At 36.7% G+C, this 68972-nt stretch overlaps 10 protein-coding genes across 25 annotated transcripts; 5 read left to right on the forward strand and 5 right to left on the reverse strand.

Annotated features, from left to right (window-relative positions):
* Window positions 1–2088: 2088 nt before the first annotated feature.
* On the forward strand, window positions 2089–9882 carry LOC125201790 (uncharacterized). 2 transcript variants are annotated; one of them, XM_048100042.2, is made up of 9 exons: window positions 2089–2292; window positions 2491–4587; window positions 5179–5311; window positions 5436–5515; window positions 6240–6475; window positions 7051–7137; window positions 7509–7608; window positions 7818–8010; window positions 8159–9882. In XM_048100042.2, the coding sequence occupies exons 2-9, from the start codon at window positions 2494–2496 to the stop codon at window positions 9514–9516; spliced, it is 4281 nt and encodes a 1426-aa protein (XP_047955999.1). In that variant the 5' UTR covers window positions 2089–2292; window positions 2491–2493; the 3' UTR covers window positions 9517–9882. The 2 variants fall into 2 exon arrangements, with proteins under 2 accessions (XP_047955999.1, XP_047955998.1); XM_048100041.2 differs by having other exon boundaries at window positions 2089–4587.
* A 458-nt stretch (window positions 9883–10340) lies between these two features.
* LOC125209628 (imidazoleglycerol-phosphate dehydratase 1, chloroplastic-like) lies at window positions 10341–13062 on the forward strand. The gene is made up of 8 exons (XM_048109220.2): window positions 10341–10648; window positions 10723–10847; window positions 10997–11101; window positions 11308–11400; window positions 11761–11835; window positions 11999–12061; window positions 12485–12594; window positions 12738–13062. Exons 1-8 carry the CDS (start codon window positions 10426–10428, stop codon window positions 12763–12765), a joined length of 822 nt encoding a protein of 273 aa, XP_047965177.1. The 5' UTR covers window positions 10341–10425; the 3' UTR covers window positions 12766–13062.
* A 7779-nt stretch (window positions 13063–20841) lies between these two features.
* Window positions 20842–23676, forward strand: LOC125222667 (FRIGIDA-like protein 4a). Its single transcript, XM_048125406.2, has 3 exons — window positions 20842–21840; window positions 22701–22876; window positions 22985–23676. Exons 1-3 carry the CDS (start codon window positions 20961–20963, stop codon window positions 23471–23473), a joined length of 1545 nt encoding a protein of 514 aa, XP_047981363.1. The 5' UTR covers window positions 20842–20960; the 3' UTR covers window positions 23474–23676.
* Window positions 23677–23939: 263 nt separating this feature from the next.
* On the forward strand, window positions 23940–30754 carry LOC125217716 (Ribosomal L18p/L5e family protein). Its single transcript, XM_048119241.2, has 2 exons — window positions 23940–25495; window positions 30509–30754. The coding sequence occupies exon 1, from the start codon at window positions 24430–24432 to the stop codon at window positions 25489–25491; it is 1062 nt and encodes a 353-aa protein (XP_047975198.1). The 5' UTR covers window positions 23940–24429; the 3' UTR covers window positions 25492–25495; window positions 30509–30754.
* Window positions 25830–26452, reverse strand: FDC1 (2Fe-2S ferredoxin-like superfamily protein). Its single transcript, XM_048119270.2, has one exon. The coding sequence runs from the start codon at window positions 26384–26386 to the stop codon at window positions 25940–25942; it is 447 nt and encodes a 148-aa protein (XP_047975227.1). The 5' UTR covers window positions 26387–26452; the 3' UTR covers window positions 25830–25939.
* On the reverse strand, window positions 27212–29734 carry LOC125217725 (large ribosomal subunit protein bL21m-like). Its single transcript, XM_048119252.2, has 5 exons — window positions 29279–29734; window positions 29118–29198; window positions 28287–28388; window positions 27699–27773; window positions 27212–27595 (listed from the first exon to the last, which is right to left on the reverse strand). The coding sequence occupies exons 1-5, from the start codon at window positions 29654–29656 to the stop codon at window positions 27473–27475; spliced, it is 759 nt and encodes a 252-aa protein (XP_047975209.1). The 5' UTR covers window positions 29657–29734; the 3' UTR covers window positions 27212–27472.
* Window positions 30755–30880: 126 nt separating the features above from the next.
* On the forward strand, window positions 30881–32771 carry LOC125217736 (ER-based factor for assembly of V-ATPase). The gene is made up of 4 exons (XM_048119260.2): window positions 30881–31215; window positions 31306–31444; window positions 32216–32301; window positions 32439–32771. Exons 1-4 carry the CDS (start codon window positions 30907–30909, stop codon window positions 32583–32585), a joined length of 681 nt encoding a protein of 226 aa, XP_047975217.1. The 5' UTR covers window positions 30881–30906; the 3' UTR covers window positions 32586–32771.
* A 1912-nt stretch (window positions 32772–34683) lies between these two features.
* Window positions 34684–35076, reverse strand: LOC125186188 (uncharacterized). The gene has a single exon (XM_048082538.1). It carries the CDS (start codon window positions 35074–35076, stop codon window positions 34684–34686), a length of 393 nt encoding a protein of 130 aa, XP_047938495.1.
* Window positions 35077–36676: 1600 nt separating this feature from the next.
* LOC125196837 (glycerate dehydrogenase HPR, peroxisomal-like) lies at window positions 36677–38726 on the reverse strand. Of its 15 annotated transcripts, none has more exons than XR_016135010.1 (6): window positions 38205–38725; window positions 37945–38017; window positions 37614–37648; window positions 37464–37528; window positions 37100–37138; window positions 36677–37009 (listed from the first exon to the last, which is right to left on the reverse strand). XR_016135010.1 is itself a non-coding variant. In XM_089063645.1 (6 exons), exons 4-6 carry the CDS (start codon window positions 37482–37484, stop codon window positions 36854–36856), a joined length of 267 nt encoding a protein of 88 aa, XP_088919771.1. In that variant the 5' UTR covers window positions 37485–37528; window positions 37614–37648; window positions 37945–38017; window positions 38205–38703; the 3' UTR covers window positions 36677–36853. The 15 variants fall into 15 exon arrangements, 4 of the variants coding, with proteins under 4 accessions (XP_088919771.1, XP_088919774.1, XP_088919772.1 ...); XR_016135006.1 differs by adding an exon at window positions 37244–37328 and having other exon boundaries at window positions 36677–37138; window positions 37413–37528; XR_016135003.1 differs by having other exon boundaries at window positions 37244–37528; window positions 38205–38714.
* A 15541-nt stretch (window positions 38727–54267) lies between these two features.
* On the reverse strand, window positions 54268–56633 carry LOC125216273 (naringenin,2-oxoglutarate 3-dioxygenase-like). Its single transcript, XM_048117949.2, has 3 exons — window positions 56264–56633; window positions 55105–55533; window positions 54268–54721 (listed from the first exon to the last, which is right to left on the reverse strand). Exons 1-3 carry the CDS (start codon window positions 56615–56617, stop codon window positions 54440–54442), a joined length of 1065 nt encoding a protein of 354 aa, XP_047973906.1. The 5' UTR covers window positions 56618–56633; the 3' UTR covers window positions 54268–54439.
* Window positions 56634–68972: the final 12339 nt, after the last annotated feature.

A 68972-nucleotide genomic window follows, 5' to 3' on the forward strand; every position in this document is an offset into this window, starting at 1 on the left:
CCAATTATTATCAAATTTGCTAATAAGCCTCCAAGAGTAAGATCACAAAAATGATACACAATGCATGATTAAATATCATTACAAGTATTCTCTTAATGGTGCATGTTTGTGAAGTTAGTAATACCAAGATAGAGAATTATATATGGACATTTCTAATTGTTTGATATCATAGTTAAACTTAACTCAAAGCCCAATATAAGACCAGAGCCCTATCTATTCTTACCAAAATTATAACATTAACCTTGTTTATGTATCTCACCAATTTGTCAAGTTAAGCCATGTTATTTAATATACAATACAAATTTAGATAATTTCTTTTCTATCAAACAACAATAGAAAAATATCATATCTTTGCATATCTTGACATGAAACTCGTATTTCTTATCTTGTTTTACATATCTTCTCATATCTCATCTTTTTTATCAAACGAAACTGGACAAAATGGCCTTTAGGCAAAAAATAATGGACATGCAATTGTTTTTAAAAAAATAATTGTACGGAGAAATTTAGAAAAAATATAAAATAATGCAAAAAATTTAAGAAACATACTTAAAATTATGTTAAAATCATAGTAGAAAAAATTTAAAAAAAGGTTAAGTAGTTGTAGGCTTTATCTGGGCCGTTACTGTGTGAGTTTGAAAAATGATCCATTTAATGTCTGTTTCAAGGAATGAGCCCAATTTAGACCCGTTTCATTTAACTGATAAACCCAACCTGAGTTGAATTTTGAGATCTAATTGAACTTAATAACAATTCTCAAGCTGATGGTATCGTCATTTAAGCAATATTGACGTAAAAAGTGAAATACTTCATCATAACGTATTATTTATTTATAATAGTATTCTATTTAATCAATTTCCATATTTGTTTGATTTTTAAAAATTACTCCGTACTAGATTTAATAGTAATACTATTATTTAATTGTACCTTAATAAAGGAAGAAACCTTTGAACAAATTTATACAACAGAACTTCATTTGAAACCTAAAAAATTAAAATTTAATTTACAACCTATTTCGAAATCAACTTCAAATATGGAGTAGTAAATACTACTCCATATGTCCCACAAAAGATATAACATTTGTGGAACGACACGAGATTTTTGGAGGTTTTGTTTTGTGTGTTAAATGGAGAGAGAAAATATAATTTTTATATTTATGTGAGAGAGAACTTTATCCAAAAATTAAAATATGACATATTTTATGGGACAAACTAAAAAAAAATGTGACATCGGAGGGAGTACTAAGTAACTTTCTCAATTCAATTCCAACATACGCACATAGTACTATTAATTAAAAGGCTTTGTAATGATTATTAGTATTTATTAGTATAAAATGCAGATTAAACATTCCACCACTAATCAAATTGTCTTAAATTTTTTTAAAAAAAACAGCCCATCGTCTCCCCTGTCCTTAAGTCAACAACAGACCACTATTCCAAGTCCAAATTCACACATAAAAGCAGCATAATCTCTATGTATGCTGTCTAAGTAAGAGCCTATGATAAATACGATGAATAAATAAATTGGGTTTCTTTTAAAAATCAAAAGTTGGTGCATGTTTTCAAAATAATACAAAATCACTTGTCAAAATAGAATCTTTTTGTTCATGCAAAAAACTTTTTTATAAAAATTCATACAATAACATAGGTAGCAAATTTTTGAAGGAGTTAAGGATCTTCTTGGAAGTAAAGAACTGCGAATATTAGCTCATAAAAATCAGCAAGCCATATTCAGGTTTTTATGTTACCTAAATTTTCAAAAAAATCTTAAGGTTATACTCCATAGTTCCTCCGGTCTTCTAAAGTTAGAAACTCTTGAAACAATATGAGTTTTAATGCAAAATTAATAAAGTAAGCATATAGAAAGAAAAGTGTGTCAATGAAAAATGAGTTCCTAAAAAAATTTTTCTTGCAATAAGTTTTATTTTATGGGAGTATACTAAAAGGGAAATAGTTTCCATTTTTGGGGACGGAGTATTTAATACTCCATGTTCTTAATTATTGTAAACTAAGCTATTGAGTAGCACAATTTATACAACTAAAAAAAATCTAAAAGAAAACTATAAAATCTAATTTTGTTAACATTCATAGAGATCAATCTTTGCAGATGCAATAGGGGCTTCATTTCTCTCTCTCAAATCCTATATATATTTACACAAACACGAAAAGCAAATTGCAAATTGTCTCTCTCCGATTCTAATTTATAATTTCCTTTCGCTTTTGCTTTTGCCGGAAATTACACAACGTCGTTAAAATTAATCTCGCCGCCGACAGGCTCCGGATTTCCGGCGAGGTAAAGACAATTACATATTGCTTAATTATCAGTTATTCTCGAGCATGCTGCGTTCTTACTTTCGCTTTAGATCTGTCGAAGCTCGGGAACATAATTGAGTTCGATAAAAATTGTTACTTTGGCGATTTAGGGTGAGTTCTTGTCGAATTTAGCGCAATTTGGTTGGAATTTAAGGGGCTTGTTATGTATGTTGTGTAGTTGATGCATGTAATGGAAGGGAGAGTAGGATCGGGAGTGTTGAAGAAGAAGAGTTCGTCTGGATGTTTGATCATAAAAAAGGCGGGTGCGAGTAAGAATTCGGGGGGTGGATTGGGGGGTTTGGGTGACAGCAGTAGTAAGGGGGGAAAGAGGGATAGATTGGTTTCCAGTGGATCGGATTCGAGTTCGAGCTCTAGCAGTGATGATGATGAGTGTTTGGAGTTTATGAGAAGAAAAGTGAACGAGAAGAGATTGAAAGGCTCGACGGGCAATGCTGAGAAGAAGAGGAGTAGGTTGGATTTGTTTGAGTTTGATGAGTACGATGAATTTGATGGGAAGAAGATGAGGAATGAGTTTACGCAGGATAGATGGAGGAGGGTTGAGAGGAATGATGTTGGGAATGTGAAGGAATCTACTGGTACTTCGAATAGGAATCTTGTTGCGGATAAGAGGAAACACGGTTCGTATTTCAATGGTTCTAGTATTGGAAGGAGTAAGAATGCAGGGTGTAGTGGCACGGGGAGTAAAGGATTTGGTTCATCCGATGATGAAGCAAACATGCCAATTTCTTTGTTGAAGATGAAATATAAGGAGACCGCTGGTGAGTCGATCAGGCTTCAGGGGAAGAACGGGGTGCTGAAGGTTATGGTTAATAAGAAGAAAAAGATGGATTTTCCCTCTCAGCATAAGAATCGTGAACCTTTGGTGAAAGACTCAGTGGTGGGTTTACCAGTTAATCCAGATTCAAAAACAGCTAAAAGTCCAGGCTTGCTAGTTGGCAAGGAAAGAAGTGGTGGGAAGGAGAAAGAGGAGACAAAATTGGAAAAGATGAAACCTACTTCAGTTAAAAACAGGAAGGCTAGAGATTCAGGTGTTGATGTGACTGATATAGTGTTGGCAATGCCCACACCTAAAGCTTGTAGCTCAAAGAAAGCAGTGAAAAAGGAGTCAGAAAGGTCTCCAAGCACTGAAATTTCTCCTCCCGTTAAAGGCAAAGAAGGTAAAGAAGGAAACACGAAACGCGGTGGAAGTACTGAAAAGCAAATGTTGCGTGAGAAGATAAGAGGGATGCTGATTGATGCAGGGTGGAGTATAGATTATAGACCAAGACGAAATAGAGATTACTTAGATGCTGTGTACATCAACCCTAGTGGAACAGCCTACTGGTCGATTATAAAGGCTTATGATGCATTTAAAAAGCACTTGGAGGAAGACAACGATAAAGTAAAAGCAAAGGTTGGTTCCCCCTCACTTGCTCCTATCTCTGAAGATCTGATAAGTAAACTTACGAGACAAACCAAAAAGAAAATTGCTGAAGAAATTAAAAGAAAGAGACAGGAAGATAGCATGACTAAGAGTACTAAGAAGTCTGCTGTAAAAGAGGCTGAAGAGAGCTCAGACAGTGATCAGAGTGAGGAGCGGCTAAGTTCTTATATGAAACAGAACAAGAAGTTGCGGAAAAAGTTGTGTAAAGTTGATCAAGGTAGTGACAGTGATTCAAGTGACGATTCACTTGATAGGAGGCCAAAAAAGGTCAAATTTGAAAAAACTTCCACTTCTTCCAAGTCTATTCCCATACAGGGAAGAACAAGTAAAGTAATTGGGAGATGCACCCTCCTGGTACGTGGTTCTGACCAGGAGGGTAACTCAGAATTTGACGGATATGTTCCATATAAGGGAAAAAGGACAGTGTTGGCATGGCTTATTGATTGTGGGACGGCAAAGTTAAGTGAAAAGGTGCAGTATATGAACCGCAGAAGGACAAAGGTTATGTTAGAAGGTTGGATTACAAGAGAAGGAATCCACTGTGGTTGCTGCAGTAAAATCCTTACAGTCTCAAAGTTTGAGATACATGCTGGTAGCAAGCTGCGTCAGCCTTTCCAGAATATATTTTTGGAGTCTGGATCCTCCCTTTTGCAATGCCAAATTGATGCGTGGAACAGTCAAGAGGAGTCCTTGCGTCGGGATTTCGTCACTGTTAATGCCAATGTAGATGATCCAGATGATGATACATGTGGTATTTGTGGTGATGGAGGGGACTTGATCTGTTGTGATGGTTGCCCATCAACTTTTCATCAAATCTGTTTAGGAATACAGGTACTCATTAGATTTGTTTTGGGCTCATGGTACTCTCTAGTTTATAGTATAACATTCTCTTGGAACTTGAACATGTTAGTTATTTCATTTTCCTTTTATTTGTGAAATCATTTTTGCTTGTGCTTTCTGATATGTAATATACTTGTATAATTGTGTTATCGAGCACCGTCCATGGGTGGTCTACAAGCGTGGGAGTCGGGCGGTTGCGGGTTATCATTAGCTGCTGCAGATTATTATCTTTAGTTGTTTATTCTTTATTTTGAGGAGTAGTATGTTAGTAGCACTTTACGAATGAGTCCGTTCAGGAGTAGGAGTCTTTAGCAGTCTTTATATATATAGTTTCTCGATGATTGAGAGGGCATGCTTGCAATTTGTGTCTGTGAACAGGTTTTATGTCTGCCTCACTGAGGATTTCTATTTTTTTATTTCTTTTATTCGATTGTTTTCCATCCTCTCGGCTTTACTCTATCAAATTGATGGTTTGCAGTCTCCTCGTGAAGTATCATTATTTCCTAATCCTTGTTTACAATCATTAAGTCTTAGATTTGTTTTTCTTTACAGTTCAGGTTCTTATTACCCTTTTAATTTCAGATGCTTCCTTCAGGTGATTGGCACTGTCCAAACTGTATATGCAAGTATTGCGGGCTAGCCAATGAAAATACAGCTGAAGAAATTGATATCAGTGATGGTGAACTTAATAGATGCAACTTCTGTGACAAAAAATGTAATTGTGTTTCTCTTAGGCTGCAGCTCTCATTCAAGCACCCCCCCCCCCTGCCTTACAATCCTTTTCGGCGTTTTAGCCAATAATCTGTGCTTAAGTTTCCTTTATATATTACTTTGTGCAGATCACAACTCATGCAGTGAGAGGGCACACCCCCAACCAAATTCTTGCATTACATCTTTTTGTGGGCTGAAGTGCCAAGAGGTATTTAATAAATGTTTCTTTTCAGAATCAATAGTTAGAATCATGACACGGCGGTGTCTTATATTACTGTTTCTGCATAAGGGTTTGAAATGCCACAGGTTGAAACAAAAATCTAACACTTAGTACTAATAGTTTACATCTGGAAGATGCAGTCTCATCATTAGCCTGAAAAATGAAGATACTGTACTTTGATTTGATTTAACGATGTCATTCATTTCATTGTTATTACTTATTATGAATATGGTGGAATAGAATCACCAAACTGCAGTTCCTTGCTTAATAAAACTATTCATTTAACCTTGACTATGTGTATTGGATAGAAATTTTAATCAGATTCCGATAACATCAACTTTATCTATTAAAGCTTCATTGTATATTCTATCCTTGTTCTACTAAGTGGACGTGTTTGGGAAAACGGATCTTTGCTGAAATCAGCAACAACTTCTCTATCTTCTTTCTTAGTTATGTAACTACACAAGTTGAAAGGAAAACTGATATTCATTGAACAGCACATGAGATTCTTCACCATGATTATTTCATATTTTCATGAAATTTTGCAGGCAGTATACTACACTGTATTCAATATATTGTTTTGATGTTTGAATGTTTCATATATAATGTCGTATGCAGTAAAGATCAGTTTCCTCGTATGTTCTTTGTTATCCTTGTGGAATAGGAGTAAATTATAAGCTTCCTCATGTCTTTCCTTTTTTTGGTTTTGTAGATATATGATCACTTACAGAAAATTCTTGGAACCAAGCATGAATTGGAAGCTGGAATATCATGGTCCATTATTCAACGATCAGATGTCTCAGATGCATCGCAGCGTGGATTTCCTTCAAGGGTTGAGTGCAACTCTAAGTTAGCTGTTGCATTATCTGTTATGGATGAGTGCTTTTTGCCTATCATTGACAGGAGAAGTGGGATAAATATAATCCATAATGTGGTCTATAATTGCGGGTAAGAAATTTGCAACTGTGCTAATTCCGATATACACAACAATTTTCTTCATCATCTCGTACTGTCACACCTGGATCTTATTGGTTCTAACTAGTGCTTGCAAAAGTTTGTTTGGGTATTTATAACCTTGCACAGATTGCAACCATAGGGGAGCACATAAATTTATTAGTCAACTGCTACATGTGGATAGTGTTGTGACTGTCGTCTGATTAAGTGTTTTTTGGTAACTTAGTAGATTTAGGATTGTATTTCTTTCATAGTTCAGCCAACTTTTGTTTATTTTTGTATCAAATTAGAGCTTAAACTGAGCAAGCAAAACAACATGCAATTACTATGATCTTTATATGTTTAACTTAAGCATTTACAGTTGTGCTTTAAAATCACTACTTTATTTTATAAAAGTCTAGTTCTTTCATCCCCATCTCCAAATAGTTCATTCGCTTTCCTGTCATCCCTATTCTTTCACATTTTTTCCCATTTTCTCTCCCCACCTCCACCTAAAAAAATATTCAATATATCCAATTCTTTACCCTGGGGAACAGCATATTGACGATTATATGACTCTTATCCTGCAGATCAAATTTCAATCGGCTGAATTATCGTGGCTTTTATACAGCAATAATGGAACGCGGTGATGAAATATTAGCCGCAGCGTCAATCAGGTATTGAAACAGCACTTCTGATATGGACCGTGGGTCCGTGTTTATATAAATAATATTGTCTCCTTGAAGACGCAAAATATGTTTGTGGACAGCTTTCTTTGATCCTCCTGATAATGCGAATTGTACGACCAATCGATTTCCAGAGCATAGCATGTAGTTGAGCAAGTAATGTGTTTGGGTTAAAGTGAATGGCTTGGTTTTCTCCTCTCTCTAAACAAGCATTCAGACAACATTGCGCCACCACCATCTATTATAGGGCTTTTATTATGTAATCAAAATCTTATTTTCAACTTTAGGTTTATATGCAAAACAATTCATTGCTACTGAGATCTATATTGGCCCATAAATTGAATTTTTCATGTCCCTGTTAGGCTCCATGGAGATCGTCTTGCTGAGATGCCATTTATTGGGACTCGCGAGATCTATAGGCGTCAAGGAATGTGCCGGCGACTTTTGTCTTCAATTGAAACTGTAAGAATCATACTCACTTTTGAAGTCTGTTATGCTCATACCATCAAATAATGCTTCTCTCCGGTGTTAATGTGAATGAATGCTGCCAAAAATCACTTGAAGAAACTTCAATTTCATTGGGCACGAGCTATTCCGCACCTCCTATATTTTTGCTTTCAGGGATTCTGTAATTGTTGCTGAAATACTTGCATCAATTCTTGTCATTCTAGGAACTTGGTTCTCTCAATGTCAAGCAATTGATTATTCCTGCCATTTCGGAGCGCATGAACACATGGACTGATGTATTTGGTTTCCACGAACTTGAGGGTGCCCTTAAGAAAGAAATCAAGTCCATGAATATGTTGGTATTTCCAGGAACGGATATGCTGCAGAAACAGTTGGCTAAGAAAGAAAAATTCGATGGTAACAGTTTTCTATATTTTCTTAGGCTTATCCTTCCCTTCTATCTGCAGCTAGCAATAATTGAATGATTTTGTTTTATTAACTCCGATACACTTTTTTCTTCTATGTTGTCCGAGCTGTGTTTTAACTATATTTTTCATGTAAGTAGGCGCCATGGTATCTGAACCAACTATGAACCAGCCTCCATTGCTTTCTTTGGTTGAGAAATCTGAGGCTAGTTTGTCCGAGGATCAGAATACACGGGTGAGCAGTGACTCTGGGGGGTGCCCGACGTCCAAGAGCTGTGATGAAGTTGATGCTCTGGATTCCGAGTCTCCCATACCATCTATTCCTTCGGACTCTGTTAGTGAAAAAAAGCAGAAAGAGTCCTCTGATAATTTGAAGTGTTCTTCCATCCCTGCTGGAGATGGTAACCACTCCGACGAGGGGCACAGATCATTAGAACCTCCTTCAGATGGTGATTCTTTCCCACCACCGGTGGAGGCTGTAGAAGAAGATGCATGCAAAATTGAAGATTCTACAACTCCAACTTGCTCGGAGAAGGCTTCTGAAGATGCCACCCTGTCGAAAACTGCAAGTAATGGTTGTGCCGGATCCTTGCCTGCCTCTGTTTCTGATATTTCTGTGGAGGTTAACAATGGAGCTTCAAATGGTGATGACGAAGAAAGTGTTGTGCCATCGATTGCCCATTTGGATGTTGAAGCGTTTGATGCAAAAACTGATGGTGTAGATCCAGGTGTCGTCCAGGACACCCCTGATCACGCTGAAAGTGATAAACCCGATAGAGATGCAAGAAATGATGGTGTCAGTCCAGATGTCATTCAGGACACCCCTGACCGCGCTGAAAGTGATGCAAACACCGATGGTGTCAATCCAGGTGCCACCCTGGATGCTCCTGATAGCAATGAAAGTGATGAACTGGACACAGATGCAAAAGCTGATGGTGTCGTTGAGGACACCTCTGATGATGCACAACCTGATAGAGATGCGAAGAATGATGGTGTCAGTCCAGATGTCGTTCAGGACACCCCTGACCGGGTTGAAAGTGATGCAAAAACCAATGGTGTTGATCCACCTGTGGCCCAGGATGCTCATGATCGCGATGAAAGTGATAAACCTGAGACAGATGCAAAAGCTGATGGTGTTGTCCAGGACACCCCTGATCGTGCTGAAAGTGATCAGCCTGACGGAGATGCAAAAACTGATGGTGTCCCAGGTCCCGTCCAGGACGCTCCTGATCATGCTGAAAGTAATAAACCCACCGGAGATGCAAAGTCCGATCCAGGTGTCATCGAGGACACTCCTGATCGAGATGAAAAAACAGATTGTGTCGATCCAGGCATTGTCGAGGACACACCTGATCGAGATGAAAAAACAGATTGTGTCGATCCAGGCATTGTCGAGGACACTCCTGATCGGGATGAAAAAACGGATTGTGTCGATGTAGGTATTGTCGAGGACACTCCTGATTGCGCTGAAACTGATGAACACAGCTCAGAGAGCTAGATATCGGCTAAAGGATATTGCAGCAACGGAGAACCATGTCCGGTGGTTGTGCCGTTGGAGCCACTTCCGGAATAATAGACGGTTTCAGATGAGATATGAAGATGACGATTGGAGCATGAGCTTCGATTTCAGAGAGTTTTGCAACAATTTTTATCATGCCGCGGAATAATTAGATGATAATAGGGACTGAATATTGTGGCCTTAACTAATTTTGTGATAATTTTAGTAGTATTAGTAGGTACTCCTACAAGTGTAGTGTGTGCATATGTGTAGATGATTTTTGGGGGGAACTCATTTTTAAAGCAGCAACACCTGATTTTCTCATACCCCTTAGTTGTCCATTATAAATACAAACTTGATGAGTTATTTTGTGTTTATTTGAGTTATACTATGCTCATATTCAAGTCCAAATTATCATTTAATTTTCCCTTTCCATTTGAAATTAAAATGGCGAGGTTTATAATTATATAAGAAGGGATGTATTCAAATCCTTTTCATATCTTTTGTCATTTTTCCTCTTAATTCTAGTCCCACGATTTTGTCATCTGACGGTTAGATTAATGCCACGTGTCATTTAATAATGCACATTTTCATTCTAATAATGCACAGCGGCTAATAATGCAAACATTATAGACTAATAATGCACATTTTCATTCTAATAATGCACAACGTCTAATAATGCAACATTATAGACTAATAATGCATTGATCATAACCATTCAAATTCAAATTCAAGGATTAAGGGCTGAGATTAAGAAGAAAATAGGTTGCAAAGGTAAGAGGTAATAAACTACTATGAATGCGACTTTATATTTTTAAAAACGTTATACCTAAATCTATATCCGTGCAACCGTGCTCCACCAGTTGCCGACGCTCTCCGCCGTCGATTCCGGTTAAGTTTCCTCCGCCTATGGAGCTCTCAATCCCTCACCGTTCCCTCACCCATTCCAATCTCTCTCACTCGCACCCTCGTACCTCTCCAGCTCACTCCTTCCAGCGCGTTCTCCTCCCCGCACACCTTCTGCAGCGCAAGGTACACATCCTCTCCACTCACCTCCCATCGTCTTCAATGGATCCCGCGGTCACTCGCGCGTCCGAAACTAACGGCTCGCCGGCGGTTGCTTCAGCGCAAGGTTTATTTTTAGTTTTTATGACTATTTTTATTTGTGATGGCGCCGCCGCCTCTGATAATTGGTGGGAACTGCAGGGGGAAGAATTGGAGAGGTTAAGAGGGTTACGAAGGAGACTAATGTGAGTGTCAAGATTAATCTGGATGGTGACGCCGTTGCTGAAAATAATACGGGCATTCCCTTTCTCGATCACATGCTAGATGTAAGTTTATGGAGTAATAATTATGTTCATAACTAAAAGAAATTATATTTTTGGGGCAATTTGAAGCATTTTGGTACTTTTATGCAACTGTGATTATGGAATTGTTGTTTGGTTTGGATGTTGAGGGTTGATTTTTATATTTGTGTCAGCAACTTGCTTCACATGGATTATTCGATGTTCACGTGAAGGCTGTTGGGGATGTTCATATCGATGATCATCACACAAACGAAGATGTTGCCCTTGCAATTGGGACAGTAAGATTCCAAAAAACAGTTTCCAGTGTTTTAGTTGCATCATAGTTGACCTTACAACTTACAAGAGATTCTTAGACTGCGTTCTTTTGTTTCGGGTGTTGTGTATGATGTTTGCTCAAACTTTTACAATCCTCTCAGTGTTTGCCTTATCATTCCAAGTGGTTAGTTCGGAAAATCAACATTGCTCACGCTGATTTTTCATGCAGGCTATGCTGCAGGCTCTCGGTGATAGGAAAGGAATCAACCGTTTTGGGGACTTCTCGGCTCCTCTTGATGAAGCTCTTGTACATGTTTCACTGGTATGATACTGTAATGCTTCCAACTCCGAAAGCACAAACAACGGAAGTACTATAAATAGGGAGGGGTTATTCTACAAACAACACATAGACAATAAACTAGGAATCATTTCCAGCCCTTAGATCATGAAGATCTACGGTATGGTCCTGGGTTCGATCCCAAATGAGGCAAAATTTTCAACAATGAACATAGTTGTGACTTGTACATCTATGTTGTACTGTGGTAATTGAGCACATAATTTAAGGGTTAAAATGTATAAGCAGTGTTTCGTTATTTACCAAGTCTAACAATTCTGTTTCCGTCTCAGTTGGATTATGGTATTATAGGCATTCTACAATTTTCATTTCAGAATAGTTTTGTAGGATCTATCTGGAAGGCCACATTTGGGTTATGATCTGCACATACCGACAGAAAGAGTAGGAACTTATGACACACAGGTATTCTTTGCTCTGTATGTACTTGAATTCCCCTAGCATTCCATCACTCTGTTATGCAATCTGATATTGCCTTAAACCGTTGCTTTGCACAAAATAATATGTTCTCAATGGCTTTGATTTTTTACCTGTATATTCACCTGATTCGAACATTTTTCTTTTATAGCTGGTGGAGCACTTCTTTCAGTCCTTGGTTAATACTTCCGGAATGACACTACACATACGACAGGTAAACAATTCGTCCTAAGTTTTTGACTTTTGTCTAGATTACAGTGAGGTACTGGGTCTAGGGATTTTAATTGCCAAATTTATGTTTCACGGCATTCTTGCCAGAAAACTAAATGCAATTACAGTAGCTCCTTAGGTTTAGTGGATTAACACAGCACACCTCTAGTTTGCTTATATCATTATTGCTTTCATTTCAGCCACAAACTGTAGGTATTCTCACAAAAAATTATTCCCTAACCTTCAAGATTAGAGTAGGTTTTATCATAAACACGTCTTTGTAAGTTTGTATGAATAACTTCTTTAGACACCCCTCAGTATGTAAGAATCAGACATGAAGTAACAAACTTATTTAACCTTAGTTAAGGTGTGTCAGATCACTTCTATGATTTCAGAATAGTGAATTTTGTTTTTTTGGTTTTATTAGCTTGCTGGGAAAAATTCTCACCACATCATAGAGGCAACTTTCAAGGCCTTCGCAAGGGCTCTCCGCCAAGCAACAGAGTATGATCCTCGCCGTCGTGGAAGTATTCCAAGGTCTGTTTTTAAACCCCAAAATTCAAACAAAAGTTGTGTTCACCAAAATTTTATGAACCAGATACTTTAGTTCTGTTAGGTTCTTAATTATGCAACAGTTTGTGGGCCGGCCAATCTCAACTCTTCATTTTATCTGTTTGTAGCTCGAAAGGCGTTCTCTCACGCTCGTGAATACTTCATCGACCGTGCCAAAAGCTTAATGAAGGTTTAGGCACTCCTTTTTTTCCAGAAAGGAAACTGCTTTAAGGTTTTTGTGTCTGCATCTGTATCTCTCATCTTTTGCAGCCTTTTCTCAAGCATTGTTGTAATATAAAATCAATCCTTCAGCAAAATGATTTAGCCCTAGTGTTTTGATTGATACCTATATGTGGCCAGTTTCAAATGTTGGCCACTTATTGTATTGTAGCAACTGATTGGGCCTAGAATTTGTTGAATAAATAAGAAAGTAATCATTTGGATTTTATCAAATTGGAGTGAGGTGTTGGTAGATTTCAATTCAAGTTTAAATTTTAGAATCAAATCAAGTTACAAAGAAAAGTCAAATTCAAACCAATTAAATTCACGTCTTTCTTAGCTGGATTGAATTTGGCAGATTTAGACGTGATACTACGAACCAGTCAGTTTGGGTTTGTTGTAATCATAAATGCCTGAAAATATAAGTAGATAATCATGATTAATGATAAAAAAACACAAATAATACTATTGAACTCACCTAACCGAATTTATGGAAAAATTTTGAATTTAGGGTGATTTGTTTAGAATGCAAAAAAAAATTCCCTATTAGAGATCTTTTTTTCTGTACTCATTACAAATTCGAATTTTTCCGAATTATGCCTAGTGAGCTCTATTCAGCGATACAGGATGCCCCCGCATAAGTCCCCCCCCGCAGTGTCATTCAATAACTTATTTTCCACAAATTTTACCCTGCTTTAGTGTAAAAGACACATCTAATTTGGACTTAAAAAAAACAACTGGTTCAGTCTATATTGCTCAAAAGCAAATTAATCTGTGTTAAACAAAATGCTAAGTAGTTCATTTCAATTCACTTTTTTCTTCATATAGTAAGTTTTGCTTCTTGTTTTTGTAATTTAGTTTGGGTTATTTACCAGATAAACAAATATAGTGTTTTTTGTATTTTCTCCAATTTAAGTAGTACATAGAGAATAATTGGAAAAAAAAAACAAATATTGATTACAGTTCATATTTACGTGCATTTGAACTGCTAAGAATACTAAAGTAGATTGAATGACAAAGACTTGCACTTGCAAAGAATTTTGTATTTTTGTGTTTATTGTGACATTGATTTTGTTTGTGGAAGGGCTATTTCTAAGAAATGGACATAAAGGTAGAGCAAGAGGAAGGGTGGAGAGCATAGAATAATATGGCTACAAACAAAATAGTTTCAAAAGTTGGATATTTTAAGATTTGGGGTAGAATCAAATTTATGCAAATAGTTTATTATCTTCCAAAACAATAATGACAATGTGACTCATCTTAAGATAAGGTTTGTCATTAGTTTTCTTGCATAATTGTACTTATATTATCTTAGATTTTGTTTAAATTGGTTGATTAGGTTGGGTGGTTTCACAGTGTGGGAGGTTGAGTAATTTAAGGGGATCCAAACCCATAATTTAATGTTGGTATCAAATTTAGTAGTATTAATATTTTTCTCTTTAGCCTAAAGTAAGTAGTAATCAAATTAGCCTTATTAATGCATATAATTTATGTTTAAATTAGATTTGTTTCATAAAGATTGCTTTTATTTTGCAAATTGAGGCCTCCACTCTAAGGTCATTATCATTGTATCCACCAAGAGTGGTGAATTGTAAAAGTTGAGAAAGAGAGCACGTGCAACTGCACAGCTTGTCCAAATTCCAGTAACCCCTTAAATTGAAATGGCATCCAATGATGGATTATGTAATGTATACTATGCTTATATGTACAATTATAAATTTATGATAGATGCAATGCTAGTATATTAACAAAATATAAGAAACAAAGACAAAATTCTAGTTTGGACCAAATATATATTCATTAATTAATATTTATAATTTGATACTCCATCCGTCCCACTTTAGGAGTCCCGGTTTATCATTTTTGGGTGTCCCTCTTTAGGAATCCCGATTAGAATATTCCATAAATGGTATTAGGCCTCACATTCCACTAACTTTTTTTCACTTACATTTTATTATATAAAACTAATATAAAAAAAGTATGACTCACATTTCACTATTTTTTTTCATCAACTTTTTTTTAAAATCCCTGCTGAGCTCAAATGACACTCCTAGAGTGGGACGGAGGGAGTAAATGTGATGATTTTTAAAATTGGATCTCGACTTGTCCCATTACATTTTACGTACCCATGCATGAAATATTGAATGTATTGTCCAAACACATGCTTTCTACGCTATTATCATTTTAGGATATTTACTAGTATTAAATATTTCATTTCACTTCTAATATATTCAATAAATGAATAACCTATTTTATACCGTATAATTTTCACTTATATTTTAATAAGTTTATCCGCCAATTTTATTTACATTTTCAAAATCCAAATTAAAGTGTTATGTTATTTCATGAATGGGGAGTGTAGGATATTTTGCCCACACTTTCAAAAAAAAAATTTAAACTTATATCCATAATAATTATAGTTTCGATAATATGACAATATTATATTGAATTTTTTTTTAAATTATTTGATTTCCCTGTTGAGACACAAGTCAGATTTGCAGGTGCGCATGCTCTTCCAAAATAAGTTTCGTCGTTGGATTAGTAGTGCAAGGACACCAAAAATTATTGCATCAAACACTTAATTTTTGTTGTGGATTTAGAAAGTGAAAAATACTCCATATTCTAGATATTTATAAAGTATGTTGAGTTTTAATTTGGGTATGCTACGAATTGAATATCTCAAGTTATGAAAAGTGATAAATTATCATCACCACTTAGTTTTGTTGTGGATTTGGAAAGTGAAAATTACTCCATATTGTAGGTTTTAAAAGGTATGTTGAGTGTTGGTTTGGATAGAGTACCAAATGCATATCTCAACTCATGAAAAGTAAGAAAAGTGGAGTACCTATTTATCTATCTAATGGATATTTTTTTTACTATGTTAAGTTTGAAACAAACTTTTATACTATTTCAATATTATCTTATTTAATCGAAATAACTAATGGAGTAATATTCTTATGTGTATACACTAATATCAAGTTTGTAAAACTATTAGTACTATTCAATTCAGGAAATAGTTACGAACATATTTTTGTGATTTGTGTTTTGAGCTTGGATTTAAATATGATTACCATCATTAGGAGCTTTTTTCACTTTTATTGCAGTTAATTTTCTCACCGGATGATACCATTGTTAGGAGATTTTCATTTTTTTTATTGAGCCACACATTCAAAGGTTGAAACTGATTCATTTCTATTAGAGATAAAATCGTAAATAATTTTAACAACTTGAGGAATGTCCAGCCAATAGTAGCACACATAAAATAATTCCAGTGCTAACAACTTTTTTATTTCGTTTATCCGTATCTTATAAAGAAACCCTTGATAGTGTTATTTAACCTAATAACATTAGTTTATAAAATACTTTGCGCGGTATATATTTTAATGATACAGTGTTATTGATAAAACTCTCGGAACTATATGAAGTAGTATATCATTTACAACTAAAAGAGTTCTTTTTTTTTTTTTTTATCTATATTAATTATTTATTCTTTTGATTAAATATATTATTATGAAGAATATTAAATTTGAACAATAGAAATCCAAAATTACATGTAGTATTGATTAGATGCTGTCTTTACTTTATATGGCTACACTGCAGCCATGTGGTGGTCAGTGAATGAGTGGGTCACCACACTATCGCCACGCCCTATTTACCTTTGCAGCCTTTCATTGCTTTTATTCTTCAATTTTTAAGAAATCCTTTTATATCAATAATACTCATCGGAAGTTGTCTAGTTTTATCATTTTGATCTGTTTTTGAAATATTGTCTATATTGTTTTTTTTCATTTTTATAAATGGATTCAACTTTCCACTAGCTCATTATATATATTCAAATTTTATTATTACTTCCGTCTCATAATAAGAATTCACTTTTGCCATTTAAGTCCGTCTCACAATAAGAGTGCATTTTCACTTTTACTCCCTCCGTCCCAAATAAATTGAGTTGTATTTCTTTTTGGGACGTCCCAACAAAGTCGGGTCATTTTCCTTCTTAACAAAAAAACAAAACATCCAATCAGTCTTACTTTATTTCATCATCTACTTTACTCTCTCTTTATCTCTCCTACAATTTAGTGGAACCGCCAGTTTTGGACCAATTGTGATCTGAGTTGAAATGTTTAGAATGCAAAAATTCAAAATATAATATCTAGGACCAAAATTATAAAATAGTCATATGTTCAAGACCAATTTTGATTTTTACTCTACTTTATATACGAATCACTATGCGTAGCCAATGAATCATAACTTAAATGGCAAATATCACAACTTTCTTTTTAGAAAAAGGTATTCAACTCAATTTCATCTAATTATATATACAAATATATTTTCCACATTACATCTCTTGTGCCATTCCCTCAAAAGGTATTATGAATTTATGAATCTATGATCATGCTTGTATTATGATCGACTGATCGTGCTTGTTATTCGATGTAGTTGGAGCACGTTATTTTTATTTAATAAATACATTATCATTATGTTATAGGTGCGAGACCAATCATTAACTATTTTCAAATTAATATACTCATACATTAATATGATACCTATTCTAGACGTACATCTCAAGTTATATTTATGGAGTATATAATAAATGCACATGCAAATTCACGATCAATTGGAGACCGGTCCAGTATGTACCTACTCTATCCATATCTATATTATCATTTAATAATTATTTATGCCAACTTTATATGTTGATTAATTATATGTAGTGAGTTATGAATCCAGACTAATTGATGATTTGTTAGAGGATCCACGATAGAGTGACATAGTCATGGTTTCGCCTAAGATACAGTCATAAAAATTCTTCCACAGTCACAAAAACTTGTCCAGTCTAATAATGATCACGTCACAGTCACAAATTCCATTATTTTATCAATTGTTTGTATATTTTAATTAAAAAAATATTTGGACGAAAAAATTAGAAAAAAAACATAATTCTGTTAGAAATAAAATTAAAACCAAATATTCGTTGTATTATAGATAGAGTAAAATTATACAACGAAAATTATCAACACCTCACAAACAAGCATATCACAATGTACCCGCTCCCCTACGTGCCCAGATCTCTTCAACCAAATTAGCTTATGGAAATTTCATTAAGCGCAGAACATCTTACTTGTATTAACTTAAGCTGTAACCCAAAATTTATCAAGAAATACTGATTGCGAAATTTATTCCTTGGTCATAGTCATAGTCATACTCATAGATAGAAAACTTTGAATATTTTGTTAGTCAACAAATTTTTGAAATTCCGAATTTAACTTGGTTTCCTTAATTTCAAACCCGTCTCTTTCTCAATACATTCTTATACTATAAAATACAATTATACTACTAGTTTATTTTCCATACCTACCTTTCAGAGTGTAAATTAACGTATTCAGAATTATTAAGTATTTCTTGCACTGTCTATACAACAAATATTTTTAGATTCGAATTACTCATTAAATTAGTACTACTATAACTTGTCTGTTTAACTTATTATAATATTTATTTGTCCTTGACTCCCTGATACCAGCTTTGATAATATGCAGACCCTCCCACCTCATTTGACCATCTTTAAAAAATAGTCTTAATTGATGTATTTGTATTTCTACCGACAAATCAAATGTATATTAATATTATTATATTTAGGTTCAACTAATAACTGAACAGAATATTCTATATATATATACTAGAATTACAACGCAGTTAGAGCATCCACAATGGCGGCTAGCCCACCGGCTAGCCGATTCGCGTTGCTAGCCGGTCGGCTAGCTGAACCATTGCGATCGGCCAGCCGAAAATCGGCGTGGGCTAGTCGATTTGATGGCGCTGGCCGATGCGCTGGCCGCCATTGTGGCATGCCGATCTATTTTTTAATTTTTTTTTTAAATTTTTGAAAAACTATATAAACGCGATTTTCTCTCTCACAAAATTTCTGTACAAGAGCAACATCTAGCGATGGATAACAACTAGGCCCAATACAAAATTAAGACCTAAAACAGAAACATGTCATAGGCATACTAACATTTTTTAAGGCATACTAACATATTTTAATGTATTTTTTTAATAAATTAGTGAGGAGTAGAGTGGGGCGGTGGCTCGTGTGTGGAAGCCTGATTTTTTTTTTATTATGTAACTTTTTTTATTTTTAGTTACTGTACTTTTTTTTATTTAAATAAAATTAATGAATTTTTTCCATATATGTGTCGTGAATTTAATTCCGTATTTTGTGTTTAATTTCGTAAATGTAGTTGTTTTTGAATTATTTTTATTGAGGCTGGCCTAAGGCTAGCCCATTTGAATAAAATGCTGACGTGACAGATGGATTTTTAGTGCTGTTGATGTGACAGAAAGAGAGAGTGGCTGGCCTATGGATGACCTATTGCCATTACGGATGCTCTTGTACTGGTGTAGTATTATCAATAGATACCGACAGCTAATTGGATGTTAAGTTTATCCGACAAAGATAATTGGCATTTCCTAACACTCTACTGTGTTACATGTGTCTGACATTCTTGTCTCCGTAGACTGTAATAATATATACCTTCAATTATACTGCACCATCTACGGATTTTTCTTCCTATTTTTGGTACTTTCGTTCCTTTATATTTGAGTCATTTTTCTATTTTGAAAAGTTCCCTCATAATTGAGTTATTTCCATTTATAGTAATTTTTTCATCTCTCTTATTTTACTCCTTCTTACTTTATTCACTTTTTACTTTATTTTCTCTACTTTTTTCTCTTTCTTACTTTTTTATCTATTTATTCAACACACTCAACATTCATTTCTTAAACTCCGTGCCAAAAAGTTCTGCATCAATTATGAGGAAAGGAGGGAGTACATCAACCCAAATATACCGCATATGTAGTTCAGATAGACATCATTAAAATTTAATCCTATGTGTTTTGGTCGAATCGAAATTGAAAGCACTGAGATATATGACTTCGCCTAAGATTAAATAGATCGGATTTTTTTCATTTTCCTTATCAACAATTGTATCAGGAGGGGAGTGATCGATTGCTAACTCATCATTTAATTGCTAATTATAACTAATTTAAGGCTATAGGATTTTAGAAAACGTGTGGTCTACAATTTTCCACGTGTAATTTTTGTTTTTATTAATAAAATAAAAAAAGATAAAAAAATACTCTAAATTAGAGTTTTGGATGAAAATGTCAATATAGTGTTTCGAAAATATCAACACAATGCTTTGAGAATGTCAACACAATGCTTTAAGAATGTTAACTCATTGCTCATATTGACATTCTACATGTATTATATTGACATATTTTATATAGTTTGTTGTCATTTCTGCTTGTACGAAAAAATTAAAAATTTTCGAAATTTTTTCAAATTTTGACTTCGGAACATATGCATGTAGGATATCGTTGGAATCCTTATGAAATTATCTTTAATTTGATACGTTATATGAATTTAAAGTTTTGGGATTTCTTTTAAAAGTTAGTTATAACTAAACATGTAGTTAATTGATATTAATACCCTTATTGATATTTTTTTAGAAATAATCCTATGGCCTTATTGACGTTTTTCATTGATCGTATTGATATTTAGAGATTAATGATCTAAGCCCTTAATTTGAATATCTAATGGCCATTATTTAGTTATAATTAGCAATTAAGTTATTAGTTAGCAATATAACACTCCCATGTCAAGAATTCACAAATTCAAATGCAATCAAGAAAATAGAAAAATATTTCAACATTACTATCAATTATTCTTCTTGGTGCATCAATAGATTAGTCATAATCAAATACTCAGATTAGCTTGTTAGATTAGTCTTAAATCCAATTTAATATTGTAAATCAGATAAACTTAACCCACAACTGTATTGTTGTACCCGCTATACTGCACCCTCTACTAATCAGCTCACGTTAGCCTCAACCAGCTCAACACATTAGTTTTACCCGATAATTAACACCTGTCACCTTCACAATCCGCCACGTCGGTAGTCTCCGTACTTGCCCCCCTCTCTCTCTCTGCGTTAGAATTTTTTCTCTGCCTAACTAACTTTATCTTCACCACCAGCATTTTCTCACTCCTCCTCTCTCTCTCTAGAATTTCCCTAGGGTTTAATTTAGTTACGAACCGACTTCTCTGACAAATTGTTTATCCGCCATCTCTCGCCATGGGCTCGCTACTCGATCCGGGCGAGTCGACTCAGCCCCCGCCGAGTTTCGACGATTTCCAGCGCCAGACCTCACTCATGACGAGCTGCACTCTCCTCTGGAAGGAGCTCTCCGACCACTTCACCACTCTCGAGCAGGACCTCATAAGGAAATCCGACGCGCTCAAGGCCAAGGTGGAAGCCCTCTCTCACGAGACGCAGCAGTCGCTCAACGCGCTCGAATCGCGCGAGTCCTCCATCTCGAGATCGCTCTCGATCGCCTACGAGACGCTCGAGCAGGCAACGAAGATGTCGATCTCCTTCTCCGGCGAGGACGCGGAGGCGGAGGTTGACGATTCGGAGGGCTTGCTGATGAAATTGAGGGGTTTCTGCCGCAGAATGGCGGCGAAGGAGTTCTGGATCTTCGTGACCTCGCGGAAGAAGGAGATCGAGCTGTTCCGGTCGGAGCTGCCGAAAGCCCTCTCCAGCTGCGTCGATCCGCCGCGATTCGTGCTGGAGGCGATCTCCGAGGTGTTTCCGGTGGCGAGCAATAGCAATAGCAATAGCTATGATTTGGGGTGGGCGTGCGTGCTGCTGCTGGAGTCGCTGATTCCGGTGATGGTGGATCCTGTGCTGGGGAAGGAGAGGATGCTGGTGACGCCGAGCATCAAGGGGAAGGCGGAGGAGATAGCGGAGGCGTGGAAGAAGAGCCTCGAGGAGAGAGGTGGAATTGAGAATGTGAAGACGCCTGATGTGCACACCTTTTTGCAGCATTTGGTGACATTCGGTGTTGTGAAGGAGGCGGATGTCGATTTGTACCGGAAACTCGTCGTCGCCTCTGCGTGGAGGAAGCAGATGCCGAAGCTCGCCGTCTCTCTCGGCCTTGGTGATAAGATGCCCGGTAAAAAGTTTTGTTTCGATCGGTTCTTCTTGTGTTGTTATAGCTGCTCATTTCATGATTTTTGTCCGGTAATGTAGTGGAACAATCGTTGATGAGTAGAACGCGAGGGTACTAGTTGATTTAAGAATTTGGCTTTGCTTCTATTGTGAATAAGATTTTTAGTTAACTTGATCTCATGGGCTTAAATTTGGGGGAAATGGTGATATTTCTGAAGATTTGAGTGTTTCTTTAGAGAAAAAACATATCTTAGTCTGTTGGTATAGCAGGGAAGGGATATGGTTATACCATAGTTAGTAGTTGTCGCGCACCTGTTTGAGATGGCACAATCAATGTTTAGGAGGAGGTGAGGGTTGATATCAAGAAACCAGTCTTTGAGAATTGTCGTAATGTTTTACTACCGGCCGTCATGTGACTGAGGCTCTCTTGTTATATGATCTGCCTATGGTGTGTAATTGTTTATAGCATAGACGAGCGAGATACATTAAACAGGTAGCAGAATGGCTGAGAAACTTGGGAGGGATTTAATATTGAGTTCTATCCTTAGTTTTCCTCTACTTGATCACTCTTGACTACTGTTGTTTTCTTTGGATTTATTGTCCCTTCTGTTATGACATATATCACATTCCCATAGCTCCTGCTGTCACATTGTTTGCTTTCACATTGGCTTGAGCACCAGGATCTTATTCATGAAATTGTTTGCTTTCGCATGCCCGGATTTGTATTTGGATCACTTTTACCTTAAGATTATGTGGTGAACAAAATTACTGTCCGTTGATATAGCCTGACTTCACATTCAAATTACATCAGGTTCCTTGATATTCTTTAAGTAGTGTCTCAGTGCTTTGATACCTCTTGTGCAGATATGATTGAAGAATTGATTGGAAGGGGACAACAAGTTGACGCCGTGCACTTCACATATGAAGTCGGTCTAGCTGACAAATTCCCCCCTGTCCCGCTATTGAAGGCTTTTCTGAAAGATGCAAAAAAGACAGCCACATCAATCTTGGAAGACCCCAACAATTCTGGCCGTGCATCGGTGAGATTCGTTGTTAACTTGGAAGTTCGTCTGCATTGGCAGAGTACGACTCTGTCTTTATCTTTTATGAAAATTTTTGTCGTTCTTTAACTCCATTTCTTCTAACAGCATATGGCTGCAAAGAAGGAGCAATCAGCCATCCGTGCCGTTCTTAAGTGCATTGAAGAATACAAACTCGAGGCCGAGTTCCCACCACAAGACCTGAAGAAGCGCCTCGAGCAATTAGAGAAGGTCAAGATCGAGAAGAAGAAGCCAGCTAGCCCAGCAGCCAAGAGAACACGCGCCAGCACCGGAGGGCCCATGCCTCCAGCCAAGGCCGGCCGTTCAACCAATGCCTACGTTTCGTCGTTCCCTTCTCCTCCAACATACGTGAGGTCTCCTCCGTCACACACCCAGTATTCTCCCGCTGCAGTCCCAGCATACCCAGCGGTGCCAGGCGTCTACGGGCATGGTAGCAGAAGCCCCTCATATGTATACTCCCCGGAGGCCCCCCCTCCGACCATCGTCGGATCGTACCCTGTCTCTCCCGTGAGCTTCCCGGCGTATGGCGGATACAGTAACGGGATGGCACCAGCTTACCAGCAAGCTTACTACTGATCGACATGACTGGGAAGGTGACCACTGATATGATGATGACAACAACCACCAATCCAAATCCAAATGTTTATTTTGCAATCGGTCTGTAATCACTAACCTTTAATGGTAGCTTTTATCGGTGTGTTAATCCTTTTAATTACTGACCTTGACGAAGGGCAGCCTGTATTAATCTTTCTGATTGTTGAAAAAACTTGGTAGTTTTAGGTGTTTGTGAAAAGTAACTACGAAACCAACGATAACGAACTACTAATACTAGGAACCATCTTCTTACTTGATGCAGCTTATTACATGCATTTTGATAACATTTTTAATACTACCTCAATCTTGTTATTTTTAGTGTAAACAATGTCATTGCTGCAATAATAAACAACAACTGAGTTTGCAAGTTACATTTTCTTTAATGTGGAGGTAATTCAAATGTAGTTAAAATCTATAAACTAGGTTCGATCAAGCATCACCAAAGACATCGTTTTATATGCGGATTGAACCATTTCAAAGAATTCAAATTTCGTGATGTATTATTTGTTTTCAAATTTCATCGTTTTATATGGGGATTGGACCAATGACAATTCAAATTTCGTGATGTATTATTTTGTTTTCAAATTTCATGGTACTAATAAAATTTGATCAAATTTTATGATTTAATTGCGAATTATAGTAATTAGTTTCAGTATAATTCAGTATTCGTTTTAAAAGGAGGTTTCACATTTAAAAGTGAACGAGATAGCAATATCTGTTCTTAATCTCCGGTGACTGTTTATACAGCTAATTCACCGCCGTCGCCGGCGTCTAAGCCGCAGCCTTTGGGCGGAAACCTGAGTCACCATATGATATCACTAGGAGGCAGTTTACTGCAAAAAAAAAGTAATGGGGCACCAACTGTTCGACGAAATGTCTCAGCGGAAAATCCATTCAAGAATATAGGCTGTTAGTAAACCTCTGAATCGCGTTCAGCAATGGCGTTTGCGGCCGTAAGAAGGGTCTTTCTTTTGAGATCAACGACGAATTCTCTGCTAGCATCGCAGCACGGCAGATTCTCTACTCAAAGAGCCTCTACATTTGTTGATGATGACAGTAGACGTTCCGTCACCGACAGAATCCATCTGTCGCCTTTATTTCAAGAAACCGGCGAGGACGGCATCAAGGACTGCAGAATCGAGCTCGTCGACGATTCGACGTGGAACGTGTCTTCGGGTTTAGCTGATGCTTGGAGAGGCAGCAGTGAGGCTGCAGCAATGAGAATGAGGTCGCGTTTCAGTGATCGTGATGATGATGATAACGGGGTGGTTGGTTCCGTAGGTGAAGCCGTAGAGGATCTTGATTTCGACGAGATTGAGGATATGAGGATTCACGGGAAGTTGTTCTACAAGCTCGACCGGGGTTCTAAAGAGTACGAGGAGCACAAATTCGACTTCCATGGCAGGAAATCCGCGAGGAACGAGAGAGATTGGGGGGGAAGCAGCAAGGAAGATGCCAAGGAAGACGCTTCCCATTCGAAGAAGGATCGTGTGAGAGAGATAGAGAAGAGTGAAGAGAGCAAACAAGCATTGTTGCTGAGCAAGAATTCGTCTTATTTGATTCGTGAAAGCAGCAGCATTACTGCTAACAAGAAGCAGAGGACTCCAACATTCAATCAGCTCACAGCTCCCTACCACGAGCCTTTCTGCTTGGACGTGTTCATCTCCAAGGGCTCAGTTCGCGCCTGCATCGTTCACCGCGCCACCAGCAACGTGGTGGTGGTGGCGCATTCTATCTCCAAGGACATGAAGTTTGATCTTGGGTCGACCAAGAACAAGGACGCGTGTGCAGCCGTGGGGAGGATCTTGGCGCAGAGGGCGTTGGACGATGACATTCATAACGTGGTGTTCACGCCGAGGAAGGGAGAGAGAGTGGAAGGGAAGCTGCAGATTGTGGTGAAATCTATCATTGCTGGTGGAGTTGATGTCAAGGTGAAGCTCAAGCAGAGGAGCTTCAAGCTACCTAAACACCTCCTTCCTAAAACTCAAAATCTGCATTGATTGGGTATGGTTCTCTGTTTGCCCTCTTCTTGTTCTTATTCACTTCATCTTATATATAGATACTTGTTAGTAGTTTGAATGGGGTTATAGTCAATGTCGAACTAATGTATAGTGCCAAACTGTCGAACCAGTCATTGTTAGTTTGTTTTAAGGTCATTTTATAAAATCCGAATTTGAAATTAGGATGTCTTAGATCATGTTTATTATCATGACCTAAAAACACACTAAGAATGAACTCTGTATTGTCTAAAAATGACCTTCGTGGTGTGGTTCTGTGTTCTGCAATAAGATTGAGTTTTGCATATATCACAACTCAGTTTGAATGAATACTTTCTGAGTAAGCACAAAGTAGTTATATTGAAGCAAGAAAAACATAGAAAATGCATATAATAAAACTCAAGTTCTCAACTTAAATGTTATCAAAACAAATGAGAGAGGAGAGGAGGTTCTAGTCATTGGCAGTGGCTAGCTGGAGAGAGAGCAGTTCCTCCTCGGGGATGATCTTGATGTGGCAATCGGAGCGAGGGTAGGCGGCGCAGGTGAGGGCGTATCCGCGGTCGATGACGTCGTCGCTGAGCATGCCTTCGCTCTGATCGACCTTCCCGGATACGAGCTTGGCCGGGCAGGTCATGCACACGCCCAGCTTGCAGTCGTGCGGCACGTCCAGGCCGACGTCGAGGGCGCGCGACAGGATGGTCTCGTCCTCGTCGACTTCCACCTCGGTCAGCTTGTCGCCCTGCTCGATCACCACTTTGTAGGCGTGCACCGATCCCCGGAGGCTGCCGCGGCTGCTGCTGGGCCAATGCGGGTTGAGATGTGGGTAGAATTGGGGGGATTTGGGTTGTTGTTTGTTTAAGTTGAAAGGGAGAGATGGAGTTAAGCGGAGGGCTGCCATCGGAGATTCACCACTGGCTGCGTGACTGTGTGACTGCTTGTGGAGTGAATGAGAGGATAAGGTTTTTCTTGGATTCAAAATAAATAAATAAAATTCTCTTTTTAATATACTAGTATAAATTATCTTATTTAAGTTAGAAATTCAATTGGGTCGCTTGGGAAACTTAGTAAATTTTGAGTAATCAATTTTCATAGAAACGAATTCGCCTTACTTTCGAATTCTGTATCTCTAAAACAATTCATAATTTGTGAAACCCAATCCACGATTCCACCCTTTCTCTTCCAATCTCTGTTCTTTCTTATTCCAAACTTTCATCTTTCTCACAGGTTTATTTTCTTATTGTCAAACGATTTTCTTTGTTAGATGAAAATTTAAATAAATACATTAAAGTTGCACTATTTTCTATTGGCTCTACAAACCAGGCTGTTCAATTTTTTTGAAGTCATATATTATTAGATGAGGAAAACAATAACCATTCCAAAAGGCATAAATTTACAAGGAATCACTTTTTTAACTTTGATAGAATTAATTTAACCAAAATTTCACTCTGTTCGAATTAATTTAAATTTACTCATGCAATTTTAAATCTAAAACCTACTCCACTAACATAGATATTTAAATCAATTCTTAATTATGCGAATTAATGCTTGTAACAGAAAAGATGGCTGTATGTACTTTTTAATACACATTTATCAATCTTTGCCATGTCAAAAAATGGCTTTGATATATTAACTCTACATAAAGGTTGGATTTACTAAAAATGGTCTTTAACATGTGATTTGTAGTATTATCACAAGTAGGCCTGTATATTATAACGATAAAATGTTGTAAAACAATATATCTATGCTTTATTTTTAGAAAATATATCAATGAACATAGTCTAATGTCTACCCATAGTTTTTGGAGTTAAAAGAACCACAACATGAGCGCAGAATCATGGATTAACAAGGAAGAAGTATCGGGACAGGAAGGGAAGAGACCTAAACTCTGAGAATGTAAAGGTCACATTAGGAAACTGATAGTATATCAGGCTTGAGCTCTTGGAAAAAATGGATCTTGAAAGCACTAGACAAGCATCTGTGCCTCTTAAGCTTCCATAGCCACCTTCTTCTCTGCCTTTTCCTTCTCTTTCTTTGGAGGAGGCAGAGGCATAGTATTTTCTGGCTTCTCGATCCCTTGTATATCCGTTATCCTTAGTTTAGTTAATTCCTAAAGCATGAGACCAGTTACAGATAGATAGAATAGCACCACATCTTTCATGGCTATGATAATTGGTTAAGAAAAAGGAAACATATAATCTCATCTCAATTACCTGGCGATGACCTTTCGTTCTTCTGTAGTTCTTTCTTCTCTTTTTCTTGAATATGATAACCTTTGCGTCTAGAGCCTGCATACCAAAATCAAATGAAAACAATGTTATAAACTTTTATTTCATCATAAAAAATAGAAATCCTTTACTAAAATTGAAAAATAATTTACTTCTTGTTAAAAGATCATCTCATTGTTATTATATGATCATATTATGCCTACTCGTAACTTCAATCACAAGTTGTCAAAGTGATCCAATGTCTAGAAATATAAGCCTAGCAACTAACTTGATGCTTTTCCAAATAGTTTTAAATTATTAGGAATGGAGATAGGAAGCAGTACAATTCTTTGCTAGCTCACCTAGTTTCTAGCTTATTAGTCCCCTGCGACTTAGAACTACAAATCCCTTATCTTGGAAAAGAAGAAGAGTGAATGTTTGATGATCTTAAGTGGGTGAAGCTTGTGTGTGTTCTCTTAAGTGTAGCCATACCTTCCTAATATGCCACAGGAAGAAAGTCATAGACATTAGACACACGCCCTTGTGCAAACTGTAACTGAAGATAATATAATCTAGAAACAAGTTGCAACTTACGTGCTCCTCAACAACAGCATGAACAGCTGCTTCAGGCAAAATTGGCCTACCGATGATTGTCTGTGTTTGTGAACCTAGCATAAGAACCTTATTGAGGACCAACTGCATGAAATGAGAATACAAAGGTTAGAGATGAAAACAGTCCAACATCTTTGCATAACTAGAGCCATTCAACATAATATCTAACTAGACAAACAAATTGTTAACAGAGCTGCTGGACTGATTAGTATTCCTAATGGCTGGATTCACAATGAGTAATGAAGTTCTATAAGACGGTGTTTACTTTATGTGAAAGGATATATAGATAAAACATATGACTTCAGCATTTGAAGGATTAGATGATAAAAAAGTTCAAGATTAGTTAATCCAGCAAAGTAAATGGTAAATAACAGATAGTAGTATTTTGTACTAATAACTATCCTATATATCCCTAAGAGAATAAAATTACAATCCAACTATGTGAACTTCATAGGCAATTTTAGCACTACTTTCAAGGAAAATTAGTATGAGTCGAACCACTGAAGGAGCCAACAACCACAAGATGAGTATCAGAAAACCCCTTGAGCTTTGAAAAGGGTTCAACCACCATTGTCAAATGAACTTCATTTCACACACATAAATCACCTATTTGTAGGACTAAAGCTAAAGTTGAGTTATAAGATAAAAGACTGATAGCTTCTCCCCGTGGAAAATTGTAAACCTAGCTGAATTTGTTATAAATGAGTCGCCTTTTGTATCAACAAGTATAACAGAGGAAATATAAATTCCCAGCAATTCAAAACCAGCCAAATAGCTACAGCCAACAATAGAATATTTAAGAAAATGAGAGACCTTATCATTGATGTCACAGTGCTTCAACCTCTCTGTGTAAATGGTATCCCCATTGCTCACCTTGAATTGATGCGATCCAATCTAAACATGAAAATTGAAACGAAGAAACATTAATATTGAGTCAATTTTACCACAATTTCCTATCAGAATCAAATCCACACCTGAACAACTGCGAAAACGGGCTCATACAATTTGAAAACCCTGTCTGATTTCTGAAGCGGGCCGAGAACCGTGTAGCCTATCTCAGTTGCTTCTTTTTCTTTTTCCTCAGCAGACAAATCAGCGATGTCTTCTTCATTTTCACTATAATCCTCTTCTTCTCCACTTTCGTAATCATCATCTTCACTCCCACTGTGCCTCGAGCAGAAGCTCCGCGCGGGCACTTGGTAGACGTTAAATTTATTGAGGAAAATGTAGTTTGGGAGTGTTTGGCTGAGAGCGGGAGCGGTGTAAGGCGCTAGGCTTTCTGATATTGGGGTTAGGGTTCTGATCGATCGGAGACATCGAGCTAGGGTTTGAAAGCAACGCCGATTCGCCATTGATGCGAGACCCCAATTTCTTCAACTCCCTTCTTTCTGCAGGTTTAGTCTAGGGTTTTACGGATCCGCTGCTTCAAACACAAAACGCAGCGTTTTCAAATACTTTTTTCATTCTTTTTCAATAGAGTGAACTGCATAAAAGGTCCCTGACTTTTCGACTTGTTGCACCGTTGACCCCTAACAAAAAAAATTCCCACTTCAGGGGTCTAACAAATACTAAATTCACAAACCTTGCATATTTTGCCATTTTTCGGACGAAATTGCCCAAATGGCTGGAAGGGCACTTTCGTCCGATTATCCATGAAACCTGCCACTCTGCACCCCTACGAAGTGACTACTAGGTGGTGTGTGTAAGAGATGACTCAGGCGACGCGACTGAATTCAAATTCGAAGTGATTTTGTGATGTATAAAATTATCTCTCTCCATCCCCTTTCTTCTTCCTTCCTTCTTCGTCCTTCTTCGTCTACCGTTTTTTTTTTCTCCGTCGTCGTGTTGTGAACCCCACGAATCGCCATCCCATACTCGAGTTAGTGTGGTTCTGTTTAATTTTTTGTAGAGTGAACTGCTTCCAAATCGATTAGCCGGCGGGCACGGATGCTTTTTCCGCCGCGACGACGAGGGCGGCGGTGCCAGAGGCTTTTTCCGCCGCGACGAGGACGAGGACGCTCCACCGGTAGCAGTTCGTTTTCGTTTAGGCGGCATTGATGAATGACGTCTGTGAGAGAGAGAATGGAGGGAATGGAGGGACTAAAAGTGAAAGTGAATTGGAGGGGAGTGAAAATAAGTGATTTAATTTATTTCCTCTCTAATATTTCCCTCAATCTATTCATCACAAAAAAATTTCATTTCAGGTAAAACAAAAAATTTCACACTATTCTGCGTGTGAGAAGCCAAACGTCGCACAAGTATAAGTGAGAGAGATGAGAGATTTGACATTTCCATCACATCATTGGGGGCTGTCTGTCAGCATCACTGCATGTTGCAGTGAACATGCAGAGGCGGTGCAACAAATGGGCGAAAATACCCTTCAAGGGCTTAGGGATGTTATTGTCCGAAAATACCTGGTTTGTGAATTTAGTTTTTGTTAGACCCCTGCAATGGGATTTTTTTTTATTAGGGGTCAACGGTACAACAAGTCGAAAAGTCAGGGACCTTTTATGGTTCACTCTTTTCAATATTTTAAAAATTAAATGCACATATATAATTGATTATTTATTTTATCGGTGCTCTTTATTTCTATTCAAACACTATGGCCAACGACGACGTTTCCGCCAAACTGCCACCGATAACCACCACCGCCGCCGCCGTTAGCGGCAGCGGTGGCCTTATCATATCAATTAGCGATGAGATGCGCTCCTTCCTCACCACATCTTCCGCCGATTCACACCTATCGGAGGATCTCCGACGCCTTTCTTCCTCGCTTAGCCTCCAATCGTCCGCACCTTACCAATCCCTAAAATCGATCTGGCTCGGATCCGAATCAGATTCAAGACCGCATTTATCCTCTCTCCTCGGCGGCTCTAATTTCATCTTCACCAGCCCCACGCCTCGCCAAAAGGTGGATTCATCTATTCTGTGTTTACTACTCCAATGTCTCTGTGTCTGTGTTATTTTATTTAGAGTTTTGGTGATTGATTTGATTTGATAGAGCGAGGAGCTGAAGGCGAGATTGAGAAAGCTGGAGGAAGCAGCTGAGAGGAAAGCCTACGATGAATTGGTGAAGGACATTACTCCCAAGAAGCCTGTGAATGAGCCCTTTTCTTCTTATAAGGATCAATTAGGCTTCGGTAATCCGTTTCTTCTCTTTCCAATTTTCGTTATGTTATCAACTCTTCAAATCAAAGCTGCTGAACTTGGATACATTACTTAATTATGTTGTTTCCATTAAGAATTTATGTGGAAACTCTTCAAATAGTCCCCAAATATGACAAACTGATAATCGTGGCAAATTCGAACAAATGTAGTACTCCCGTAGTTGAATCACATCCCTTTTCGAGGCGTAGTTGAGTCATTTCATTTTTTGGCGAAAAACTTTATTCCCTCATATTATACTCCCTCTTTCCCTCTCATAGTTTATTCTCGCTTTAACCTTTAAACATCATCAAAAGAAACGTCTCAACTACCTTGCGATTGAGGGAATGGTTTTTATGCACAATAAGTATAAAGAAACAGATATACTGTTGTCTATACCTATTATGCTTGATGAAGCTTTGCTTTTGCTCTCACAATTTACCCATAATTTGTGGGGGCTATTTTCTGGAATAGCATAGAGTTCTTATGTTTAAACCATGAGCTTTTCCTGCTCCCTATTTGATTTCTCTATGCGTTTCTCTGAATTTATTAGTGAAGCAAAACTTTTGCCTGATTGTTCTTTCTAGATTTTGGAGTTATGTTTATTGCAGTTATCTGTAGCTTGCCTTTCTTATGTATGAAGTTGACTAATTCATAATGGTTAAGTTCAACCCTTCTCTCATTATGTCTATTTGATATCACTTCCTATGTGGATTTTAAAACTGTGATTTTCTTGTTGTCCAGTACTAATCGTGATAACCGTACAGGATTACATGTTGTGGTTACAATGTTTACTGGATACTTGGTTGGGTATGCAGCATTCCGAGCCCTGTTTGGCAAAAGTCCTCCAATGGTACGTTTTGTTCTGCACTTTCATTATTGTTTGTGGACTTTAAAGAGAAAAACAAGTCGAATCTAGCTTCTGTGTGTTCTATGACTGTATGCATACTTCCTTGATGGCAATTGATGTTGCGTTTCTTTACTGTTTAGAGTGCTGCTGGAGGCATCCTTGGTTTGGTCGGGGCCATGCTAGTCGAGACGCTTCTGTTTATACTCAGATCTTCAGACCTAGGTGGTGAATCCTCCCCATCTTCTGCTTCCCGCCCTTCCAATTTGAAGATAAAGAAGAATCAGTAGGTTCCAATTAAGACATAGTTCTTGTACTCATTTACACGATAGAATGTTTTTTTGTATTTCATGAAGATTGTGTTATAGGTAAATAGTTTAAAATGAAGGCTAACTTGTTCTGGATTTTCCTAAAGTTATTTGTATGTAAATTCAAGGCTGGTTATTGATATTTACTCAAAAGTTATTTGCGTTGTAGTACATGGTTGCTACAATTATCTTTCTCATATGACATGGTTTGTTCTATGTGATTTCACAACTTCAATTTTATAAGTATATATATTATCACGATGCGTGCTTGAATCAATGAACTAATTTTGAAGCTCAGCCGTCTGAATTAATCATGTTTAGTCCATAATGCGGTTGTTCGGTTTGCAAGTTTATATCTCGTGATTAAATATGTAGTGTGTTTGATTTATTAGATTGAATCTCACAAGTCAATCATAGATTATATCTTGCCATTGTTTTATCTAGGCAACCGAACACCACCAATGACTCTCAGCTTTGAATTGATCATAGTTAGTCCACAATATTTATTAAACGAGAAGAAAATTGTTACTTCACAACCCAAGTTTTAAGAAATATCGATCGTTCGACATATCCTTCTTCCATATGACATAGCGTTTTCAGCGGACTCTGGAAAAATAAGGTCGTTCAAGTGATATAGGGCTGTGGCTATGTCTATTCACTATACCCAATTAACTGTATCGAGTATGGCTTTTTTCAAGATTTGGTTTATAATGTGGTAATCATTTTCAACCTAGGACCCCTTCGTCCATCAATACAAGGCCAAGTTTAACCTGGTGCGAAATGTTTGACTCAATACTAATAAATCATATTAAGAAAGTGTAATAATATTATCAACATAAATATATAAATAAACATATGCATTGTTCTTCAGTTCCGACTGGTTCATCGAATAATCACTCAATTATAACCGATTGGTTAATATGCTAACCCATAGCCAGAACAGTTCAATAACGATACCATGGGTTTTCCTTGGTCAGTTAACCAATATATTTGGTTTGCTTAGAACCAAAGCAACTGACTAAGCACCCCTCGTGAAACCAGAACCTTGGAATCGAACCAAAATCGAAACTGTAGTCAACATTTCTTAAATCAGAACTGGCTATTCGTGATTCAAGATTCAAAACAGTTTGGTTCCAGTTTAATTTTTTGGCACCGGGAACCGACCATTTTCACAGCGGTTCAAAACAGTGAACACCTTTGCTCTAAACCCTGAGAAATCGTCTCGAATCGTTCACTTCATTGGTGGCAACTCATCAAACAGTGCCACTGAACGGAGATAGTACTGTTTTTAAATTAGATTATTCAATAGTCCATTAATATTTATGAATTCACAAATAAAGCTTGATTACATTTTAATTATATGGGGTTGGTTCAGTGACATAGTTTTAATAGGTTCAACCGAGAGAGGAGGGTTATGATCACTACTAAGTCAATGTAGAACAAGAAATTGGGGTTTTAACATCATTACTACTACTAATTTCACCATCTCAACATGCATTTGGCATTAAAATGACATGAAGATCTATATGGAAATATAAAGGATGAAGGTCGAATCACATGAGATGTAAAGTTTACTTTTTTTCACTCTGAATTAATGTAGTAAACCTATATATATGCAAACTAAATTTCGATGATCAAGGACCTAGTAGAGAGAGATTAATGCAGTGCCAAGTAAATATGTAGGATTATTTGAAGATATATATTGATACTCACATTGTCCGTAGTGTATGTATCTTATTCGTGCCAATGAAGCAACAAAAATTGGTAACCGAAAAGGAAACTAAAACCAAAAGATATTGCCAAACAATGAACTCAAACTAAATTTCACTTCTACATAGAGTAGCTAAAAATATTTGGATATCATGTAAATGATTCTAGGATAAAAGCAAATATTTATCCTGTTGCAATTAATTGTAATTCCTTCTCAATTCTAAACAATTTCGGAACAATAAGAATCAAGAATTCATTGAAATACATAAACTGAAATAAACATAAAAACTATAATTGTACCATATATATAATATTTATACTTACGTTAATTAATTTGCTTAATTTTTGTGCCACCACTGTATTCGATCGATCACCATAATCGACCGAGACGAAGCTCTAAATCCACTTCTTCTTGGTGTTCATGATCTTCTACGCGCATCAGACTCGGATTCCCATGGGGAAAATTATCAGGCCTCCAAACAGGAAAAAAGCACTGCTCGTTATTTCCTGTTTGGAGGCCGGGGTTCACATGATAACCTGGTAAAAAACCCCGTATCAACGGATCTGGTTCTTGATTCTTCTCCTTGGCCTTCGCCTTCGCCTTGGCCTTTTCCTTGTCCTTCCTGTGTATGTTCATGTGGCCGCCTAGGGCTTGAGCGTTTGTGAACCCGCGCTTGCAGTAGGAACAGTCGTACGACCTCCCGTTGTGCTTATCACTTTCTGCTGTTGATGTGTCCGAATTGTTGCTCTTTTCTGGATCCATTTTTTGGATGGATTTTTTTTGTGAAGACTTGCAGTGAATGTAAGTCTTCTTAGGGTTGAAAATAGTAAGTTTTGTTAGGGTTTGAGAGAGGAATGAAGCCTTATAAATTAATTGTCTTTGTCTCTACTTGTATTAATATATAAATATCAGATACATCTCTTTTACTGTGTGTTTTCTAGCTTAATTTTTATTATCTGGCCGGCCACGAAAACCCTCTTTTTCTTTGATTTTTTTTTATATATGTGGTTGATAAGAAAATCGACTCATATACATTTTATATTTTTTGTTATCTTTTCTTGGAGTTGAAATGATTTTACAGTTTACAATTAACATTGAGACCTTAGAGTAATCTCTAATTGCTGCTTATTTTTATTTGTTTTTCATTTTGGGAGATTCATTAAGTGGAAATAGGTTGCAAATTGAAGTGATCACGAACTAAAACAGAAGATATTTTTTAATGATGCATCAAGTTGTAATTTCATAACGCAATTTTTGCGAAATCCAAAACGACATCGGTTAATGACTTAATGTCTTCAGATCAAGATGTCGATCATGGCGTTTCCGGCCGACCCTAATAGAAAACTAGACCCTCCTGGTTGAGTGGCGGTTGCAATTTTCTGCAACTAAATGTAACAAATTAAGGTTGCGGAACACTGTTTCACTTTGTCTAATTTAATGTAAGTATATTTTCAGGGCAAGATATTAACAAGACACTAAACTATATGAACATGAAATTATTCCTATTATTGTGTTTTTATTAATAATCTGCAATTCATCAATTAAATTATGACAGCTTAGGTACTGAGAATTAATAGATGTAACACATACGAATTATTAAATAGCGATCTAAATAACATTAACATATGCCTAGCTAGTTATGAGTTATGCTTAGCTTCACTAAAAACAAACAGACGGCTATTACGCGGTCATGGAAGCTAAAAAGTCTCCATATTACTTTTTGACCATTTCTAGCTAACTAACTAATTAACTATATATGCTAATAATAAATAAGGGAAATAAATGCAATAAAAGACGGCAAATTTTCATTTTTTCTGCACAAAAGAAATTCAAGTTTGATATTTTTGGACAAAATAACAATGAAAAGAACGTAACTGGCTTTCTTGATAATGCCACCCACTACAAGAAAAACAGGCTTTCCCGAGCACCAAGTGCTCGGAAATATAAGGTAAAATGCTCGGAAAATCGAGATATACCGAGCACTTTCCTAGCACCGAGAGTGCTCGGCTTTCGCTTCGTCGGAATTTTTATCCGAGCAATTAGTGTGCTCGCTCAATTCGAGCACCAGTTTGTGCTCGAAAATTTCCGAGCACATATCAAGTGCTCGGTATTGTCCGAGCACTTTGGGACAATGGAATAGTTCCGAGCACATATCAAGTGCTCGGTATTTTCCGAGCACTTTGGGACAATGATAGTTCCGAGCACTTTGGGGCAATGGAATAGTTCCGAGCACATCTTGGTGCTCGGCATTCATGCTTTTAAAAATATTATATTCTATATATTTTTTTTTTATTTTATTATTAATAAATTATATATTTTATTGTATTTTCCTAAATTAGGAGTATTAATTAAATAAATAAAGTAAACCAAATGGAAATGAATTATATTGAATTAAAATAAATTTTTTGTACAGTGCATTAGAATTTGAAATGCAAAAAATATATGAATTTGAATACATAGCATGATCCCGAGGACATGGACGAGAACAGCGAAACCTTGCTATGCATCTCAAATGGTAGCGCTTCAACGTCCCATAGTGCTAGCGATACGCGTATCCGCTTTCTCCCGCACCATTGCAACTTGCCTTCTTCATCTTCGCCATCCTCTCCTTATTCACCAGATGATATGTCGTCGCCTCTCCATTCGTCTTGAGGAAGTCCCCATAGGCAGTAACAAACTTCTCCAGACGAGTGGACTGGTAGAGATCAAAGTAGATCAAGTTCATATTGAACCCTTCAACCTAATTTCACAATTAAAGTTAGTTAAATCAATGAACTAATGTGACCTGCTCCAAAGTTTGTCTTTTAGTAAGTTCCCAACATAGCTGCCAAAAAGGAAACAAAGAACGTGTCAATGATTGTGTAATTCTTCGCTTATGAGTTCAAGTGAAGGATGTAAAGACGAAGGACGAGGAAGCCATCCATCATACAAGCCACCCTTCATGAATTCATCAACTTCCACAATTCTTCTGGTTGCAGCTAAAGAGAGTGAAGCTGCTAATTCTGCTGTAGTCTCTGTCAGCACTACTTAATTGATCAACAACAACAAACTTATTCTTGCATAGTTTTCACATTTCGTTGATCCAATAAATTAGTTACCGGTGACTTTCCGACAGCAACACCATAATTATTAGCAGCATCAACATCAACCTTATTGTATCCTACAGCCATGTTGCTGAAGGCAGTCCCTCCTGCTCTGCTCAATGCTCAGTCAACTGAAAAAAAAAAACAGTCCAAATCATCTCCAAAAATAGGTGTGTGTGAAGTTTACCTATCCAATAACTCCATCACACTTATTACCAATCAAAAGAAATGGTTTTCTTCTCCGTGCATATCTGCAATAAGCCAATAAAAGATCAAAATTCATGCAAAAGAAAAAAAAATGTGTTGAATAATAACAAAATGATAATAATGAATACCTGTTTTAGAAATAACCAACAAAATTTAGAAATAAATTCATCATTCTGAAATATCTAAAACCACACAAATCAACTTAGGGAACAAATACAGACAGATTATGAGCTAAATTCATCCCTATCCATGAAATAAGCCAATCCTTTCCCAACAAACTACAAATGTCAGCTGTATTTCAAACTGAAATGGACGGATATTGCATCTTATAATGATATACCTGTTTCAGAAGACTAGATTGAACAATCACCGAAATATATTACTGTGATTGAATCACTAACTGTATATACCTCCTGCATAGAAGAGAGAGAGCATTCCATATTTTCCAATCAAGACAAAAAATGCAGAATAAATCAAATTGAATCTCTAATTTTAGTTTAACCAAATCAATTTTACTAACTCAAGCCTAATATTGCAATATTCATCAATTCTATGCATACTGAGACCAAAAACAGATACTCCAAGGGAAATTAGGGTTACCTTGAAGCTTGAGAGAAACAGGCGGTGGAGAATGGTGGAGAGCGGCGGCGGTGGAAAAAGCGGAGAGAGAGCGGCGGCGGAACGAGGAGGCTTGGTGTTCGATTGTATGCGGCGGTGGAGAAAAGCAGAGAGCGGCGGGGCGAACGAGGAGGCTTGGTGTTCGATTGTGTGCAGAGGTGGAGAATAATAGAGATCGGCGGGGGAACGAGGAGGCTTGGTGTTCGATTGTGTGCGGCGGTGGAGAATAGTAGAGATCGGCGGCGGCGGTGTTCGTCGTTACCGAAATGCGGAGAGCGGCGGCGGAGCAAGGAGAGAGAGACCGGTGGTGGAGAGTTTAAACGCAGATTAAATTTTTAGTACTCATTTAACATTAAATTTGTTATTTACCAGTTAAATATAATTCTTCTTTATACTGCCGAGCACACTAACAGTGGTCGCTTATTAGTTATACTGTTAAAATAGGAAAAAACTGAAAAAGCTATTGCAGAATTCCAAGCACTTCAAAAGTGCTCGGGACATTCCAAGCACTTCAAAGGTGCTCGGTATCAATACTTCTCCCTAATTATTTTCATCCAAAATTTTGCAATGCCGAGCATATTTAGATTGCTCGCTTTAACGAATAATATTAGTTTATTTAATATTTTTATCCATACTGTTCAATTAAATTAATATTTTTTTTATAACTTCCGAGCACTTACATGGTGCTCGGCATTTTGCAAGCACAATATATGCTACTCGGATTTATTGCTTAAAAATATTTATATTTTATGTTCAAAATAAATTTTAATATTTATGGAGAATTATCCGCAAATTTTTATGTATGCAAATTTTCCGAGATATTTCTATGTACTAATAAAAAATATTGACATGTTTTTAAACTATTGTTGTGGTTAAATAATTAAAAATTATATTTTTTTATAACTTCCAAGCACTTATATAGTGCTCGGCCTTTTCCAAGCACAAGTAGAAGTGCTTGGTATTTTCCGAGCACAGGTAAAGATGCTCGGTGGTTTTATAGATTATTTAATGGGAGATGCAATTGCGTTCGATATCAAGACCAACTTTTTCAATGAAACTAATCATTCTCACAAAAACCTGAACCAAATAATTTGTTTATAATCGGTATCAACCGTGCGGGCTACCACGAGCGAGGGGTTTCACGGCGCTATTTCACGCCATTTCGGAACGACGATTTTTTTTTAAAAAAATTGTAATACATTTTCTATTTTTAATTACCTTCATTGTTCTTCTATAATTTAAGTATTATAATCATATTTGTATTTTAAACTATGTGTCTTAATTTAAGTATTATAATCATATTTGTATTTTAAACTATGTGACACATTTCCGAGCACAAGTATATGTGCTCGGTAATTTCCGACCACATGTGTAAGTACTCGGTATTTTCCGAGCACGAGTAGGAGTGCTCGGTAATTTCCAACCACATTTGTAGGTACTCGGTATTTTCCGAGCACGAGTAAGAGTGCTCGGTATTCTTTATACATGGTTTATAATTGGTGGCGTAGTTGATACAATTGCGTTCGATATCAAGACCGACTTTTTCAATGAAACTAATCATTCTCACAAAAACCTAAACCAAATAATTTGTTTATGATCGGTATCAACCGTGCGGGCTACCACGAGCAGAGGTTTCACGGCTCTACTTCACGCCATTTCGGAATGACTATTTTTTTTAAAAAAAATTGTAATACATTTTCTATCTTTAATTACCTTCATTATTCTTCTATACTTGTAGTTATTATAATTATATTTGTATTTTAAACTATGTGACACATTTCCGAGCACAAGTATATGTGCTCGGTAATTTCCGACCACATGTTTAAGTACTCGGTATTTTCCGAGCACGAGTAAGAGTGCTCGGTAATTTCCGACCACATGTGTAGGTACTCGGTATTTTCCGAGCACGAGTAAGAGTGCTCGGTGTTCTTTATACATGGTTTATAATTGGTGGCGTAGTTGATACAATTGTGTTCGATACCAAGACCGACTTTTTCAATGAAACTAATCATTCTCACAAAAACCTAAACCAAATAATTTGTTTATGATCGGTATCAACCGTGCGGGCTACCACGAGCAGAGGGTTTCACGGCTCTACTTCACGCCATTTCGGAATGACTATTTTTTTTAAAAAAAATTGTAATACATTTTCTATCTTTAATTACCTTCATTATTCTTCTATACTTGTAGTTATTATAATTATATTTGTATTTTAAACTATGTCACAAATTTCCGAGCACGTGTAAAAGTGCTTGCTAAGTTGCCGAGCACAAGTATATGTACTCGGTAATATTCGAGCACAATTGAGATTGCTCGCTGGTGTGCCGAGCACAAGTTAATGTAATCGTTAGGTTTGCCGAGCACGAGTAAATGTGCTCGGTAATTTGCCGAGCACGAGTAAATGTGCTCGGTAATTTTCCGAGCAAAGGTTAATTGCTCGGTAATTTCCGAGCACGAATATGGTGCTTGGAAATTGTTGGTCGGGAAACAGTGTTTTTTTTGTAGTGACCACTGATAATTTGTTACTATTTCCTCAACAAATTTGCGTACGACCATATATTAAAATTTGAATCGCAATTAAATAAATATATATATATATATATATATTGGTTTTATTCATTAGCTAATAGCTAGGACAATATATATATTTATATATGCATGACCAATTGTAACCAATTTATTCGATTAAACAATACCCCCACCAATCTATCTTAGAACAGTTAAGAGTTATACTCAACCTAAATAATAATCGACACATTTGGAGGCTATGCGATATTTTTTACTCATTTTATTAAGTATTGCTTCATTGGAAATAACATCATTGTATTTATTCTTTATTTATTAATAGTAATACTATCCAATATTTTTTCCTATACAGCTATCCAATCTTATATTAAGTCAACTAGTATTTCCTCACTTCCAGAATAGTAGAGACATTTCTTTTCGGTAGACAGATTAAGAAAATGATGTGTAATGAGTATTAAATAATAAGATAAGAAAGTAAGAAAGAAGGAAAGTAAGTGAGAAAAAATATGTTAACTTTCACTAAAAAGAAAAATGACTCCACTACTATGAAACGTACGAAAATAGCAAAACAACTTCACTACTATGGAACTGAAAGAGTACTTAATTCGAGAGTTAGAATTCAATTTTTAAAATTTTTTAGTTAGAACCCAAATTTCTTTTAGCTATCATGCAGCCATATTTAATTAGATGCATTCAAACTGCATCCAGAGATAATACCGGATATAACATCTTGTCTTGTTAATAGTCATGGCTAAAACAATCTACTAATTAACTTTTATTCATGAAAAAATCCCCAAAATTTAAGAGATTCCACGAATGAAAGTCGATAAATTTTTGAATTTCAATATTCACATGATATGGTGTTGCACGATTCTAGAATAAAAGACTTGATTTGTTATTATCCACTGCGAATATGGCAAAATATATGCCATATTTCAAATTAGAAGTTTAGATTAGATGTGCACAAGGGTGTATCGTTAATGGTCTATGTCTAGTGCAATATCGAGCCACAAGTTTTATATACTACCATGTCTTGGTTTGTTTGGTGAAATTTTTAAATCTCTCCGTTTTAGAGAGTTTGTTACAAATTTTCATTTTTATCCATTCTATAAATTTTTTCATATTTGACTTTGACCATTTTAAAAATAGATTCTATATTCTACTAAATCATTTAGACTCATATTTTATTATTATAAAATTAATATACATAAAAAATTAGATCTTACATTTCACTAACTTTTTTAATTTACTTTCCATTATACTTTTTAAAATCTATACCATGTCAAATATTGTAAACTTATGGGATGTATAGAGTGTGATATATTTTTATCTTTTGATGTTTAGCACTAAATTTATTTCAAGATGACCACAAATTTACCATCTCATATCTCCATAATGTAAACAGTAAATCTGATCCCTACAAATTTGAGTTTATAAAATAAAGATACTCCTAAAATTTACGTATCGAATTTTTCTCTTTAGCTCCTTTTCTGCATTCTTGTTATGTAAGATTATAAAGTAGGCCCAAATCCCATAAAAGCCCAATAAGCATTTGGTCTGAAGCGATAGTAGATGGTTCCTTTCCTTTTTTTTTATTTTTTTTATTTTTTTTTTATTTTAATGGCAACTTTTAAGCTAACTAATGACAGAATACTGTATACATGAATCAAATAACTAATTCTTTTATCTCATCTTATTTCCAAAAAAAATCTTTATCTCATGCTTATACCTTTGTTCATTAAAAATAATAGTAACTATTTTTATTTAAGGTCGTCCCTTAAAAATATTTTTTTTTAAAAATTTTCTGTTTTAGGACGGGAGCCCCACAATCAACTAACACAATTTCTACTATTTGTTCTCTTCTTGTCTCTTACTTTATCCATTCTTTTTCAGCTTTCTCTTACTTTATCCATTTTTCTTTTCCGCTCACTTACTTTACCAATTCTTCTATTATTCATAGGTCTCGGAATCGGAATCAGTTGGTTCCGGTTCGAAACCGGCCGAATAAGAACTGGTTGCTTCCGATATCAAATAAACACATAAAAACTACAAATCAACAAGATAATAATATTCATCATTCAATTCCTAAAAATTCAATAAATATCTAAAAAAATCTGACACCTAAAATATTCAATAAATCAATACCTCAAATTCAAAGTAGCACACAAGAAAAGTTAAGAATACAAGTATACAACAATTAATGTTATATCCAAATCCAACCTAAAATTTGAATTAGGGTATTTTGTGTATTAGTATCATTTCGGAATTAGGGTACATATTATTAGTAGCATTTAGGAATTAGGGGGTGGGCGGCGTGAGTGGAAATTTAGCATTTAGGAATTTGGGTAATTTGTTTATTTGATTTTATTAAAAATGTAAATGTTATTTAAATCTGAAATTGAAATTGATATAATTTGGTTCCGGTAAGAACCGGTCAATTCCGGGTAGAACCAGAACCAATATTTTTTTAAAAACTGGAACTGGTCCCTCAAATACACGGCTGGTTCAAATTCCAGTTATCTGAGAACCAGTTGGCCTACTTTTAATATACTACTCCCTTCGTCCTTCATTAGTTCATTATGTGTCTCATTTTTCATTTTGGTCCATCCGTTATTCATTGTCTCACTTCACTTTTACCACTTTTAGTAATGGATCATACATTCTATTAACTCATTTCTCTTCACATTATGTTATACTCCCTCAGTACACTTTAAGAGTCCCAATTAACCATATATGAGTGTCCTACTTTAGGAGTCCCAATTGAATTATTCCATAAATGGTAATATGCCTCTCATTCCACTAACCCTTTCCGCTCACATTTTATTGTAAAACTAATATAAAAGTAGGACTCACATTCTATTGTCTTTTTTCACCAACTTTTCTTTACATTTCTTAAAACTTGTGTTGAACTCAAATGAGACTCCTAAAGTGGAGGGAATAAAACTAATATTCCCCCGTCCCACAAAGATGTCACACTTGTGAGATGATACGAGATTTTAGGAGGTTTTGTTTTATTTATTAGGTGAAAAGAGAAAATATAATATTTATATTATTGTGAGAGGACAACTTTTTCAGAAAATAGAAATGTAACATCTTTAAAAAGATAAATTAAAAATAAAATTGAAATATTTTTTATGAGATGAAGTTAGTATAAAGAATTCACACTATCACTAATTTTTTCTAACTAACTTTTGTATAGAATTTACGAAGTGGAACACATGTCAAAAGGTAAATGAAGTACTCCATGAATTAATTTTATTTAATCAGTAATTTGGTTTTTCCTGAATAGCATCGCTCAGAGTTGTTTACCTCGTGGGTTTTATAGTACCACCATTAATGAAACTGGACTTTTCGAAATATGGTCGCAACTGCATCCATTAAAGTTATTAAAGTCATGTCACATCTAGAAATGACTAATTATTCTATTCAAAATCCCTAAATTTAAAATAAAAAAAAAATTAATTCACTATTATCATCGGATACCCTGGCACTCGAAACAACCACAACATCTACCAAATTAACACTCCCACAGCCACATCCTCTACCAAATTAAGCAAACTATTTTCTTTTATACAATACTCCCTCGTCCCAGAAAGATTGTCCCAATTCATTTTTTACACTCGTTTTATAAAAATAATAATTAATAGGTAAAGTTGAAAGATAGTAAAATAAGAGAAAGAATAATGTAGGTAAGACTATTCTCTATATTATTCTTCCTTTTATTTTACTTTCTCTCTACTTTAACTATTTATTATTATTTTTGCAAAATAAGTGCAAAAAATAAACTGGGATACTCTTTCTGGGACGGAGAGAGTATGTAGCTTGTTTTACATTGGACCCTAAACTTTGATTTATGATGTCTTGTCATTATAAATAAAAATACCACTTCTAACTATAAATTACCATTATATGCATATCCACTCCTTAGGGCATCCACAATGGGACGCTTTAAGCGACGCCCTATGCACCGCCACATCAGCATTTTATCCTCCTCCTATTCCACCTGCAGTGGGGCGGACTATAGCCCGCCCTAAGCGACGCCCTAAGCATTTCACTATTTTGTATCTATATTTTTATGTTTGCAAATGTAAATAAAAATAATAAACAAATAAAAACAACACAATTAAAGGGAAATTCTATTTTTATTTAATTAAAAAAAAAGTTACAAAATAAGAAATAAAAAAAAGCACTAAATACAAAAAAGGAGGCTAGTCTAGAGAAGTCCCAACTTGCGGCTGAGGCCATCGATCATCCGCTGGATGCCCTCGATTTGAGCCGGGTTGGTCGCCTGTATGAGGGCGGTGTGCGCGTCCAACAACGTCCGGTAGTCGGAGGAGGCCGCCAAATCCGCGTACGCATGGGCCGCGGTCGAAGTCGCGGACGACGTCGAACTCGGGGTCGGCGACGGGGCTTGGTCAGGCGGCGCGACGGAGGAGGATGTGGCCTTGCCCTTGCCCTTGCCCTTGGCAGCCTTGACGCCAGGGGGACGCCGGGAGGACATCGTTGTGCCAGAACTCTCATCCTCGAACACCGGACTGTTGAGGTCCATCGGAGACGCGCCGCTATCGCTACTTGTATAATCATTGATGGTGCGCTTCGACGCCCTCCTCCTCGCCGCCGTCGATTGGGGAATCACTCCACCAACGAACTTCTGCTTGTCCCTCAAGAGCGCCCAGGACTGGTAGTGCTTGAAATCGCCGTACAATGAAATGTACGACTGCATCGCTTTGTCCCGCACATCCGCAAGACTCTCGCCACTGGCCTGCTCCCTCTCGCACTTCTCGTACTCCGCCGCGAATAAATTTACCTGCTTCTTTATTTGATCCCAGTGCTTGCGGAGCTGCTCCCTGTGGCGCTTGTACACGTTCGCCGGCTTGGCCGCGTTGTATTTCTCGGCGATGCGCTCCCAATACGCAGTCACCCTTTGGTTGTTGGCGTACACCGGATCCTCCGAAACATCAATCCAACATCTCGTCAAGACGATGGATTCGGGGTCGGAGTAGTTCGTCCTTCCCGAGGCGAACTCTTCACATACCTCCGTTGTAGGCAACTTCTGGGCTCGTGCCTTGGTCCGCTTCTTCTTGGTGGCGGACCCAGAAGCGGCGGCGGCGGAGGGAGCGGCGGCGGCGGGCCGGCCGCGAGGTGCGCGGCGGCGGAGGGGCGGTGTGGAGACGGTTCCATGTTGGACAGCCCGTATGAGTCGGTGGAAAAGTCGGGATCGTACTCGGCGTTGGTGTCGAATGGCCGGTATTCGTCGGGTTCTGTACCCGGCCATCGTGCACCACCGAACATCGGACTATTCGGATAATCTCTGGAATCTATTTTGCTTGAAAATGTAGTGAATTTGATGAGAGTGAAGTGAGAAAAATGAAGTGTGAAAAATGAAGTGAAAGAGGAATATATAGGTTTTGAAAATTTAATAAAATTTTAAAAAAAAACTAAACCGCGTCGCATCGTCCGTGCCCCATCGTCCGCATCGTCCGCCACTCCGCCTCGTCCACAGTGGCGGACGATGCGACGGACGATGGGTATCCTCCGCGCATCGTCCGCGGACGATGGGTTACCCATCGCCCGCCCCATTGCGGATGCCCTTAGTGCAGAATCGCAAAACTAGACTAAATATATTAGAGTTTTTAGATCTAGTATTTTATAGATGAAATGCGCAAATGTATAAATTATTTTCACCTTTATCACGAGCATATTTTACTTCAGGCCAAAGCAAATAAGTCATAACGTATTAGGAGGATTCAACTTAATTTCAGAATATATTACTTCATTCCAGTAGGTTTTTACTTCATTTTAATAGGATTATTACTTTATTCCAGTACGGACAAACGGTTTTGCCGTCGCGTACCGTTCTTTCTCTCTGCAATGTCTATTATCGCCGCCACGACACTGATAACAAAATGGAATGATAGTCTAATAGAATGGTTTAATAAGCACATAGAATGATGTAATAAACTATTTGAATGAAGTATGTGTAGAAGCATTTGAAGTCCTACTGGATGGAAGTAAGAACCTTGTCCAATGAAGTAATAACGTTTTCGAATGAAGTAATAACCTACTGGAATGAATTGTATTTTATAAAGTGAATAAAGTAAAAACCAAGTTCAATAAATTCGAATGAAGTATGTGTTGAATCATTTCAAAACCTATTCGAAGTAAGTAAAAACGTACTGTAGTTTCAAGGTTTTACGTACCGTAATAAAGTAATAAACCTACTACAATGAAGTAAAATGAGCTTGTAATGAAGACCGAAATAATTTACACATTAGCACATCTCATCAAAAAACTAGATCTAATGGTCTTAATTTGATCTTTAATTTGGTGTTTAAAATTAATTTGACATTGATCGCAATTCTCTAACTAGATGCATGGAGTATGGAAAATCATTTAAAGTTTCTAAAGAAAAGGTATTATTCTCATCAAAAATATATTTTTATAACCTTTTTCTTTAGAAAATCTAAACGTGTTTCTGTAATTTATGTACTCCCTCCGCCCCAAGATAAGTGACCTACTTTTTTTGGGCACTGGATTTAAGGCATGGTATTTAAATAAGTTAAAATGGAGAGAGTAAAGTATGAGAGAGAGAAAAGTAGAGGAGAGAAGAGAGAATAAAGTAGGTGGAGAATAAAGTAAGAGAGATGAATTTTTGCTAAAAATGGAAATAGGTCACTTATAGTGGAACACCTCAAAAAGGAATACAAGTCACTTATCTTAGAACGGAGGAAGTATTAAATTAGAAGGGAGACATCATATACTTTTATCCGTCTTAAATTTATTGGTAGGATAGGATATGCCAAATCGCATTACCATAAAGAGGTGAACAAGAATTTCACACATAAAAGATGGGCCTATTTATTTATTCTACATCAAAATTTATACTACTTTCAATAGGGATACGGTGATGCTCATAAAAAGAGGCAAACAATATTTATGTCGGTTCTACCGATATAAGCAAAAAGAAAGAGAAAATAAATTAAGGTAAATAATACTTTCTCGGTTCTTTTAAATATTGACCGCATTTGCTATTTTGGAATGTCCTTTTAAATAGATCAATTTTATTTAAAATAATGATCACATTTGTTATTTTGGGATGTCCCTTCAAAATAAATTAATAGGAGTACTATTTATGAAAAAATATTCTCTCTATTGAGATGAGTCTCATTCTCCGCTAGCAAAATCACTTTTTTTCTTTTATCTCTCTTACTTTACCAATTGTGCATTAAAACTTACGTCATTTTAAATATTTTCTATTTTTTAGAGACATAGTGAGTATTATGTATTTATTTCAATTTTATTTGTAATCATCCCTTTTTACGTAATTCAAATAATTATTTTTCATTCTTTTTCCTTATATTTGATCTTCACAAATGATCTTTGAAGTATATATAGTTCTAACGCATCCTTCTTCCTTTTTAAAGTATATGCTTCCAACGTTTTTTCATTGATTATATCATTTTGTTATTTTCATCCGTTCCTCATTAACTATTTTATTTTATTTTTACTATTTTTACTAAGTAAACTTCATATTCTACTAAAATTAATTAATTTTTACTAATTAATACTCCACCTGTCTTATAATAATATGCATTTTTAGTCGGACACGAGTTTTAATGAACAATCATTGGTAAAGTAAGAAAAGTTGAAAGTAAAAGTAATTAAAATATTGTTAATGGAGAATGAATCTTATTTCATGAGAGAATAAAGAATTTTCAAATTAAAAAAATGCATATTCTTGTGGTACATACTATAAAGAAAAAAAGTATATATTCTTGTATAACGGAGGAAATAATAGATCATAGAAATATTAGGTGAATAGTCAAAATTTTGAGAAATCATAGAATCCAAGAATCGGGAAATGGAGGAACAAAAATTGCAGATTCCAAAACTTATTCCCAAAAATACATAGAACATCAAAAACAAAGTCATTATAAAAAAAAATAAAAAAAATTGTGGCCACCTACTATTGCAGACTCAAGAGTCAAGAATACCAAAAAAGATAAACCATGGCCACAGCTTAATTTATAATTCTTGCCTTCCTTGCTGCTTCGGACATCTTGATAGCGTCTTCATCTCCTGAGCTACGTAAATTGCTTTGGATTTACAGTTTGTGTACGTGTACGTCTTCTTCAAGGAACTAATAAAACTCGAGTATTTTTTGCAGCTTTATCGTCTCAAATCTTCTTCAGCTCATGCTCTCAGTGGGAAGGCCATAAAGAATCATTTTTGTAAAAAAAGTGATATATTTGTGCATTAGTAAAAGTCAAAATCTTCTATGTAATAAAAAATATACTTGCTCGAAATTCTTGATAATAATGCTTACTCCCTCCCTCCGTCAATAAGATTTAGGAGTCCCGGTTTACCATTTTAGTTAGTCCACTATTATGAGTTATGGTTCACTTTTACTATAAATGGGTAGGTACATCACATTTTCCATTAACTCACTCCATTCACATTTTATTATAAAATAAATAGTACTATATAAAAATGAATCTCACATTCTACTATTTTCTCCCACTCACTTTCCTTTATAGTGATTAAAACTCGTGCCGAACTCAACTGAGACTCCTAAGACTACCCACATTTACAACCCTCACTCAACCCAACCTCAATAAACTTTTTAATAAAATATTTATTTCTCTTTCATCAACATAAACAACCCTCAATTTAATACTCCCTTCGTCCGTGAAAATGTTTCCCAATTTTGTCGTTTTGGTCCGTCCGCGAAATAATTATCCACTATGCTTCCATTTTTGATAATGGAGTTCACTTTCCACTAAGGCACTAACTCATACACTCACATTCTATTATAAAATTAATACTCCATATAAATGTGGAATACACGTTCCTAGGCCTGCTTAACCGGCCGGTTCCGGTTCTATCTGGTCAGGTTTGACTGGGTACCCGATTACAAATTTTCATGAATTCTGGAATCGGAACAGACCGGTTCTGGTTTGGAACTGACGGTTCTTACTCGGCCGATTCTAGTTATGAACTGGATCTGATTTGTAGTTTTAATTTTATTTTTTTTGAATTATTCAACATCTAGAATTATAGCAATTTATACCTAAAAATTCAAAGAAACACATAAAAATACAAATCGATAAGATAACAATATTCATCATTCAATATTCCAATACCTAAAAACAATAATTCAATAAATATTTAAGAAGTATAACACCTAAAAATTAAAATCAACACACGACAAAATACTAACAAGTATACACCCAAACAAATGCAGCACCATACACACACACAACATCTTAAACACATACACATAGCAGCTATACATACACACAACACCTTAAACAAACACACACACAAAGCATGTTACACGCACACACACAGCCTCAACACTGACAAACAAACGACAAATACACACACACAGCCCTATAAGATAATTGGATACTAATTAATACTCCCTCTATCCCATTAGAAATGAAACATTTTCCTTTTTGGTATGTCCCATTAAAAATGAAACGTTTCTAAAAATGGAAACAATACTCTCTCTACTTTTTCTTCTCTCTTACTTAACTCTCTCTTTATTAACTCACAAAACAACACTACATAAAATCCCGTGCCGAAAAGCAAATGTTGCATATTTAATGGGACAGAGGGAGTATCTTATAAAATCTAAAATTGAAAATCTAAAACTGATTTATTATTCGGTTCCGTGTAAGAACCGGAATCGGAATTTTTGCGAACATTAGATCGGTACCGGAACCGAAACCAAAAAATCGATTCCCGATTCCTCAATTACCCGGTCGGTTCCGGTTCTGATTCCGGATACCCGAGAATCGGAGAACCGATTAAGCAGGCCTACACGTTCCACTAACTTTTCCAGGTAAGAACCGGAAAAGTCTAAAAGTGAAAATCTAAAATTGATTTATTATTTGGTTCCGGGTAAGAACCGGAACCGGAACCGTAATTTTCGCGAACATTAGAATCGGTACCGAAACTAGAACCGGAACCAGAAAATCGATTCCCAGTTCCTCAATTACTCGGTCGGTTTCGATTCTGATTCAGGGTACCCGAGAACCGATAAAGCAGGCCTACACGTCCCACTAACTTTTTCACTCACTTTTCTTCACATACCTTAAAACACGTGCCGAATAAAGTGTGGATGACATTTTGCGGATGGAGGGGATATATAAATGTGGAACATACATTCCACTAACTTTTTTCACTCACTTTTCTTCGCCGAGTCAAATGTAAACAATATTTTGCGGACGGAGGGAGTATACCTTTCACTCCCATTAATGACCTCAACTCAACCTTGATAAAATATTTTCCACCTTACGTATTCTTCATAAATAATTAATTTGTTATTAATTTTAATATATTGTATACGTATAATTTTTTTTATAAATTTAATTAAATATAATTTACAATTACGAAAATAAGAGAAATGAAATGCAATATATTACATAAAATAAGATGAGTGTGGGTGGTTTAGAGGATTTTGATAATTTTGAAATCAAAATAAATAATTTGGATGATTTTGGATCTATAAATTTCTAGAATGCTTAATAACAACGCAAAGAAATTTATGGAAGAAAATAACTTGGATAGTGAACAAATTCAATAAAAAATATTATATAAATCAGATAAATAAATTTATTAATGAAAGTAAAAAGCTTATATGAAATTAAAAAAAGTGAATACCAATTTCTCATAAAAAAAAGAGAAAAAGAAAAAGAAAAAGTAGTGGAAAGAATGCCACATCACAAAACAATCTCCACTCATTCAACCTAAATCGGCTGACTAACAATAGTATTTCTCAATAATGTGACTAATTTCATCTCTATTTATTTTTATTTAATGACCTCTTCCGCAGTGTTGTCAATATGGGGTAGCGTAATAGCGGACAAAGAGGGTATCTTCTTTGTTGGCTAAATGTCAAATTTTAAGCAAAACATGTGATATTTGTAAGAGATTAAAGTGAGAGGGTCCCATGCTGTCGTTAATAACAAAGTAGGGCGTGCGGTGCTTAAAACGCCCAAATTTATAAACTAAACGCAATACTTTTGCCGATCCTTTTTTATGTTTTATTCATTTCTTTTTAAACACTTTTTGTATTCTATTAAACAGGCAAATACTCAAAAGGGCGTATGTGTATATTGTTGACTTTAATTATTAGTGAATTTTTAAATGCAAGAATTTGTGGAGTAGTTAATAAGCGGTGCTTAAAACGCACGAATTTAGAGTTCCTATATTTATAATTGAATAGGATTGTTGAGTATTTTGGCACATCTTTTTTATTCTTTTAAAAAGTCATGATACTAGTATAAAATTCAATTAAAAATATAGGAATTCTATTTATAATAAAACTACTAATTAATAATAACTAATTATGACCATCATTCCCCAAATAAAAGGATTACGTATAAAATAATTTAAACTAAACTATACTAACACCAAGTCTAGCTCGTCTGAAATTGTTAATCTTACAAAAAAAAAAAAAAAAACATATTAATTATTAAAGAAAGCTATTTCCAAGCGTGAAATTGTTAATCTTACAAAATAAAAAAAACATATTAATTATTAAAGAAAGCTATTTCCAAACGCAAAGTATCTTAGAATAGAAAATAGTACACCTCCGTCTCAACTAAGTTGAATCATATTCTTTTCTTGGATATCTTAATTAAGTTGAGTCATTTCTTTTTTTTAAAAATAAAAAATAAAACATATAATTATTATTTTATTCATCACATATTTTACTCTCTCTTTATCTTTCCTACTTTATCCTCTCTCCTACTTCTCAACATAATTTCTTAATTTTTGTGTCCATAAGTTTTAACTCAACTTAGTTGGGACGGAGAAAGTATGTGATCGATTCCTTCTTGGCCCTTGTTTTGAGAAAAAAAATAATAAATCCCATCTACATTATTCTCTTTTATTTTAATGTTTCTTCATTTTAACTATTTATTATCATTTTCGTTAAACACGTATCAAATAGTAGTGGATAACTTAAATAGGGACAAATGAAATATTTTAAAAAATGTGAAAATTAAAATAAAATTAACTAGTATAATTTTTGTATTTAAATTCACTAGTATAAAGATGTATAATAGAATATTCTTATATGCAAATGCCTTTTTGAGTATTTTGCTGTTTCATAGAATATAAAAAGTGTTTAAAATGAAGTGAATAAAACATAAAAAAAAAAGGGTCGGCAGAAGTGCTACGTTTAAGTTCATAAATTTGTGCGATTTAAGCGCCGCACGTTCTGCTATGTTTTTAACGACAACAGAATCCTCTCCCAAAGTGAAGTGCAAACTATATCAATCATTTTCAATATATGCATTATTAAAATAAGTAATAAACTTACAAAAAATCAATCTTTATCATATATCACCATCATAGTCATCACTATCAATTTGAATCTAATCAATCTTTATCATATATATATATATATCACCATCATCGTCATCATTATCATTTTGAATACTTCCTCTACCTTAAACAGGGCCTTACTGAATGTTAGAAATTAATTATCTTTTCGTCTCCAAATTAAGATACTTTATCAAAAATATCCAGTTAGATATTTTAAAATAGGAAACAAAAGTTGAAAACACATAATACAAATCTCAAATTACTAGGCCATGTGTAAGGCGTGTTTGTCTAAGTTTATTTTAAAATATCTTGGTGCTTATAATAAATTATAAAATTATTTTTATAGAAATTAAAATACCATAAAATTATGAAAAAACGATAAATACTCAATAGGCATGAGGCATTGATAATATGTGGAACATTGAGCTATCTGGAGTTTAAAATTTCTTCTAAATGAATGAAAATGGCGTTTTGAATTGTAATAACTGGAGGTGGCAAATGTTGGGAGGGGCGTATAGAATAATAACAAAATGAGCATGACATAAATAGAGCAATATATACATCTAAATTTTTCGTGGCATCGACACTTTTCCGAAATTTTTGCTATTACAATTAGTAGGGACACACACTTCAATTATTGCAAACAGTAGAGAAAAATTCAAAATAGTCAAAACTTCAATTATTGCAAACAGTAGAGAAATTTTTTCGTGGCTCACAAATTTGACATGCACTCTCTATTATTTTTGGTGTGATTAAATGAGGAGTTCAATTAATTCTGCTTCTTCAAATACAATTGTTCAATTTGAAAGATTTCTTTTTTCATATTGAAGTCTTCAATTTGAATTTATTTTTTTCAACTATTAAAATTGACCTTATAATGGAAGGACCTTCTAAACATAAAAATGGGAATATTATCACCAGGCCGAAAATATTTGTGCTCAACCCATAATCATATTCATTCTGTTTCATTAAATGGAACGTTATCCTTTTTAGATTGTCCCATTAAAAACAAAATATTCCTAAAATAAAAATAACACCATCACTACTTTTTCCTCCCTATTTAAAACTTTCTCTTCAATAACTCACAAATCAACCCTATATAAATCACATGCCGAAAATTAAATGTTTCGTATTTAATTTTATTAGCATTGTACACAAGATCAAAAACAAAGCTTCAAACTTTCAACAATACGTACTTTTCCATTTAATTAAGAACTTATTCATACACATAATTATAATTAAAAAAGTTACAAAGAATGTATAATCTCTGTAACATTACAAACACAAGAACATCAAACCAAAGCATATGAAAATAATTGGTACGTACTCCTTATACTCTCTCAAGCAAGAATCTATGGAAGATTTTTGCAGGTCTTATCCTTATTGTCATTCATCTCCTGTTTGGAGAGCTTCTTAAGTCGAGCGAGGTGAAGATCGTTGTTCATCTTCCTCTTGTACATCTCCATGTACGAAATGGGCTCGTCCATCACTGCCTTCTCACCTTCTTCGATCTTCACCGGATAAACCTGGGCGTTTGGGGCTGGGTTCACGAATGTTGCTATGGATAATCTGCTGCTTTTCGAGTTCACAGCTACTTGGTGATCCGCACTCTTGAACCTCCCGTTGCTCAAGTACTAAATATATAGTTCAATTCAACGACCGTCAAAACCCTCTATATATATATACTCGCTCCGACTCATTGTTCAATACATTTTTCTTTTCTCAGACATCTTATTTTAACTTAACTCACAAAATAAGACTGCATAATATTTTAACCAAACAAGAAATGTATCTGTTGCAATTTGAAAAATGTCAATTAAATTAATGGCACCTTATTGTTGTTTAATATACATAAATCCACCACTCCCAAACTCACATATTTTAGTAGTAGTACTAGTTTTTTTTATGGAATTAATCAACATTAAATACAAAATGTTTCAATCTACAACTTTTAGATAAATTGTTGCAACGAATATGGAAAAAAAAAGTAAAAGAGAGAGAATAAGAAAAAACTTACATGACCATAATCGCCAAGATTGACAACAAAAGCACCCGGGACAGGTCGGACTGTGATCCATGTGTTGCCTCCATCCCGGGTCGCCTGAAGCCCGCCCACCTGATCTTGGAGCAGTAGAGTTATCAAACCCGGATCCGTATGCCGCTTTAGACCCAATGTGAGATCCGGGCGAGGGCATTTTGGGTAGAAATTGACAACTATTTTTTGATCCATGTCAATGCATGCTTTTGAGAGAGCATCCTTCTCAAGATCCATTGCTTGTGATAAAATCTCCAGTAATTTGCATCCCAAATCCATCACCTGTCGGCTGTATTCCTCCGTCGTCTCCCGCCACCCGCTCGGCTTGTCCGGCCATCGCGAGTAGTCCCGCGCCTCCACCGGGTAAGAAAAATATGTTACTATTTCCCGCCAGTCTTGTACGACTTCTCCCTTCAACCAATAGTTTATTTTTTTATTTAATTTCCAATAAGTAATTTGTTGATGAAAATAAAAACATTTTAATTGATAAATACAAAGATTTGTATGGCTACATAATGTTGCGTGCAAATCCGAGATTATTGACTTTAGATATTAACTACCCTACGATTAGATCTACCCATACTCTGTTAGTCCTAGTAAAATAGACTAATTTTATCATTTTAGGTCATTCCCTAAAATTAGATAAAGTCTAAACATGGAAAATTTTTACCAATTACACACCACTAATAATATGGACCCTACAATTTATTAACACTATTTCCACTACTTTTTTTTTTCTCTCTCTCTTTTTTATATACTTTTTTCCATCTCTTTTTTTACTAGTTACATATTAAACTCGTGTCATTTACAAGTTTATCTATTTTTTAGAACAGATGGGGTATTTGCAAGACATTATTGTAACTACTTACCAATCAAACTACGGTTCATCGTGAGATTAACTACTACTCCGTCTGTTCGCGATTTAAAATCTCATTTTGCTATTTCGGGATGTTCGTGATTTAATGTCCCAGTTGCTTTTAAACACCATTCCACTAACTCATTTTCTTAGTTTTTTTTTCACAAAATCAAACAATTTATCGAGTCCAAGTAAAACTATAAATGACGGACTGAAAGAGTAACATCGACTCTGCATTGGTAATTTTCCAAATACTATAATATTAAAAATAAAATAAAGCAGTACCTGAAGGTGGCTAGAGACGATGAAGCCACCTTTCTTGCCACCAGACATATCAAACCTAAGTTTCTCTTGAGAAGGCAAAGCAAAGAAGTCTAGAGCTAAACTTCTCATCCTTTCAACCACACTCAAATCCACACCATGATCAACCAACTGAAATATTCCCCACTCCTCACTCGCCACCACGATCTGTCGCCACGCCTCCTCCCTCTTCTCGATTCCGGCAAATGATATCACCGGAATCTCGTCGCTGAACTGGTCGTGTGCCACCTTAGGCCTCTCCTCTTCATCCCTCATGAATTTTGGGTGGAAAGAGCCAAGTTCTGCTTGCTCACAAGGAGAAATGTGCATTTCACCCATTTTTTTTTGTAGGAATATTTGAACTCATTTTTCAACTATATAAGATTTTCATTGGATTGTTATAAGGGGTCAGGAGGTGGAAAACGTGCTCTTGTCTGAGCCTAACTTTTTTTAGTACTATAATTAGTACTTAGTAGTTATGACTTCATTAAGGTTTACCTATTTTTTAGGACAGTTAGTAAATTTTGGCCCTAGTACTGGATGACTCAACTTAAAAATCTTCAAAATAAAATAAAAGTTGGTATTGTAATACTAACATAAATTGGTATGGTGTTGACATGGAATAGGGTAATTGAGTAATCAAAACAAACAGAAACGTAAAGAGACACAAATTTACGTGGTTCACCAACGTTGTATTGGCTATGTCTACGGACAAGAACGGAGAACATATTATATTATAATTGCGATTACATATTCCAGAGTTTTGTGTCACACATGATGGGTTAGGCACAATATGACTTATAGGAACCAATAAGCAACATAGCATACCATCTAGATTACAGAATTTTGTGCCCTTATTTAGCTAGCAGTAAACCATATAGATTCAAGGCATACTAACAAATGACATACCCGATACTCATTTTGTGAGTTCTGCTACTGCAAACTCAGTAGAGCATCGGGCTGAATCAGTGAGAGCCATTTGGGGCTCGAGTGAGATCAAGAATTGAAGTGTTGGAAGTAGCCGTTGGTGTCTAAGCGGTTATAACTAATTTTGGTTTCAATAAGTTTTAGTTAGTTTTCACACTCTTGTAATCGCACACACATACATAAGCTAGATGCTTAATTGTAGAAAAACAGAGAGCACACAAATACACACGCACTTTTGATAGAGGAGCCTAACTTGTGATTAGCCATAGGCGTTTCAATTGTAGAGTGTGAGAGTCTTGTTTGTGAGCTAGATCAATAAACTCTGATACACCTTCTCCGTGGACGTAGGCAAATTCATTACCGAACCACGTAAGCCACTGTGTGTTTTAATTTTCTTGTTCAACATCCGTGAGTGTGTGAGAATGGAGGTGCAACCACAACAAGTGGGGCCGTCTGTGGGAAGCGAGTTGAGCTTTCTTTGAGTGTCTTTTCTTTTTCTTGATTGGTTTCTGGGCGGATTGAGTTCAGAGGTCAGGGTTGATAAGCTGATCTTTGAAGAAGCACACCACCTGTTCGAGAAATGTCTACAACCAAGTTTGAGGTGGAGAAATTCACCGGTAAAAATGATTTTGGCCTATGGAGGCTGAAGATGAAGACAATATTGATGCAACAAGGGCTATGGGATATTCTGAAGGCCAATGATGATAGCGGTGGCAGTGAAGAAAAGAAGCTCGAGCTCGATGAGAAGGAAAAGGGGAGGCTGCTGGAGATGCAGTGCAAGGCCTACAACACCTTGATCTTGAACTTAACGGATAGGGTGCTGAGAGAGGTCTCGAAGGAGGAGACTGCAGTAGGTGTCTGGGCCAAATTGGAGTCCCTGTATATGACAAAGTCCCTTGCCAATCGCCTGCACCTGAAGCAGAAACTGCTGACCTTCAAGATTCAAGATGCAAAGAATATAGCAGATCAACTTGAAGAATTTGGGAAATGTATTGACGATCTTGAGAACATCGATGAACAAATTAAAGATGAGGACAAGGCATTGATGTTGTTAAATTCACTGCCTAAGAGCTATGAGCACTTTAAGGATGCAGTACTTGGATTTTACATGGTTTTAGAGGGTGGTTTTGTATGAATTTGAGCATATTTCGTCTATTATTAGGCGTGTTTATATCTACTTCACTATTATGTTGGTATGTTGACCATTTTGTTAAGAATGTGTAGAAAAAAGTACAAAATATGTGGATGTGCAGCAGCCTTGGTTTGAGACAATATTTACTAGATATTTTGAAGTCCAATCAGCCCCTATTACATATCAATCTCTTCGTCTTCGAAAGATCTTCGCGTGGGTATCTCGCACGCCTCAATCGAAGTTCGGTAGAAGAAGTTATGGCCGTTATACGAACATTGCGTTGTCTAGAAAATCTCACCCGGCCAGGTGAATTATTACCCTATAATTCCAGCCGGCCGGGTGGCGTAATTAAGCCTGCGAGACTCCAGAGAGTACCGAAGAATTCCCACCCGGTCGGGTGAATTTCCAGTGGATTAATTCCACCCGGCCGGGTCCGTCATTTTGGTGTTTTTTTAGAGCTGAAATGCAATTTTTTGAAGAGGAAATAAGAAGGAAGAATTAGGTCGATTCTAGGCATCCTCTACTGCCGTGAAACACACAACCCATCTCTCTCAAGCACTCTTGGAAGAAGATTGAAGATTCAAGCTCCAATTCCTCCGCCAATTGTACTCCGTATCATGTTTTCCATTGTTTTCTTCAGTTTAGACTTGTTTTCTTCCATGAATATGAGTAGCGAAACATCTTTTATGTAGAATTCTTGGTGAAGATGCATTGATTTATAGTTTTAATCCAATTGACTTCGTTTTTATCTTGGTCTTGCAATTGTTTGAATTATTCTTGTGCTTTTCCCTAACAATTGCTTGATCACCAATTGGGAGTGTAGGGTTTCTTAAAATAATCGGGAGATGAAATATTTAACCTTGAAAGAAGAATAATTCACACCTTAATTCAATAAAATTCGGGAGAGTTGAGGTTTTGAGTGGGATCTTTAATCTAATCGAACTATTAGGAGTTAGGTGTAAGAATTAGAAGGGGACTTCAATTATTACACCTAATCTACGGATTTCTCACCCCGGGAGGGGGTTTAATCTATATTTGTGATTGATTCAACAATTCTGGAGACTTTAAATGGTAAATTAGATTCAATTGGGTTAGGCTATGAGTTATGCATCGGATCCTTAAATTCTGCATATTTCTCTATCATTTTCTACAACTTGCTTGATTGTTTTCTTGTTTAAGTGCTTATTTTAATCTGATTTTATATGCTTTTAGTAGTTGTTAGTTTAAAACCAAAATTCTCGATCGTCTGGATAGTAGTTGAAATTTGTTCGTGGTACTTAGGTTTACACTAAATTGTCTCTGTGGGATACGATATACTCTTGCTTGCTGTTAGCTACAATAACCCTGTACACTTGCAGGTATTATTTGGGTAAAATAAAGTTGAGTCACAGTGCTTCTTGGGAGGGAATCCAAGAACACCTTTGAGGAAGTCCTTTCAGCCCTTAAGTTGAAGGATTCGCAGAGATCTACACCAAAGCAAGCTGATCCAGCTGTTGAGAGCCTATACCTCAAGAACAATGAAAAGAAGGGGGCCAAGAAGAAGTTTCAGAAGAAGCAATAGCAAGAGAAGAATGAAGGTGAGAAGGAAACCAGGAGTTGTCATTACTGTAAAAAACCAGGCCATCTGAAGAAGGCTTGTTTTGCTTGGAAAAGAAAGCAAGAGCAAGAGAATGGTGGAGGTGTACAGACGGCAGATTTGGCTCAAGAAGTAGAGGCTCATGAATCCTTGAATGTACATTCTGGAGCTGCCATTGAAGAGTCATGGATCATGGACTCTGGGTGTACCTACCACATCTGTTCTCACAAGGCTTGTGTAACGCCCCACTTTTTGCAAACCCTAATTTTCGGGTTATGAAATTTTTGCATTAAATGCCTTAAATGCTATGATATGTGAATTAATTGATGAGTGATTAATTGCATAGTGTCTATGTGACCTAATTGCGTATGGGATTTTTGATTGAGTTGAATAGTCAACTTGTTGAAATGTTGACGTGGCTATTAAATAGTCAAAGATGTGGAAAAATGATGTGGCCGTTGAAAGGTCAATACGTTGAGAAAATGGAGTGGAAGTGAAGAGTTGATTGATTGGAATATGTGAATATTTGATGCGGAGTAATATAATTGTGGGGAATTATTTTCCTAAGGGATGAGTGAGAATTAAATAGGAGCATTAATTAAATCATGTGGAATTTTCGGGCATTATAATATTTGGAGAAAGAAATCCTATTTTTTTTTCTTGGATTTAATTATTTGTTTGGGATAATTATCCAAATTAAATCCAAAGTCCAATTACTCTATAATTCCTACATGGAATTTTCGAACTCCACTTTGATTTTATCCATGAGATTTTCGAAAATCTCATAGTTTGGAGAAGAGAGAATTATTTTATTATTTGATCTCTTATTTATTCTACTCCAGGAATAAATATAAATATGCTAAAATATCCCACCATATCTTGCCAAATCTAAGAAGATATTGCATATCCTAATTGAATTAGGATTTGAATTTATTCCTTTTGAAGATTGGAAAATCACGCCACTTTTCCTACTAAAATGGGGAGTATTTTATTTATTCTTGCTCCGTGATATATTATTCTACTCCGTGAAATATTTGAATTAAATCATAGGCTAAATTAATAGCCTAGATTTCGAAAATTCTCTCCTAACCACCTCCAAATTTTCGGCCCCTATAACCAACAAATCTTCCCAAATCTCTAATTATTTAATTAAGGGATATTATTATTTGTGACTCTATAAATAGGAGAGAAACCCTAACCCTAGAGATCACAAAACCGGCGCCCACTCTCCCCAATATTTTCGAAAATCTTCCAGGGAGTGTCCGAATAACAAGAGAGGATCGGGATCAAGGCAGAACGATCAGGGATCCCGTCAGCCAGCTAGGGCACCGCAGAATGAATCTGGAGGGAATCGCGACTCATCATCGCGACAACCACAACCTCAACGCCCCAGACTTCCTCCCCAAGCTAGAGCGTTCGCGTTGGAGCAGAAGAAGCCGAAGAAAGAGCAAGATGAACGCGAGAAAGGGAATTTGACAGGTATGGGCGAAATTCTCAACACCCCTGTTGTTGTGTTGTTTGATACGGGCGCGTCGCACTCGTTTATATCTGAACTATGTGTGCATACTTTGAGCTTGCCTGCTAGCGAATCTGAACGTAGAATGATGGTGTCCTCACCAGTAGGAGGAATGATAGAAATATCTAGAACGTGCTCTAATGTAGAAATTGTTATGGGAGAACTTAAGATAGTGGCTCACGACTTGCGAGTCATAAAAATGGAGGATATCGATATAATCTCGGGAATGGACTGGTTGACAACGAACTTTGCGACGATTCGTTGTAAGGAGAGGCAGATATCTCTACAAGCTCCGGGAAGAGAATCCACCATATACCACGGAATCGCGATGAACCGGCGAACAACCATCATATCCGCGCTTTAGGCGACTGCAATGATGAAAAAAGGGCGAACTGCCTATCTTGTCTATTTCCATGGAGAGGAGAAGAACGAGGAGAGGATGGAAGATGTTGCTGTTGTGAAAGAATTTTCCGACGTTTTTCCCGAAGTGTTACCTGGACCACCGCCAGATAGGCAATTGGAGTTCACGATTGACCTCGAACCGGGAGCTGCACCCGTATCCAAGGCACCGTATAGAATGGCGCCAAAGGAGTTGGAGGAGTTAAAGATACAACTCCAGGAGCTTATGGACTTAGGTTTCATTAGACCTAGTGTCTCGCCATGGGGTGCACCAGTACTTTTCGTAAAGAAGAAGGACGGATCGATGAGGATGTGCATCGACTATAGAGAGTTGAACAAGTTGACTCCTAAGAACAAGTATCCACTGCCAAGGATAGATGACTTGTTTGATCAATTTCGAGGAGCAGGAGTCTTTTCAAAGATGGACTTGAGGTCCGGATATCACCAATTACGAGTTCGAAGGGAGGATATACCGAAGACTGCTTTTCGTACGAGATATGGACACTATGAGTTCATTGTGATGCCGTTTGGCCTAACGAATGCCCCAGCAGTGTTCATGGACTTGATGAATCGAGTGTTCCATCCGTATTTGGATAAATTTGTTTTAGTCTTCATCGATGACGTGCTAGTCTACTCAAAGAACGAAGAGGAGCATGAGGAGAACCTACGAATCACGTTGGAAACGTTAAGGACCGAGAAGTTGTATGCAAAATTTAGCAAGTGTGAATTCTGGCTAAAGGAAGTGAATTTTCTTAGACACATTGTGTCGGCAGAAGGAATCCGAGTGGACCCCGCCAAAGTTGAAGCCGTGCAACAATGGAAGTCGCCTTCAACACCAAACGAAATTCGGAGTTTCCTAGGATTGGCAGGATACTACCGAAGATTCATTGAAGGATTCTCCAAGATAGTGAGACCAATGACGCAACAACTCAAGAAAGGAGTCAAAGTGAATTGGACCCCAGAGTGTGAAGCAAGCTTTCAACTCTTGAAGGAAAAGTTGACAACTGCGCCAGTGTTAGCTGTGCCCGAATCTGGAGTGAATTACGTAGTCTACACCGATGCTTCAAAGGTTGGATTAGGATGCGTTTTGATGCAAAATAATAAAGTGATTGCCTATGCGTCGCGACAATTAAGACCACACGAGTTGAATTACCCGACGCACGATTTGGAGTTAGCAGCAGTGGTACATGCCCTAAAGATTTGGAGGCATCATCTCTACGGAGTGAGATGTGAAATCTTTACGGACCACAAAAGCTTAAAATATTTCTTCGAGCAGAAAGACTTGAATATGCGACAACGAAGATGGCTCGAACTAGTGAAGGACTACGATTGTGGTATTAACTACCACCCCGGCAAAGCAAATGTAGTGGCAGATGCTTTGAGCCGCAGAGATCATTCGCAAATAGCTACTTTCCTAACGGAAGAGGAGAGCTTGATACGAGAGTTTAGCAAAATGCGATTAGAAGTGATAAGAGCACCCGAGACAGTGGAAGGGAGAATTGCCACTTTGGTGGTTAAACCAGATCTGAAAACAAGAATCGTTGCAGCGCAACAAATGAATGCGGAACTAGAGGAAATCCGAGTTGAAGTAAGAACCGGTGAATCCGGAAAATTTAGTGAGAAGTCCGACAACGCCCTCACCTTTGAAGGAAGGTTGTGTGTACCGAACAATGAGGAACTTAAGAACGAGATTTTGAGTGAAGCTCACGAAACTCTATACACTGCTCACCCTGGAAGCACGAAGATGTACCAAGACTTGAAAAAGTCCTTTTGGTGGAATGGCATGAAGAGAGATATCGCAGCTTTTGTGGAACGTTGCTTAGCCTGCCAACAGGTGAAGGCATTACATCAACGACCGCATGGAAAATTACAACCACTGGAGATACCCGAGTGGAAATGGGAGCATATCGCCATGGATTTTGTGACGGCCTTGCCAAAGACCCTAAGTGGGAATACCGCAATTTGGGTGATTATAGACCGACTTACCAAGAGTGTGCATTTCATACCGATTCCGGTGACTCATGGATCGAGCAAGCTGGCTCGTATCTACATAAAGGAGATTGTGCGATTGCACGGAGTTCCAGTGACAATTACGTCCGATCATGACCCGAAGTTCACATCGAAATTTTGGATTAGTCTACAGCGCGAGTTGGGAACGCAACTGAATTTCAGCACGGCATTTCACCCGCAATCTGATGGGCAATCCGAGAGGACGATCCAAACTCTCGAGGATATGTTGAGAGCCGTAATACTCGATCGCGGTGGAAGTTGGGAGACCGTACTACCGCTAATTGAATTTGCATACAATAACAGCTTCCAAGCAACAATCAACATGGCGCCTTATGAAGCCTTATATGGAAGAAAATGTAGATCGCCGCTCTACTGGGATGAAGTTGGCGAGCGACGGGTGCTAGGACCCGATGCAGTCGAGGAAATGATTGAAGTCGTACGACAAATTCGTGCTAGAATAAAGGAAGCTCAGGACAGACAAAAGTCATACGCTGACGTCCGACGAACCGACCTACAATTCCAAGCCGGTGATAAAGTCTTTCTCAAAGTGTCCCCGTCGAAAGGGATAACACGTTTTGGTGTGAAAGGAAAATTGAAACCACGTTTTATCGGGCCTTACGAAATTCTAGAAGGAATAGGACCCGTAGCCTATCGATTGGCGCTACCGCCAAGTCTTGGAAACGTGCACAACGTCTTTCACGTATCGCAGTTGCGAAAATATGTGTTCGATCCGAAGCACGTGATTCACTACGAAGAAGTCGCGTTGAATTCCGACTTGAGCTATGAAGAGAGACCACAAATGATCTTGGACCGGAAGGTTCAGAATTTGAGAAATAAATCCATTGCTAGCGTGAAAGTGCTATGGAGGAACCACGATTATGAAGAAGCCACATGGGAGCTTGAGGACAAGATGAAGGAACTATACCCGGAACTTTTTCCATGAGGTACCAAAATTTCGGGACGAAATTTCTTTTAAGGGTGGTGGAATGTAACGCCCCACTTTTTGCAAACCCTAATTTTCGGGTTTTGGAATTTTTGCATTAAATGCCTTAAATGCTATGATATGTGAATTAATTGATGAGTGATTAATTGCATAGTGTCTATGTGACCTAATTGCGTATGGGATTTTTGATTGAGTTGAATAGTCAACTTGTTGAAATGTTGACGTGGCTATTAAATAGTCAAAGATGTGGAAAAATGATGTGGCCGTTGAAAGGTCAATACGTTGAGAAAATGGAGTGGAAGTGAAGAGTTGATTGATTGGAATATGTGAATATTTGATGCGGAGTAATATAATTGTGGAGAATTATTTTCCTAAGGGATGAGTGAGAATTAAATAGGAGCATTAATTAAATCATGTGGAATTTTCGGCCATTATAATATTTGGAGAAAGAAATCCTATTTTTTTTTCTTGGATTTAATTATTTGTTTGGGATAATTATCCAAATTAAATCCAAAGTCCAATTACTCTATAATTCCTACATGGAATTTTCGAACTCCACTTTGATTTTATCCATGAGATTTTCGAAAATCTCATAGTTTGGAGAAGAGAGAATTATTTTATTATTTGATCTCTTATTTATTCTACTCCATGAATAAATATAAATATGCTAAAATATCCCACCATATCTTGCCAAATCTAAGAAGATATTGCATATCCTAATTGAATTAGGATTTGAATTTATTCCTTTTGAAGATTGGAAAATCACGCCACTTTTCCTACTAAAATGGGGAGTATTTTATTTATTCTTGCTCCGTGATATATTATTCTACTCCGTGAAATATTTGAATTAAATCATAGGCTAAATTAATAGCTTAGATTTCGAAAATTCTCTCCTAACCACCTCCAAATTTTCGGCCCCTATGACCAACAAATCTTCCCAAATCTCTAATTATTTAATTAAGGGATATTATTATTTGTGACTCTATAAATAGGAGAGAAACCCTAACCCTAGAGATCACAAAACCGGCGCCCACTCTCCCCAATATTTTCGAAAATCTTCTCCCCACTCTCTCCATATTTTCTTCAAGTTTTCTTCAAGATTTCTTCATCAATTGAGAGGAATTCAAGTGAAATTCAAGAGATTATTGAAGAATCAAGACTAATTCCTTGTTTCTACCGTTTGTTCTTTTGGAAAAGGTACTTTAAATATTGATCTTCTCTTCTTCTACCGATCAATCGGTGTTCTTGTTTCCACATGCATATAGATTGAGTGAAGGGGAAATTAATCGGTGAATTTCGGGATATATGTGTGCAAGTGTGTGTGTGCGAGACCGTGTGTGTGTGTGTGTGCACGCCTCGGTCGGCGTGCACAAGTGTGGTGTTCGTGTGCGTGTGTTGTGTGTGTGGAACACTCATGCGTGACACGATTTAATGGTGAATTGGAGTTGTTATTTGAATAAAAAAATGATATGCTAATCATACTTTGATTTTGTTTGATGATTTGAAAGTAATCGATGGGAAAAAAAGGAAATATGGGAAAAACATGCATATTTTGAAATCAATGATTGAAACTGATTTGTGATACGCCTAATTGAAAGGTGATACTTCGCGCTCTCAGCGTGATAAACGAGGAGAAGAGAATACTTGCGAGATAAGCCGACGAGGTGGGCTTTCTTTTAAAATAAGGACATTGTCCTAAACTGATATTGATGAGAATGAGATATGTGTTATCATGCCTTGATTTGTTTTGTCGTGCCTATCCCTCGTGGCTATGCCACTATTGATTTAATCGAATTCGGATCCTTGTAGAGCCGCAAACTCTACTTGGGTTAGTGTACACCAATGTTAGACCGTGAGTCAGCGTACGGGTTGGCCGGTCTAGTGACCTGGATTGCGGCCGCATTCCTTGTCATGTAGAATGAGGATATGGTAAACGTCTATGAGAAAAATGGTTGCGCGACCGTGATATTTGAGAAAGAAGATATTTTGGTGCCTCGGGTCTTTCTAAAGTTAAAACCCCGATGGACACTTGAAAATGGCATGATGATAATAACTATATTTGTGATAAAACTGTTTTCGGCAATGAGCCCATTGAGTATGTTTATCGTACTCAGCCCTGCATATGTTTTCCTTATGTGCAGGTTGAGTGGTGACGAGCGGGCGGCGGTGTTGAGTAGAGAATAATAAGATGATCTGTTGGTACTTAAGGTGTCGTTGTGTCCTCATACATACCCTCACTTCTTTCTTGGTGGCTTCCGCTATTTTTATTAAAACTTATGATCTTTGGTTGGGATAAATACTTTTGTTTTCGTGGGTATGTTTTGGAATATGAACAGTTAGAAATATTCTTTTTGAAGAACTTGGTTAAGCTTTTATTTCAATAAATCTTTGATGGATTCCTTTGCTAAGGCATTATTCTTCCTCTACTTAGTTGTACCTTAAATGCTTTGGTCAAATCCCTTTTAAATGAAATCCTAGCCTATGATTCTTTGATGCATTTAAGTCTACCTAGTTAGCGAACGCCGCATTTTTTATACCCTAAATGGGCGGGTCGTTACAGTTGGTATCAGAGCCTCAGTTCTTTTCGCTCTGGACCCAAGAGTCTTGTTGTAATAAAATTTGAAAGTTGTATAAATTGATTAATGGATAATCGTCGAAGACTCAACACCGCAACTCGTCTCCGCTCAACCACGATGAATGAGGTAACAAGTATCTCTTGAATATTGATTTGAATATGAAATATGGGAAGTTGAAGCGAATGGGAGATTGTTGATATATATTTGGAAAATTGTGATGATTATGCATGCATGTGAAATTTCCGAAATGTGATTATGCAAAATAAATGTTGTTATGCAAGTGATTATATGTTGGGACTGTTATGAGTTGAACAATAAAACTCTATGACAATTCTATGTGATTGTGATTTGCGTGATATGTGATGAACGACATCTATGAGAATGAACTTGAGCACGCTGCTATACATAGTTGTAAGTCGTGTCGTGAATGAAAATTTTGTGATAATATCGAACTTGGAGGCACCAAATGCCGAATACGAGGCGAGCGGCTTATGAGAACGAATTGCGAAGCGTTGAAATGCGAAAATATATATATACATATACACACCTTTTGGCACGGAAAAGAAATTCCGTTATTTCTTGATATGATATTACCTTCACACCTCTGTCGTTCGACGCATACATATATATATATCCATCGTACTCTCGGCATCAGTTTGAAATCTTATATACTATTAATATTTTCTTCGATCCTTGTTCTGATGCTGAGATTTCTTTTGTAGATGCCTAATCATTATTACGCACCGATGCGCGATCGTTACGCGAAGAACAAGGTTTTCCCTGTCGAAACCTACCAAGAGTTTGAGTGGGATGGAAAGTCTTTTCTCCTAACCTACGTCACCGAATTCTACGATCGTTGGATGGATGCATACGCGTGTGGAGGAGTTACCCATCACGCGGGGATCTCGAGATTGATCCACACTCTGCCGAGTCCTTGGAGCGAATGGACTGCCCAAGCTGCATTGCCATATACGTGGTTCAGTCCGCCCGAGTATAAGCCTCGAGGCGATATAATCGGCTTGATTGGAGTGCTACTCCCAGCTATGGCAGCTGCGAGGGATGGACCGCCGCTTAGTCCCCCAGCGCACAAGTATCCGCCAGGCCAAGCTCGCCGATGGAGGTATCGTCGCGATAAGGAGCCGCATGTTGATCGTGTCCCTAATAGGCCAAGGCTTAAGGCTAATGTGGCTCATCCTTTGGTTATCCACGGAAATGTGGAGGACATACGTGCGATAACACCGCCGCCGCCAGATGTTGGTGAATATGGCGAGAATGAGGGACCGGACAAGGAAGGACCTGCTTTGGAGATGGATGAGGACGATGACCCCGAGGAAGACATGAACGATATCGACTAAGAGTGATAGTCGTGTGATATTTGTTTTGCTTCCCCATGTTTTTGGATTGATCTGTTGATTCTCTACCTTATGTTTTTGCTACTTTTTTATTCTGCTGCTTTTGATACTAAGACCTCTTTGAGGCGACGTTTATTGATTAATATGCCATGGGGAGATATTTATTTTGATTCAATGGATTGCCTTTCGTACATGGTACAAATTATCTATCACTATGCCATCACATCATGCCTCTTACCGTAACACCATTTTTTTGGAATACC

The sequence above is a fragment of the Salvia hispanica genome, chromosome 2, assembly GCF_029641045.1.
Source record: "Salvia hispanica isolate PSC_SH4W2 chromosome 2, Shi_PSC_v1, whole genome shotgun sequence".
NCBI lineage: Eukaryota > Viridiplantae > Streptophyta > Magnoliopsida > Lamiales > Lamiaceae > Salvia > Salvia hispanica.

Excerpts from the sequence above, each read along its gene's own strand:
- LOC125196837 (XM_089063648.1), bottom strand. The coding sequence starts at position 37,484 with ATGGCTGTAGGATACAATAAGGTTGATGTTGATGCTGCTAATAATTAT. Across the intron at positions 37,139-37,412 it reads TTGCTGTCGGAAAGTCACCG|CTATGTTGGGAACTTACTAA; the intron begins GTAACTAATTTA and ends CCTTTTTGGCAG. Across the intron at positions 37,010-37,099 it reads AAAGACAAACTTTGGAGCAG|TCCACTCGTCTGGAGAAGTT; the intron begins GTCACATTAGTT and ends GATCTCTACCAG.
- FDC1 (XM_048119270.2), bottom strand. The coding sequence starts at position 26,386 with ATGGCAGCCCTCCGCTTAACTCCATCTCTCCCTTTCAACTTAAACAAA.
- LOC125222667 (XM_048125406.2), top strand. The coding sequence starts at position 20,961 with ATGGGCTCGCTACTCGATCCGGGCGAGTCGACTCAGCCCCCGCCGAGT. Across the intron at positions 21,841-22,700 it reads CCTTGGTGATAAGATGCCCG|ATATGATTGAAGAATTGATT; the intron begins GTAAAAAGTTTT and ends CCTCTTGTGCAG. Across the intron at positions 22,877-22,984 it reads ACAATTCTGGCCGTGCATCG|CATATGGCTGCAAAGAAGGA; the intron begins GTGAGATTCGTT and ends TTCTTCTAACAG.
- LOC125209628 (XM_048109220.2), top strand. The coding sequence starts at position 10,426 with ATGGAGCTCTCAATCCCTCACCGTTCCCTCACCCATTCCAATCTCTCT. Across the intron at positions 12,062-12,484 it reads TGACACTACACATACGACAG|CTTGCTGGGAAAAATTCTCA; the intron begins GTAAACAATTCG and ends TGGTTTTATTAG. Across the intron at positions 12,595-12,737 it reads CGTCGTGGAAGTATTCCAAG|CTCGAAAGGCGTTCTCTCAC; the intron begins GTCTGTTTTTAA and ends ATCTGTTTGTAG.
- LOC125217725 (XM_048119252.2), bottom strand. The coding sequence starts at position 29,656 with ATGGCGAATCGGCGTTGCTTTCAAACCCTAGCTCGATGTCTCCGATCG. Across the intron at positions 29,199-29,278 it reads CCGTTTTCGCAGTTGTTCAG|ATTGGATCGCATCAATTCAA; the intron begins GTGTGGATTTGA and ends TTTCATGTTTAG. Across the intron at positions 28,389-29,117 it reads ACTGTGACATCAATGATAAG|TTGGTCCTCAATAAGGTTCT; the intron begins GTCTCTCATTTT and ends CATTTCATGCAG.
- LOC125216273 (XM_048117949.2), bottom strand. The coding sequence starts at position 56,617 with ATGGGTGAAATGCACATTTCTCCTTGTGAGCAAGCAGAACTTGGCTCT. Across the intron at positions 55,534-56,263 it reads TCGTCTCTAGCCACCTTCAG|GGAGAAGTCGTACAAGACTG; the intron begins GTACTGCTTTAT and ends TATTGGTTGAAG. Across the intron at positions 54,722-55,104 it reads ATCTTGGCGATTATGGTCAT|TACTTGAGCAACGGGAGGTT; the intron begins GTAAGTTTTTTC and ends CTATATATTTAG.
- LOC125201790 (XM_048100041.2), top strand. The coding sequence starts at position 2,494 with ATGCATGTAATGGAAGGGAGAGTAGGATCGGGAGTGTTGAAGAAGAAG. Across the intron at positions 5,312-5,435 it reads CAACTTCTGTGACAAAAAAT|ATCACAACTCATGCAGTGAG; the intron begins GTAATTGTGTTT and ends TACTTTGTGCAG. Across the intron at positions 7,138-7,508 it reads TTAGCCGCAGCGTCAATCAG|GCTCCATGGAGATCGTCTTG; the intron begins GTATTGAAACAG and ends TGTCCCTGTTAG.
- LOC125186188 (XM_048082538.1), bottom strand. The coding sequence starts at position 35,076 with ATGGATCCAGAAAAGAGCAACAATTCGGACACATCAACAGCAGAAAGT.
- LOC125217716 (XM_048119241.2), top strand. The coding sequence starts at position 24,430 with ATGGCGTTTGCGGCCGTAAGAAGGGTCTTTCTTTTGAGATCAACGACG.
- LOC125217736 (XM_048119260.2), top strand. The coding sequence starts at position 30,907 with ATGGCCAACGACGACGTTTCCGCCAAACTGCCACCGATAACCACCACC. Across the intron at positions 31,216-31,305 it reads GCCCCACGCCTCGCCAAAAG|AGCGAGGAGCTGAAGGCGAG; the intron begins GTGGATTCATCT and ends TTGATTTGATAG. Across the intron at positions 31,445-32,215 it reads TAAGGATCAATTAGGCTTCG|GATTACATGTTGTGGTTACA; the intron begins GTAATCCGTTTC and ends ATAACCGTACAG.